The sequence below is a fragment of the Carex rostrata genome, chromosome 30, assembly GCF_964058835.1.
Source record: "Carex rostrata chromosome 30, lpCarRost1.2, whole genome shotgun sequence".
Lineage (NCBI taxonomy): Eukaryota > Viridiplantae > Streptophyta > Magnoliopsida > Poales > Cyperaceae > Carex > Carex rostrata.
Genome location: NC_135947.1, coordinates 124,915 through 197,003, shown reverse-complemented (window position 1 = coordinate 197,003; position 72,089 = coordinate 124,915). Strand labels below are relative to the sequence as shown.

The window sequence follows — 72,089 nt, the reverse complement described above, 5'->3', positions numbered from 1 at the left end:
AAAAATAATTTATACAATATTCATTGTTTTAACCATTTGATCATGCACTAAATAAATTCAAAACTTAAAATTTTTTGCATGTACGTGCATCACTCGCGAAGTACTTGAATTTTAACGGTTTGAATTTGTAATTTGAAGTCAATTTGATAACTTTTTGGAGGTGTGCTCACCAAGAGGGTTGGTGAGCACATCGCACTCTAATTTTGCTCATATAAATGAATGGTGATCAATTGATCTCCATTCACTTAAAGTGGATCCATTTGTGACTATAAAAAAGACTACTCCTTAAGAAAGTTAACAACATGAGAAATGAGAGAGAGCCCAGTTAATTAGAAAAAAAGTCCTAAGACTATTAGTTACTCAAAAATTGAGAGTTTGATTTCCCTCACGATTTCATAATTTCACTGAAAATTTTCAAATAAAAAGAAAAAAAGAGAAAGTTAATAACATTAGAGACTAGCGAGTACCAAAATAAACTTGTAATGATACTCTAAACTGGAACAACAACCGACCTATAACAAAATCATCATGAGTTACTACCAAGTATCAAAATCAACCATAGATAGACAACCTCATATTTTATCTAAAATAGGTTAATTTACTTGAGTTATTTTTATTTGGTTCGAGTTTGTTATTCAAGTCACAGATTACTTAAATTATTAATTTATTCTGCTGTAATTTTCTCTTATTTTTCTATTTTATTTTTTTATTTAACAACTTATGCGTGAAGTATGCTCCCTACTCCATTTTTTTTACTTGACAATATTTAATCAAATATGACCTTTTAACGTAATAAATACTATTATATTTTAAAATAACCGAATAATCATTAAAAAAAAAGAAGAAGCAAGAAATAACTTGTTTTAAATCAAATAAAATTCCATACGCATCCTATTAACTTCGCATTTCATATATTTGTTTTTCGTCGTTATTTTTTTTTCTAAAGAATTAATTCCGATTATGCTTTGATTAAAATAGAAAAATAAGGAAATACGAGAGGCATCTTTATATGCTAGTGCCACAGCCATGATAAACATCAAAGTAACTCTTTAAATATCAGATTCGGTATATTTTCAATAAACTAAATATATAATAATTATGTATGCCCTGACCGAGTAAGTGGCAATAAAATTATTTTTTTAGTTTCTAGTTTATATCTCATTAAATATGACCATATATGTGAGATAAACCACTATAAATACCGAGTATAATTTTTTTTTTCTTTCATTATAAATACCGAGTATAGTTTATATCTCATTAAAATTATTTTTTCATTAAGATGGTTTGTCTAAACTTAATTTATTGAAAAATATGACACCTTATTTTGTCGGTACCTGTTTGTGAAATTGGTATTGTTTGTGAAATAGAACTTGTCGTTTGTTATTATTAACTTTATCTGTTTAAAAAATCTATAAAACAATTGTTTATTCCATCAGGAGATTGTACCTGATAAGCATTATTGTTGGGTCAATACTTGTCTTGTGCCAACCGGGTTAATTTCATTTTTTGTTTTTTGTGGCCTTTTGTTGCTTAATTCAGATTTTATACTGGGGTTGTGGCTAAACCAAGGCTAGGATATATAGTTATAGCAAATCAATTATTGTACCATAGGGTGGTATTTTACTCTTGCGTTCATGTAAAGGTATATATATCTGCCTACTGCATGATATGGGCATGTGGTAATCCTCAGTTCAATGTCACAGGACTGTTATAATAGAAAAATCGGTATGGTTTTCGTAAGCCTGTACAGCATCTGTTCTCGTAATTAAGTACTTGATGGTATATACTGGTACAGTCCTTGTTTTGATTGGCAAGTATACTAAGACCATATCCATGGTTGCATTACGCATCAATTCAGTTATAATTTACGTACTAGCTAGTATGTATGCTAATACTTGTGCGATTTTGCTTGTTGAGAACTATATTTTTTCAGGAAACTGTTTCAATTATTATTAATTAGCTCTCCTTCTCTGATACAGATCTTGGTTCCATCAAAATCATTGAAACTAAAAAAAGGGTAAATTTACCATTAGCCGAAAGGGAGACCAGAGAACATTGGCATTAGCAAGAAAAGGAGGGTGCATGGAGATCTGAGATGTCACCGAAGATTCTTTTGTGTTTCATTTTAGATGATATTTGTGTAATATTTGCAACAAACACAAGCATAAGATTGAAGGTGTTTGTATGGGGGTTATATTAATCATGTCTTATAAGATCGTATAGTTTAATTTTATGCTTGTATATATGAAGATATAGCTATGATGATGAAGATGATTTCTGGCACAATTTAAGCTTCTCTATTGATAGCATTTATGTATTCTATATTTATATCTCCATGCTAAATGTCTAGCAAATAAAGCATGATTGTAAAAAAAAAAAAATAGATGACCAAAATTGTCATCAAATTCTATATACGAAGTACCAAAGTAGACATCAAATTAACAACTTTTCATTACAATCAACATTTTTACAAAATTACCAACTGAGTATGCCTCATCAGTTCTCTCTCTTTTTATTTGCACATGTACAATCCTAATACAATGCAAAATTTATATTTGCATAACCATCTCAACAGTTCTCTCTTTTTCTCTTGCTACTTGTGACCGTCCCATGCAGGTTGGAATAGAGGCTCTCTTATCAAAATGTGCTTGATGAGTTGTACTTCATCTTGGCTCCAAGTTAACAACACAATTGCATAATGACTAAATCTTTCAACCTATTTGAGGAAGACAATGAAAGATTTGATCTCAACACGATTAAAATCATAGATTCTAACTATGAATCTTAAGCTACTATGAAGTATCACCAAAATAGAGTAAGGCTTACTCTATATTATTAAGATTTTGTGCTGAAAAAAAATGAAACTGATATGATTAAGATCAAAATTAATACCACATATAACCATACGTTTATTAAAAATCGGCTACTGCAAATTTGAGGTACAATATTGACAAACAGAACAGGAATTCTAGAGAATTGTGAAACTCCAAGCTTGGTATAAGTTTGCTAAATTAAATGAAACTTAATCAATTAACTCTATACATTTTTTATATAAGTTTATAATCACCATGAAAGAAATTCAAGTTCACATTCTATTTTGATTTCTAATCAACAAAAATGAAATCAATGATAACTTGATTCCTCATTAAGCAATATGTCATCAAAATGATCAGGAACTACATCTGATTCATCCGAAGTAAAAAAGAAAAAGAAAAAAAAATGGTCTATTGAGAAATAACAGATCAGGAACTACTAGTCTACTATGTTGCCAGGTACCAGTAAAACAACAGATCAGAGAGAAAGTCCACCTGGCAAGAGAGACAGCGAGTCGGAGGCGGAGGTGCTAGGTGAGTCGGAGGCGCTGATCACGTCTGAGAGAGAGAGGGGCGACTGAGAGAAAGAGGGGCTAATCGCCTCTGAGAGAGAGAGGCAGCGATCGCGTCTGGGGTTTAAATGGGGTTTCTTTGGGTTTTGGCCTGAGGAAGAGAGGGTCCCCTCTGCCTCTCTCTTGCATCTAGGGTTTTAGAGTTTCGCGTGAGAGAGAAGGAGAAACAACGGGAGGGAGGTTTGGGGTTTAATTGGAGATCTCCGTTTCATCTTAATTAGATAGGATATACAAATGGAGCTCAAATGGAGATGTCAAGTTCCGCCCTTGTTAGATCAGATCAGCACTATTTTTAAAGCAGATCGAAAAGTCAGAAATATGAATTAAAACAGACAGTTTAATTAATGAAGTAGCGTAGCATTACTCTCTCTCTCTCTGTATAGTTTTGTTTTCTTCCATGGAAAATTTTGCCAATTGTAAGGTCGGTACAAAAACGGTCACATTATACAAAGGACAACCGTCTACCGTGCCAGTGACATTTTATCAAGTCCAACTTGGCGCCACTTAGTTTACTCGCTGTATATTTTAGACCAACTATCATCTATCCCCTGTCCCGTGTAACGAGTTACTAGAATGGTTCTCAATTTGTGGTGGGATCTGCTTAATACTCTAAACTTTTGAGGGCCCACGATGCAGTGATTCTTTACAGAGGATGTTTCAAAAAATATTGATACAAGGGATTGAGAACGACATGTGGAATTGACCGCAATCACGAGTCTTTTTCGGAATTAAATCTGCTGTGATCCGTATGAATTGCAGGGACCCTGCTATTCCCAAATCTAACCTTTTATTTGTTTTGAGATTTGTGTATATAAACAACTTATATTCAGAAAAGTTAGATTTGGAATAGCAGGGTCCCTGCAATTCCTACGGATCACAGCAGATTTATTTCCGTCTTTTTCACAAGTCCATACCCAAGTCAACCGTCCACCTTCCCAGTCAATGCAGGAACAAATATCTGTAATCTGTGGGGGCAAATGGGCAATCAATCAATATTCCCACTCAAGTACTCAACTAGTGCGTGTGAACAAAAACAGAGCATATTATTTTGTGCACCACTTGCTGCTCTGCACTTTCCCCCTTACATTCTTCTATCTTAATTAGCCCTTAATTTCCCACACGCGCACATACCAATCGAATCTATCTCCAATGGAGGCATTGCGTCGAACACCTCTCCTCCTTTCCCTTCTGCTCTCCCTTCTCTCTACTGCTACTGCTACTGCTATTGCTACCCCTTTCACACCAAACATCTCTTACTACATAGACTGCGGTGCCACAAAGGCCATTTATTTCTCCAATAACTCCCCTCCTCGCACTTTCCAAGCTGATGGTGATTCAAACCTCCTATCTGACAAACACAGTTTCACTCTTTCAAATCCAAACAATTCCTCCACAACCTCTCTCTATTCCACTGCTCGTGCATCTTACTTCATTTTCACCTACAAATTTAACAAAATGTACCCCAACACTTCTAATGTGCTCCGCCTCCACTTTCTCCCCTTTTCTGCTCAATCTCATGACTTAACAACTGCCAAGTTCAGTGTACATGCTCTGAACTACATATTGCTCGACAATTTCACCGTCTCTGATACAGCTTCACCCACCATCAAGGAGTTCTTTCTTTGGACAGATTCTAGCGACTTGGAAGTCCAATTCATTCCTCAGAGCAAGTCGATTGCTTTTGTTAGTGCTATAGAAGCTTTCATTGCCCCACAAGAGATACTTAGTGACCCGAACCCAACTCTCATTGGCAACTCTGCAAATCCAATAAATGGGCTCTTAGGAAACCAGGTACTAGAAACCATGTACCGGGTAAACATGCCAGGCCCCTTGATCACCCCGGATAATGATACACTGTGGAGAACTTGGGTTACTGATGACCATTACATTTATAATGCTGATGCCTCTAATAAAATATCAGTGTCTACGAGCCTAAACTATGATCCTCCAGAAGGGAGCTCAGAGGAGATAGCCCCAGACGATGTTTATAAATCGGCACGAATAATAAACGTCTCCGATGTTCAGTTCCTCTCCAATCCTGGTTTTAACATCAACGTCACATGGGGTTTCAGAGTAGATTCAGGGTATCAGTATCTTATCCGATTACATTTCTGTGATATTATATCAGAGACCAATAGCCTGGATAACGGGCTTGTTTTTACAGTCTATATCATGGATTATTTAGCTCTTGAAAATAACCTGAAAATATCTGACCATACAACCTATGCACAGGAGCCATTCTATATTGATTTTATTGCACATGTTACAAGTGCACAAAACATAAATGTGAGCATTGGTCTGGATAGGGCGGATAGTAGAAAAAAAAATGCTTTGCTTAATGGATTGGAGATTTTTAAAGTAAATAATCTCACGACCAATTCTCCAACCGATAAAAAGAATAATCTAGCTGTTATTCTTGGAGCCACTATTGGTGGTGTCATTGTCATAGCTCTGATATTGTCGTGTATTGTTGTTGTCTCAATTAAGAAACGACACCAAAAGCATACACCAGATGTGAAGGAGACGTCACACCTATTGTGGTCTCCCATGACCGGAGGTGTCAATTCAATATATAATTCCAGCAAATCGGGTGGCGCAACAACCATTGGTGCATCACCTAGAGTTGATCTCGGATTACTTATCTCCTTTGCTCAAATTAAAATGGCGACAAACAACTTTGACGAAAAAAACCAAATTGGAGTAGGCGGGTTTGGGAAGGTCTACAAGGGTGTACTAAGAAACGGAGTTGAAGTTGCGGTGAAACGGGCCTCATCCCGATCCCAACAAGGTTTTCCTGAATTCCAGGCCGAGATTGAAGTTCTATCTCAAATTCGTCACCGTCACCTTGTATCGCTCATAGGATACTGCGATGAGCGCTCAGAGATGATTCTCGTGTATGAATACATGGAGAAGGGTCCATTGAGAAATTATTTATATGGCAATGAATTGCCATCTCTATCATGGAAGAAAAGGCTAGAGATTTGCATTGAAGCAGCCAAAGGCTTGCACTACCTCCATACCGGCTACTCACAAACCATCATACATCGAGACGTAAAATCAACCAACATCCTTTTAGGAGAGGGTTATTTGGCGAAGGTGTCAGATTTTGGTCTATCAAAGCTTGGTGCCTCTATAGGTGAGACACATGTCAGCACTGCTGTCAAAGGTACATTTGGATACCTTGACCCAGAATACTTCAAGACCCGAAAGATAACTGACAAGTCCGATGTGTATTCCTTTGGTGTGATGCTGTTGGAGGTGCTGTGTGCAAGACCTGTAATAGATCCATCCCTGGAAAGTGAGGAAATAAACTTGGCTGAATGGGCGTTGATGTGGCTAAGACATGGCCAATTAGAAAAAATAATTGATCCAAGGCTTGTTGGAGAGGTAAACGAGAATTCGCTTAGGAAGTTTGGGGAGATAGCTGAGAAGTGTTTGCAAGAATACGGGATGGATCGACCCGCAATTGGAGATGTTTTATGGAATTTGGAGTATTGCTTACAGCTTCAAGAGATGGAGGTGAGACGCGAGCTGTATGAGGATAGCGGCACTTCTGAGGCACACTTCCCATCTGCCCCGTTTGTCAGAAGGATGCCTTCAAGTGTAGTCAGCCATGGAACTGCAACTTCAGGTGAGAGCTGCTCAGATATAACAAATAGTAAAGTCTTCTCTCAATTAATCTCTGGTGAAGGCAGATGATTTTTTTTTCTTCTCTCTCCTTAATTTTTAAGATTAAAGAGGCGAAGTAGCTCTCAAGGTTTCTTTTTTTGTTTTGTCTAAATCAAAATAAATTGTCTGTTTATATTAATTCAATCAAGTGTATTATATATGATAATGTTTCCATATTGTGGTTGTTTATATTATGTATTGTTATATGACTCGAAATGTCGCTTGAAATTAATTTCTCCAAAATTATATGGATCTGTTAATACATAGCAGGAAGCAACAAGCCTCCTATTAATAAAATATGCTCTGGCTTCTTATAATGATGTGCCAATAGAATTGTATAAAAGTCTAATGTGTGCCAAGAAAATACATATTCCTTAAAATCAATAATTTCATCATATATGATTTTAATTAATTAGGATGCTTACACTAACGATGTAACATCCAAATTTTAATAGAAAAACTTGCATATTTATGTTTATATGGATGTCATTAATTAGCAGTGAAAAAAAAGAAAAAAAAAAAAAAAGAACAATGCCAAGAAATTGAGTGAACTACAAGAGGAAGTGGCGTACCACTATACCAGGAAAGATTCACATGAATGGTCGAAGTTTTTGGCAATCAAAACCGTATCGGTGCCACTGGTATGAAAACTGGTACAAAATATTGTACCAGAAGGCTCAGGACAGGTGCATAATCAGACCAAACGGTCAAGCCAGCAGCTGAATCAGTGAATTACTTTAGTTTTATTTCATCTTAGTTTCCTCTTCTTGCGTCGAGTTTTCAGTTTATAGCATGCTTTCATTTTCATTATACAGCTCAAATGTTTTGAGCAGTGTTGTTAACTTTTTCCCAATTTATTTTACAAAATTCATGTACCTGTTTTAGGGCTGCAACTGAATCAAACCGAATCGAACTTATCCCAGTTTGAGTTTGGTTTGCATTAATTTCGAATCGAATTTTTTATGAACTCAATTTTGAATCTTTTACGAACTTTTTTATAACAAGGAAGAGTGATCGTAGTCGCCAAAAGCGAGAAGTGAAAGTCGTCTAGGGTTTTAGAACTGAGAGCAAGGGTTACGACTTACGAGTTATGACTTACAGCTGGGCGGCCTTATTTTTAACTTTTAAGTCATCAGCGAACATAAGTCATTAGCGGAAATCAATGGTTCACGCTACTTTGAATTTCAAAATAGAATAGTTTGCGAACCTATTTCAAACGAACTAGGTCCAGTTTGAATTTGGTTTGAATTAATTTCGAACCAAATTTTTTACGAATTTTTTCAAATCAAACTCGAATCGAATCACGAACTACGAATTTTTTGTGCAGCCCTGACCCTATTCATTGAAATTAAAATGTGGGCCTGACCCACATTTTTCCTCAAAAAAAAAAAAAAAAATGAAAAAGAGGAGCTGCATTTGGGCCGGCTTGGAGTTCTCTACAAAAGTTGTTTCTGAACCTAACAAAATGCATCACTTCCACAATCCAAAAAGGGGCCGAAGGGCATCAATGATCCAACACACGCTATAGGATGATGGGACCATTAAAACTTCATTTTTTTTTTCTTTGAATGTATGAAAGTAAAATTAAAATTGCAAAAATTATTAAGGGGCAAAAGTAAGTTATCGTAGTCTTTGTTTGTCATTCTTCTTATTCCCAATTCAAAAAAATTAAAGTGTTAAGAAGCTTTAATTTGAAAAAACTCAAAATTTTCATTTCATATTTTTGTTTATAATTTCTATTTAAAATATTTGTGAACTTGAGGACTACACTGAAAATATTATATCTAATTAAACTTAAAGGATCCTTACTATTTCCTGCCACTTTAGCTGAGTGAGACAACGCTCTCTCTCGTTTTCTCCTTTTGGTTTAAAAAAAACCTTGGTATTACCATTTAGTTGTACTACACTATCAATTAGTTGCTTTCATGATCGTGCCTTAACACGTAACAACTCTAAATTATTTTGTTGGCAATTTCACGAATCTCGTGCGATAGTGACTAAATACTATTTCAATTTGATTTTTTTTTTGATAAATATCTTTATATCTGAATTTTCTGAATTAAAGGTCAAACCGTTGGCAATGGTTTTGCTTGTTCAATTAAAGAAGCTGTTTGATATATGTTATATCGGACAATTCATGTAACCGATGGTGATCGGTATTTGGTTTGTTTTAATTAAAGGGTCAGCCGCAACTCATGATCTCTATGAGCCACTTCGTTATTTTTCTTTGAGCTGCTCTCTGTCTTAATTTGTTGTCAAGCCATCTAGAATTTTGCTCTTTTATTCTTAAAACTTGTAAGAGAGTGTATGAGAGAGCGCTATTGAGAATTCTAATCTTCTTGTACTTGTAAGATTCTTTGATTTAGTGGATTTGTGCCCTGTGTTTCCGTGGTATTTCTTCAAAAGAGTTTTCACATAAAATCTTGTGTCTTCCCTAATTTTTTGTGCTTGCTTGTTATCTTGGTTTCTCTTGTGATCCATTTATTTGCTTATCTCTATTTTGTCCCAATATTCTGTTAATTTTGGTCGCATTGTTTCATTAAATTTTAACTACTAGATATAATTTTGATGAGTTAGTCTAGCATTTGTTAGCATCTAAATGACAACAACAAATGATAAAAGATTATCATGAAGTATTGTTCTTAATCAAGGTGTTAGTGTCCAAAGCAGAATTTATAAGAAAATTATATAATTATCAACATTATATTAGTTATTTAACTAAATAAAATAAAATATTACATAATTATGTATTTAAAAAGGGAATGAACTAATAAATAACCAACAAATGCATTTAAAAAAAAAAAACTAACGAATATCAATTAATTAAGAGGGAGGAAATTAAAGTGCTTCAGACTGCATAAGAAGAGATGTGTTTGGGTTACCATGGATTAGGAGAAAACCAAATTGCTGGAAACCTAACTCGATCATTTATGCCCTTCAAAATTGGTTCTATTTTTTTATCATTCATGTGATAAACTCCATTATCATTAAATTTCATTAAAGGGCCAGTGTGTGATGCATCAACAACTAGATTGCTTTCATCGGCAAAGTAAATGCAATTCCCTTGGCATTCAGGGTATAAATTTGAGTCCAAGCATAATTAAGGTTGTGTTGAAACCAACGAAGAACACTTGATCATGAAGATTTTCTAATTTTTTCCAAATTTTGCCTTTGGGTCCTTCTTCTAACTTGTGTACCGTGAAGCGAACTGTTTCCTCCCTTGGACCATGAAAAAATCTAGTAATCAACAATAGGTGTCCAGATGATATAGCGAGGTAGTGTCTACTGGCATTCTGCATATCTTGCACTGATTTAATAATAAGTGTAACCTTTGTAATAGGATTTGTTTCAATTTCAAAAAGGTCGGCAATGTGAGAGACAATATATAGAAGTCCTTCGAATTCAATGACATCATTTATGCAAATTACTGATGTAACAATTTCTTTCCATTTGTTGTCTCCAATATTACAAATCTGCAATATATTACCGTGTGTTAGAACTGCAACAGTTGTGCAGCTAGACTGCTTAGCAACTTCCTCGGAGTTTACAATGATAATCTTTTCAATATTCCATGAAAACCTAACCAACGGCTTAGGATAACATGCTCCATATAAGGTTAATAAAGGTGGCAGGGGTATCGTCACTTTTGTGATGGGATTCAAGAGGTAAATCAGGTTCTTGTCATTTATATCAACAGTTGCCAACCAACCTCTCCAACTTCCACATATCCATTTGTTACTAATTTCTGGTAAATGGAGTTCATTAACCTTCCTGTTGGTAATACTATAGAAATAGTGTAATTGGTTTTTCTTTCCACGTGGTTGCAGGAGCATGGGAAGAGGATATTTCTTAGGCAAGGGATGGAACAATTGAAGATCACTTCTTGGGTTGGAATTTAGAGCATGGGCAATAGAGCGCCATCTTCTACAAACAGCAATGGAATGTAGGTAATCTTTTGGAAAATCTATACTACTAATAATTTCAGCTAGCATCTCATTTGGAAGCTCATCAAACCGGAATCTTTCTATGACTTCCTGTACAAGAAAACCAAGAAAGAGATCATTAAATATGTATATTTATTTGTACATTCATTTGAATCTGACAATGTAAGAGGATCTGGTACTTAATTACCAGTACTGTAGAATGGATCTCAGAATTCATATTGTGTTGATCAGAGAAAGTTGGTTCCCTTCTCCGACAAAATAAATAAGTGAACAGCTTTTGTGCCCCATTAATCCAACTGTTGATTAAATAATCCGACAAAATAAGGCCTGGCATGTTTTTTCAAAGAAAATCAGGCAAATTTTTGTAGTCTTGATGAATATGCTCCCTGTACATATTTTTTTAAAACATCATAAATAATATTATTAATAGCCCCAGCACATTCTATCAATAGACTATACGATATTATTAGATCATCTTAAAAGCCTATATACAGCATGCTAAATTTCCAGTTGGATTGATGAGGCTATCTTAAAAGCCTATATACAGCATATATATTATTATATCATCTTAAAGCCCATAATTCCATGAATACGACTTCTTCCAGCTTCGTATTTTGCTGAGACTCTTTTAGCCTTACTGGTAAAAGAGTAGTTCTTGAAATAATAATAAAAAAAGGGGGTAGTTCTTTGCTAAGGACAAATTTTCCTGCTCTTATGCGTTGCGAATTCATATCACCTAAGGTACCTCAAATTTTAAATTTTGTTCAGGGTTGTCCGATCTGCTTTGTCACGAAAACGTCATGCGTTCCATCTCGACAGTTCAGATCCAATCTTAAAATTTGAGGTACCGTTGGTGATATTAATTCGCAAAGCATAGATATCTCGGATGGGTTTGACACGGGAAATTTTACATAATATCCTTCTTTTTCAAAATATAGAACATAATGCCCTCCTTTTAAAATTCTTAACAAAATACTCTTGTGGACCCCTCTCTTCTCCTTTCTTCCCCTTCATCACATTCCTCCCTATTTACTCCCCTTTATTATTTATTTAAGTAAAAAATACATCTATTATCTCATTCATGTTTTGAATTATTTTTTATTTTTTTTGTGTATAATGCTAGAATTAGAAATTGTAGTGTAAAATTTTATTGCTTAAATCAGAAAGCATAATATTAGTTTATACATAGAATCATTCCAACATATGAGTCCTTTTAAAATTTATTATAATTGTTTTATAAAATCTTTTTTAAGTAACATATATATTTTTTTTAACATACGCATTCTATTTTATTTATTCGGTTTAAAAAATTTATATTTTTTCACAATTATAACAGTTTTATCACATCACAAACTAAAAATAATTTAGTGAGGTAATTATGCTTCAATAAAAAATACTAATTATGTATATGATATGATCTTAAAAAATAAGAAAAAAATAATCATAAAGCATAATATTATCTTATACATAGAATCATTCCAACATATGAGTCCTTTTAAAATTTATTATAATTGTTTTATAAAATCTTTTTTAAGTAACATATAATTTTTTTTTAATATACACATTCTATTTTATTTATTCGGTTTAAAAAATTTATAATTTTTTCACACTTATAACAATTTTATCACATCACAAACTAAAAACAATTTAGTGAGGTAATTATGCTTCAATAAAAATATACTAATTATGTATATGATATTATCTTAAAAAATAAGAAAAAAATAACCATTATAATAATTAATTGATATTTTTTTTTCTCGTTGCTCATTTTACAAAATTATTAATAAGAGGATGATAGAACAATATGAAAAGACCAAAGAATCTTACCAGTTACGTGAGTGCTAGTGAAACAGATCAAGCAAAGATGTAGAAGTAAACTCATCTACGTATGATTATAACATTTGCTCATAATTTTGAAATTAGTTATTCTCAAACATTATTAGTTGAAGGAGTTGTTCACAATTCACCGTTTCATATAATTTTTTTTCGTTCCAGTTGAACTTGTAGTCTCACCAATTAGATATTTATAATTGTAGTCAAAATTAAATAGTCTATAATAATAAAAATAAAAACAACAAAGAATGGAAAGTACGGAACATTCTGTTACATTAATTTTCAATTGACCACATTATCATTTCAATAAAGAATCCAATTCACATAATCGTTTCAATTGACCAATTCTAATTTAAATTGTTCTTAACTGCGATGTGATAAATTTTTTACAATTGTTAAAATTGGGATTATGAAATTTTAAACCAAATAAATTAGATAGAATAGGTATGTTAAAAAAAATGTTAATTAAAAAGATTAAATAATGAATAAAGGGGAGTAAATAGTGAGGAGTGGGAGGGAGGGAAAGAGGGGAGAAAAGTGGGATCCACAAGAACATTAATTTTGTTAAGAATTTTAAAAGGAGGATATTTTGTTCTAAATTTTGAAAAAGAAAAAAGAGTAATATATAAAATTTCCCATTTGACACTCTTATCTAATGTAGTTGGGACAATTACAGATGGGACCCACTTTGGCATGACATGCTAATTCATCAGTAAGCCTTGAATTATCATTAATTTTAGAGTTCATTTTGGCATGACATGCTAATTTCTCATGACCTATCCTTATTCTCTAATATGTACAGCTTATGGATATTAATGGGAATCCAATTTATGTCCTTTTGAACCCTGCAATCATCCACTCTCAGAAGGATCTGCCTATTTCTGTTTATGAGATAGGTATGTTTATGTTCAGGGAAATTATCCCTTCACTCCCTTTTTTTCCCCTTTTTACAATAATCTTCTTTCTAACATCTTAATTTATTTCTCGACCTTAAAAGAGTTACATGTGATTGATGGGAATTCTCAACTCATATTCCTCAAATAAATCTATAACATTTGGTTTGTATCTTCATCCATAAAACTATATCTGGTAGGCAACTTAATTAGTATGTTATCAACTAATTTGTTTTACTTGTTTGTATTTTTACTTCAATTTTCTTATGCTAAGGCTGTAGAGGCAGGATGGATTTTTGTGGATCATGTGGCACATCTCAAACCATCTGATGGTAGCTCTTTCTGCAATCCAATGTAAGATTTGTTTATATAGTATAATTGCTTATCATGATAAAAATAAGTAACTAGCTAGCATTCCCCCTTCTCTTACACCTTGTTTGGATGGAGAGTAGAGGGAGGGAGGGAATGGAAAGGAACAAAAACTTTCCGTTGAATCGTGTTTGGTTGATAAAATTATGTCGGAGGTGAAAGGTTTAACCTTGTATCATTATAATTAATAGAATCGGTTTCCCTCCCAAATTGGAGTGTAACGGATGGAAATAAATTATGTTACAAATACTTTTAGAAAAAATTACACAAATACCCAACCCTATATCTTATATATATAATTCTCATACAATATTTTTTTCTCAAACCTACAACAGTTACTGAATTTCTCATTGACCTCCTAAATTTTAATCAACCAAACAAGAAATAAGACTGAAAGAAAAGTTAAATTTATTTTCTCTCATTAATCATCCAAACATAAAGAAGTTAAATATATTAATCTTCCTTTCTATTCCATTCCATTCCCTTCTATTATTTACCTCCCATTCCTTCATCTACTCTCCATCCAAACAAGGTGTTATTGGCCAAAACACATTACTAATATATGCCTCTTTGAGCAGTGGCGGCTCATCTTGCAGGATACATGCTATTAATATGCTTAATAGCAGGGTGTAGGGATGTAAACGATCGAACCGAATCGAACTTACCCCAGTTTGAATTTGATTTGAATTAATTTCGAACTAAGTTTGGTTTGAATTAATTTTGAATCGAATTTTTTACGAACTCAATTTCAAATCTTTTACGAACTTTTTTACGACAATGAAGAGTGATCATAGTCGCCGAAAGCCAGAGGTGAAAGTCGTCTAGGGTTTTAGAACTGAGAGCGAGGGTTACGATTTACGAGTTATGACTTATAGTTGGGCGGCCTTATGTTTTAACTTTTAAATCATCAGTGAACATAAGTCATCAGCGAAAATCAACGGTTCACGTTATTTTGAATTTCGAACTAGAATAGTTCGCGAACCTATTTCGAACGAACCTGGTCCAGTTTGAATTTGGTTTGAATTAATTTCGAACTATTCTGAATTGAATTTTTTACGAACTTTTTCGAATCAAACTCGAATCGAATCACAAACTACGAATTTTTTGTGCAGCCCTAGCAGAGTGAGAATACTCACCAGTAAGAGTCGATGAGTTATTGGAGTTTGGTAAGTTATTAATCCTTTTTAAAGATAAAATTTAGAGCACAGATTTTGTATTGCTTGAGCAGCTAGGTCAGTATATTTTGATTTTATGGTTGTCATCCATAATTTGTTATTAGTTTGTGTCAATTAAACAATGAATTGCATGGAGCATTTTTTCGTACTTCATGTGCCTTTACTTTATTGATTCATGCATGTAAGTATAAGGCTTTCAAAATGGAGCATTTATTTTTTCAAGTACAGGAAGGATGAAGTGATTACACTCTTCTCACTGCCCATGCGCCCTTTCCGGTATAGGAAAATTTGTAATCTCTCTGTCTCTCTCTCTCACTACATTATGCAGTTGGTTTTTCCTGATACCATGCAGCTCCAGTCTAAAAATAAGAAAATGATTTATGTAGGGGTTGATTTAGCTTGGTCTGACATGTATTAGTCATAGTCACCAAGTCTTGACGGGCAAAAATCTAAATCAACCAACACTCAAGGATGGTCCTTCAATTTCATTGTTAAAATTTTGGATAGTAATATTTTATTTTGTTTTATATTTTCAGTTTAAATAAGTCGTCTTTTTCTTTTTCCAATTTAATTAATTCTATTAGTAAATTTCAATTTCAAGTAGTTAGAACCTTTTCTTTGTTTAACTATGTTTTATTTGCTATTCATCTACATTGCATTTTCTATACTTTATTGTACGATATGCACTGTGTTTTTTTTTTTTCTACAATTTATCTCAATTATTATTGCCAAAGCAAAGCGAGGTATTCTTCTAATTGTCACTAACTGATATGGTCATTTTGAAGTGGTATGAGTTGATGACCGACCGGCTGTGACTGCTAAGGCTGTTTGCTTTTGGCAGTTGCTACATAGTTTTTTTTGTGCTTTTTTTTTCAAGCCATTTGACTTTTCAGACAATCTATATATCATGATCCTTCGATTTATTAATTATGTTTCTTTTTCTACCTGTGGCAAGTTTGATACTGGTTTCTTCCTCGCTTTTGTAAATTCTCTTTGAAATTCTTCTTTTTAATTTTAATAATCTCATGGATATATAGGGGTATGATCCTACTGTATGGTTCCACAAACAAACAAAAAAGAAGACAAAAAGAAAGAAACATGATATAGCTCCTTTGACAAAGAACAAAACCAATTATTCATATATGAAATTTGAAACTGAAATTTAAATTAATATTTAATACCTCCAAAATATTCAATGAGTTATACAAATCAGATTTCATCCAAGCAGAGCTCCTAACATAGTACTTGCAGTTGCAGATAGATTAGTTACATCCTAGACAAATGCCGACCTATATATTACATAAATTGACCGATTACGAACCCAATAATAAAGAACTGAATAAGTGGTAATAAAATTATTTTTTTAGTTTTCTACTTTGTAATCTGATCAAATTAATATGACCATGTGAGATAAAACATAATAAATACAGACTATAATTATTTTCGTCTTTTTGTAAATACGCAGCTTCTAATTAGTCTGACATGATCATGAATAAATAATTAATTTTACAAGTCTTTACTGCTTTCTTTTAATATATATATTTTTTATCTCATTTAACACTTGTATATTTATCATTCTCAATACGTGACTATTTTTAATATCTTTTAATACGGATTTTCTTGATCATTATAAAAACGATAAAATGATAAATTTGGGAGATCCAAAAATAGAGAAAGAAAGAAGTCTTCCTTTATAGTAATAACCATTCATGTGAATTTTGAATCATCATTAGACGTGCATTTAGAATTTAAACTTATACGTGTTAAAAGAAACTAGCTAAATGTTCACAACAAAACTATTATTTTGTTAAAATAGCTCGTTCCATATTTTGAAAAAGATTTAAAAGTCAAATTATTTCGACAATTAGATTCCATCTTTAAATAAAAAAAAAGGATTTTGAAATTCAATGAATTCTTCTTTTTGCGCTCATACTGAATTAGTTTGACATTAGTAAGGTATTAAAGAGGAATAAAATTCAAAGTATCAATCATGTTCCACATGTCCAATAAGGCATGAAAGTTAATTTTTAAAGTTAATTTGTTTCGTACAAAGTGGGTAATAACTTTTGGACTTTTGTCCATTAATTTTTTCGCCTCTTAATTTTATAGAAAGAAATTCGAGTGAGTCTATGGTACTATGCATATTACGATTTGGTCCGTAATACGGCTCAATATTTGACTTTTCAAAATCTTAACGGTCGATCCAAACCGTTCATCTTATTCTCCATATTAATATGTGTTTGGAGACCAAATTTTATATTTTTTGAAATTTTTTTACTATTTTTTTAAATTTATTGAAAATCACTGTTTTTGGATGGTCCAGAATTTTCAGATCAAGTGATTTTCTAAATATCTAAAAAAATAGTAAAAAAATTTCAAAAAATATAAAATTTGGTCTCCAAATAGATATTAATATGGAGAACAAGATGAACGGTTCGGATCGACCGTTAGGATTTTGAAAAGTCGAATATTGAGCCGTATTACGGACCAACCCGTGATATGCATAGTACCATAGACTCACTCAAGAAATTCTAACTTGTACAATTCTACAATGCTTGACCGTATCAATTTAAATATAAAATTTCAAATTAAAAACCAAAGTGAAAAGCAAAAAAAAGCACCATAAAGTACACAAATAAGCGAGCAGTTATAGTCCGATCTGTGTATGTCATTTTTAATATTTTTATAAATTTAGCGTATACAGATCTTAAAACAAATCGGACATATTGAAAACATATCAAATTCAAATTTTAATTCGATGAGCATCGAACCTAAATTCCTCCCCAAAAATAAGTAAGTGCAGCCGGGTTTTTCTCAAAGGTTAGATTTGATATTAATAATTTGATATGCATGCCTATACGATATTGCCTAACTCACTGATACAAATTTTGTTTATACCATTTTTCTAGTCCTATAATCTTATTATTTTGTGCATGAAACCCATTGCACAGTTTTATTTTATTATTAAAAAAAGGCCTTAGTAAATTGTATGAAGCCTATTAATTGCACAGTTATCTTTTTATAGTTTTAAAAATATATATCTAGCCTTAATTAGCTGTATACTTTCTAGGGTCCAATACCCTCCCTCTAACCAGGACCTTAAATCTGGTTATATGAAATGTCGGATTTTATTAAAATTTGAAAATCTAAATTTGGCGTCTAAATTTGATTCATCAGAATTAGAATTTCTTTATTTATATCATCTAAATAATTGGCGTCTAAATTTGTCGCGTGGATCTGTGGTATTTTCTTCCTCTTCTGTCATCTAAGAAAAGAGAGGAGAGGAGAGCTAGATTTATTAAGAAAGTCTTCGAAGAACTATATATTCTCACGACAACGAGACAAGAAGGATTCCGTGTCATTAGAATCAAGTCTCGCATTCACAGACGGTTGGTTATTTTTAAAAAGATCGATATATTCCATGAAAACTTCCGTGAAATCAGGTATTATGTTTTGCACTCTAGATTTAATTTTGAATTAGTTTTGACATATATAGAACGTTACTTAGAGTTAAGATAGAGAACTATTTTAATTTCTTTTTCCGTGATATAAGTATTTGTTTGATCCTTAATTAAATGAGATGTAATTATTTAAAATGAAGTGGAATTGTTTGACCTCGATGTTTCTGACAAATATATCAATATAAATTTCAAATTGTCAACAGATGCTAGACCATGTCATGACCTTGGTCCTGATACAACTAGTGGTTTAATTCAAGAAGAAATGGTCTCAAATTTAGTTCAATTTCTCCGAACTGGTCCATGGGAATGCATCATCTACGGCATCCTAAAGGAAATACTAGAGACACTGTATATATAGTGGTAACATAGAAAATCTAGATGCATGCTTCAAGAGTTCAGAGAAAATCGGCACCAGCACCATACAAATCTTTGGAGGCGACACGTCACACTGGACCACATTCTGCGCCACTATGGCAAACAACATCCATGAACTAACAGATATGCACCGACCAATTCATGAATGCGAAGCTGAGTTTGAAAACCTGAGTTTGCAATCTGATTCAGATCGAGATCGGTCGCAGAGAAAGCTTAATGCACATGCTATTTATAGCAATGTTTGCATCACTATAGAAAGTATAATGGACAAGCTAGATCAGCCTACACTTTCTCTTTCAACATAATTAAGCTTAACAATGATTTTTGTGAGAAACCATTATTAAGCTAGCTCATTTTAATTTTATGAATAATATATATTTTACGTCTGCTTATGTATGCCCTGATCGATCGAATAATAAGTGAGAATTAAATTAGTCTTTTTAGTTATCTACTTATTATCTTATCAAATATGACCTGTTAGATATTTGTTATAGCAGTCCTGTCTTTTAGCAAAAAAAAAACAACATCTATAACTATTTGTGCCGACCATGTGATTTTTTTAAAGATTATAAACATGTTACAGTTAGTACAAATTCTCAAAAAGAGAAAAAAATTGGAGACCGAATCTCCCATTCGGTCTCAAACAATGTGAGATTTTTTATGGCCGCCACATCAAAAAGCTGAAAATAACAGAGAGAAGAAAAAAGTAAAATGTGGAGACCGAATTGAGGATTCGGTCCTTGTGATTTTTAAAAAAAAAAATAATCATACTGCTTTGCTAAAATTAATTTAATTAATTATGGTTTATAAAAAAAATTCCAAGTTGTTGAGGGGGTGCCTAACCCTCGCTTGCACCCCTTGGTTCCGCCCCTGATTGGATCTGAATCTAACGTTTATTCGTAATTCTATATATTCCGTTGTGTTGTAATGTAAATACGAATATTTAGTTCATGGATACATATATTTATTTATCTAAATACGAATATTTAGTTCATGGATACATATATTTATTTATCTAAATACGAATATTTAGTTTATGTACGAATATTTAGTTTATATATGGATACAGATATTATCAATGCCCCTGCAATATGAAATTAAGAATACAAACATATGTGAATAAATATTTAGTTTAAATGGATACGGAGTAGATAGTTCACGAATACAAATTTGAATACAGATATAAAACAAATAATGGTCAGATAATTGAGGTATATAACATTTTAAGATACAAATATTAATAAAAACTTAAATATAAATATTAATAAAAAAATTTAAATATAAATACTAATGATAACTATAAGTTGTTGGAGAGATGGGAGATAATATATTGATATATATATCTCCATTATTATATTAAACACGTAGTTGTCCTGATCCGTCAATGACTGAGATTTAAAGATGAATTTTTGAATTGAATATCAGCCCTCCAATCACATAATCTGTCTTCTTTTGATTAAATACATCTATTTTATGTGTAGAAGTCTAAATTTAGATAAAAACATACTCACCACATAGACTGCTACATGATTTGTCACAATTAAAATTGAATGAATTCTTAGCTTTCCTTATTATTATGCAATTAAATTATTTTCTTATTTCTCTGTTTTCTTCGTTTCATTTCTCCTCTTCCTCTATAGTTTCGACAATAAAAATAGAAACAATCATATATTTTCAAATTTTATTTAGAGCTACTCTATTTTTGTGAATAGATTAATAGAAGATCTTGTGCTGTGGAAACAATAATATATTTCCAATCTATAAAGAAAATGACGAATATCTTAGAACTTCTGTGTAGAGAAATTTTCTTTGTTAAAATAATTTTCATCAAGAATATATATATAGAGAAAATCCTTATCTGAATCATTTAATTATATCTTTCTCATTTTTGTTTCTTTATATATCATTTCTCATCTAAATCATTTAATGACATGTCTCGTTTGTAGAGAAATTTAGATATTAAATCGTAATGATATTTTAAGAATTTTTTTCATATTATATTTGATCTTTTTTTTTTCATTTGCTGTTGTTTCTTTTATTGTTATTAATTATTTGGATTTTCATTTTTTTTCATTTGTGTCTTTTATTTTCATTTAAATATATTGTTTCTTAATTTGTGTGAATGTCAAACAAAAGGTCTCTTCATATTCTATTCAAACAAAAAGGCCTTTTCATATTCTATTCAAACAAAAAAAAAAGGTCTTTTCATATTCTATTCAATCTTATAATATATTCCCGTTGCAACGCACGGATACGATACTAGTGTGTGTGTGTGTGTGTGTGTGTATAAAATAAAGAAATGGTAATAAAAGATAAAGTGGTGTAATGGTTTGAAGCTTAGTCACTTAGGTTTTGACACCGGAGGACAGGGGTTTGAATTCTAGCAAAGCTTATTCCATCATATTTGGTTGTGGCCTAAAGGGTGGAATAAGGAGTTTAGTCCTCGTTGTTCCACCAAGTAAGCATTAATTGAGTCGGACTAAGATGACATAAGCCGATCTTTAGGCCGGCCTAAATTAAACCACCTCACATGGTGGTTTACTTTTATTGCACGTCGTGGCCTAATTTGAATAATTATAATAATATATGATTTGTATATTATTAGTATATTATTATTAATATATAATTATATAATTAATATCTTCTATTAAATAGTTATTATAATAATATTATATAATTAATATCTTTTTATTAATAATTATTATTAATTTATAATTATATAATTAGTATGTTATTATTAATAATTATTAATATATAATTATATAATTAATATCTTATATTGTTATTGTAATACATAATTATAATAATAATAATAATAATAATAATAATAATAATAATAATAATAATAATAATAATAATAATAATAATAATATTATTATTATATATTAATAATAATTAAACAACTTAGGCTTTCAAAATTTTAATCCACCAACTCTAACTAAACAAAAAATACTTTAAGCCATGATATAATTTTAGATCTCAATAAAATATAAAAATAATAAATTTAGACGTCTTAACTTCTCCAACCAAACACTACCTTAGCGCTGAGAGGCAGCGGGAGATGAGTTTAATTGTCATTCTATCGCGGAAGGCGAATCCTCTACATTAACTCAAAAGAAATTTTTTCAGTTAATGAATCTGAACTGTCTGATTTTAAACGGAGTCAATCCGACACTTGCTTATAACATAGAGGATTTTTCAATATTAGTACAGATTTAGTCCGCACAAATCTTAAGACAGATTAGACTGTTGAAATTCATTAACTCAAAAAATTTCTTTTCGAGTTAATGCAGAGGATACGGATTCTTTATCGCGTGGTCTCCTCCTTTTCTACTTAAAATTTCTAAATATGAAATAATCCTAGGCTCCTAGCCTTGACCCCGGACATGCCCCTCTCTCTCTCAGAGGCTCAAATCGCAGCCGCCAGTTCTTCTCAAAACCCTAAGGAAAAGGACAAAGGAATTTCAAGCACTGCAGTTAGATGGCCAAGTAATTTCAAGCTCTTCCCGTTTCTATATATTTTCCCTTTCGTGAGAATTTTTGTTTTGTTTTATTTAGTAATTTCTGGTGGTAATTGGAGAATTTTTTTAACAAACACCACTTGAGCAATTTCTCAACAAATCTAATTGGCTATGGATTTTTCTGTCCTGATTTATTTATAATTGCTGTTCTTCTGGCGTTTCCCAGAACAAAAACTGGAGACTTTTATACAAATTCCTATAATGTGACAGGTATTTGTAATAGGAGCTCATGCCCTCTTGCAGGCAGTTGATATGCAACGAGTGGATTGGTCATCACCATGGTAAGAATTTCTAAGCGTTTTCTTCTTCATTGTTAATTTTAATCATAAACTATATATGTTTGTAATTCAAATTAAGTTCCGGTAGGATGATAAGTCGATTTGCTGATGTCAAGTTGATGTTAAATTACCTCGTTAATCTATCCCCAAATTATTATCAAACTAAATGGGCTTCAAGTTTTGGTTGCTTTCTATCAAGTTTCACTGTATATGATTATGAAGGTGGGAATTCTTCACACACCATAACATAAGCTTTTAAGAAGCTATCATCTACCCTTATCCACAATAAGGAAATTCGAAAGTGAGTTTGGTTATGCCGACTTTTTCTAAATTTAGTGGAGTGCTGGCATTCAGCAAATATAATATGACACGTTAGTATTTTTCACCATTTTTTTTTATTAGAACTTTCTTCAACTGATTTGATTTTGACTTCGTGAAATTTAACTATTTTCAGGAATATTTTTATTGATATATGAAAACAATGGAAAGAGCTCGATCCCATGCTGAATAAATTGTGGGAAAGGTGTAACTGCCAAATAACTACTTGAAGGCTTTTGAAATTATTGACGAGCACCTGGTATGTAATTCTTATTGATGAAAGAATGTGGTGACATCAGTATCTGATTAAATTACTGCACAAACTCGTTAAGGCTTCAACCGAAATAAGCAATGGGCGAATATATATAACTACATAAAATGTTTTGGTTGTCATTCAGGTTCATTTATTCATACTGCATTCAGGTTCAAATTGTCTTGAGTATAGGTCATTTTGGTTTCTACCACCTTGGATCTTGGTTCATTAAGGTTCTAGGGTCAGAAGTAAATTAGATTTCTTTGTTATTACGTCTGATTTATGTCTTTTCATGCTAAATTTGTAGGTCACCCAGAGGCCTCCTATGGCTGTCAGCAATGCTCTCTTGGAGAAGCGAGGGTATTTGCTACAAGAATAATGAGGTACATGTTGTTTCTATAAGCACATGGGGGTAGTCTACATTTTTCAGAATTTGTTTACTAATTTTATTATTTAGATAGGTAGAAAATCACTTAATTTGAAATTTTTGGACCATCCAAAAGCTGTGCTGTTCTACCCATTTGAAAAAATAGTAAATAAAGATTCTAAAAAATGGAAAATTTGGTCTTCAAATATAGTTTCATAGATAAATAATGTTAACAGTTTGGATCAACTGTTTCAACTTTGAAAATAGAAATATGAGTCCATAGCACGGGTCAATCTGTAATATGCATATTACCATAGCCTCGGTCATTTATTTTTTTTTATAAAAAAACACAAACATTTTAGCAAGAATATAAGATGTGATATATTCAGCCTTTTACAATATGCTCGACATGCATACAATAATCCTTTGCTCTGCTATTATTTCATTCTGCAAAAATAATAAACTAAAAAAAGAAAATTACAATTTGAGAGGACAAAAAGAAGTCCCCATTGACACTTAACATCTCCCTAGTCAATGCTAATAAATTTGGTAGTTAGTCTTATACGCCTATTTCATATCACTTCTAGCTTATCCATTAGACTCTTCACAGTGAAGCAAATATGCCTATAAATAGCATTTGCATTAACCTCTCTCTGCGCCCGATCTGAATCAGATTGCATAACCGATATCCTGAGTTGGTCACACTCGCCAGAGGCCTCTTTCTTCATAGCATCTACTTGGTTTGCTTCGTCCATTATGACATCTATGGCATTTTGTTGCTGCTTGATTTGTTGCACCAGACCCCCATTTCTCTCAATTGTAATTGCAGTTGTCTTGCACAGTTCTATTACCAGACGGTCCCTGTTAACTCTCATTTCAATGACACGGTGCTGAATGTCCATGTCCCTATGCACCAATTGCTTCCACTTTTCGAACTCAGCTTCCCATTTTACGATTTTTTCATTCCGAGTAGAATCACAGGGTATTGGCCGGCACATGACAGTTAATTCATGGATGCTTTTTGCCAGATTTGTGCAGAAGTTGGTCCAGTATGATGGGTCGCCTTGCATTTCTTGTATGGTAGAGGTGCCGATATTCTCCCAAGAGCTGAAGGTTTCATCTAGATTTTCTATGTTGCAATTGTCCAGGCTCTCCAGTATTATCTGTAGGATGCCGTAGATAATGTGTTTCCATGGGCCAGCTCGGAGATTTTGAATTAAACCGGCAGTCAAAAGAGGAACAAGGTCTTGACATGGTGTAGCATCTGATTGTTCTGTTGAGAATTTGAGATGGAATATATGTGCGTCAGAAAAACTTGGGTTTTAAGAGAAACAAGCTTCAATTTTAAAGAATCTGATTGTTCCGTGGAGAATTGAGATTTATAATTGTGTGTACAGTTTTTGAAATTTAAAGCATCCTATTGTTCTGTTGAGAATTTTGAGATATATACATATGTATGCGTCACAAACAATGAGAGAAACAGTTCTTTTTTTTTTTCAATTTTAAAAAAGAAATAAAAGACAAATTCTTGGGGTGATCCAAGAAAAAAATTAAGCAAATTGCACTTACAAATCTAATGACGATGAACTATCTCATGAAAGATAAATTGTACTTGTAAATCTTATAAATTATTGTCAGAAACAAATTCTTGACAATGTGATTCCTTTGCAAGAAGAATTATCTCAGAACTGTTAAAAATATATTAGAAAAGACATACCTGATGACGATGAACTCTCTCTAATCTCTCCTTCCACTTCACTCTCTCTAATCTCTCCTTCCTCCACTTCCATCTTCCCCAAAAGTACCATTTCTTCCAGCAGCTCTGTGTTTTTCTGTGTTTTAGCGTTACTGGTAAAAGGGTAGTTCTTGAAACAAAAAATAAAATAAAAAGAAGGTTCTTTGCGGAGGACAAATTTGCCTGTTATATAACCAACAAAATTCATATCACCTAAGGTACCTCAAATTTTAAGTATTGATCGGACCGTCCGATCTGCTGTGGTATGAATATTGAAGCGGCATGCATATCATCTCCACGGCTGGGATCCAAACTCAAAATTTGAGTTTACTGAGGGGAACCAGACTGCTCTCTGGCTTGCTTGAGCGGATGTGCCATCATTCAATCCAAACCGTCCGATTTACTACAAATCGGATCATATCATACGCAACTCAACTCGTAGCTTTCTGAGAGAACATTAAATGCAATGGTTTTTTTGTCGTTTTGTTATATTTGGGTAGTCCTTTTAAGCGCTCATTAAAAGAAAATAGAAATTTAAGGAAATACGAAGTATCTTTATATATGTGCTAGTGCCACAGCCATGATAAATATCAAATTATGTATATTTTCAATAAAATTAATAAGTAATTAATTTTGTACGCTCTGACCGAATAAGCGGTGATAGGGTTATGTACATAGTTGAACGGTTCTCATCAACTATTTTGATCTTAAAAGTGAAGATCTATCATCCATAGTATAGACCAACTGTTGTATGCTAGCATTTAAAAAGTAAAATATACGAACCCAGCCAGCTCTTATGTTTGCTGGGGCATAATAAACCTAGGTCTAAGCCTGATTTAGCAGAATTAAGTCTCAGTTCAAACAGACTTTCAAAGCTAAGTGATATTAAATTTAACTATCCTCAACATAATAATGGGGGAATTTAATGTAAACCCCTCAGAAACTTTGAAATTACTTATATTCCCCTCAAGCTCAAAATATCTATTTGCTCTTGTAAATTTCAGAAACTAACAAATTTATCCATTTTATTGTCTTTCTATTAAACTCATTATAAGTTTATAATTGTTTAATAAACTTATAATGGTATTGTGACAAGACTACACACTGCGTATCTGACAAGACATCTGTTGAATTAAGTCTATAACTAAAGTTTCTTTACATTATTTTTCAGCTAGGAGAGGATCCATTATCAGAATTTGAAAGAAACACTAGTCCCTAGGCGCTTTTTGATACTGATATCAGAATATACTCTTTTTCTGGTATCATTTTAACATATTCCATTGTTGTGAGAAAGCAGAACTATAAGAGTCGGGCTGGTATGTGTTAAGATCAGTGTTTTAAAATGCGATTTTGTTCATGCATCCAGAAGGCTACTGCATACCGCATATGTGGTATGTGGACGCATATACGGATTTTCATACGGATTTTAAAATAAAAATTCACGTATATATATATATTCATATTTATATATTTGAATTTATTTTCACATAATAACATAGCCAACAATAATTTTTTTACTTTTTTAATATAAATTTTAATTAAAATACTATCAAATTATCAAAACTGCATGGCCCCATATTCAGACCGCATGACCGCATATTTGGACCGCATGGCCGCATTTTTAATCCGCATAACCGCATATTTGGATCGCATATGCGGCCGCATGAAAAAACCGCATGGGCATTCTGAGCACAGCTGCCGACCGCATACGCATATGCGGCCCATGCGGCCGCATTTTAAAACACTGGTTAAGATACCAGTAGAATACTGGCATTGTACCACTAGTTTTGCATAACATTTTTTTTTCCCAAGGGTACTTCTACTATTCTAGTGCATTTATGATATAAATACTTACATATGATATTCATTTCATGCTAACACATGTAAAATAAAATAAATAGTAAAAAGGGTACTGTTATATATCTCTATAAGAATCAATATACATTTCGGCACCTGCTTTTGGTGCCAATTAATTACCAATATACATTAATTAAATATTATCCGAAACATTTTATGATTTTGGTTTTATTATAAAATTTTAAAGAATTTCTACAGGGTCCATTTCAAACTCAAACCGGAGAGGAGCCATTGAATACGGTCAACCACCAAGGCTATCCAAAATCTATTTTCTTCATTGAAAAAAATTGGAAATACAAAGTCTTGTATTTATATATCAAAATTTAAATTAAAAGGGACCCGTTGAATTTTTTGAACATGACACGAGGTTCACACTGCAAAAGTATTGTATCTTTTCCTTGCCAGCTAAGATTAATACTACTAGAATCTGCACTTTTTCTGAAGGTAAGTTTAGCTTTTTCTAAGGGTAAGAGAGGCCCTCAGAAATAAAATGGTGTTTTCTGACGCACTTCTGACACACTTAAAATTTCCATCGGTAGGCCGACGGAAATTGTTGCCGATGGAAAAACCCTGTTGTCCACCCTTGGAAATGTCTCATGTCTGCCCTCAGAAATACTTTTGGATGAGCCATGACCCGCCAAACAAATCAAATACTATTTTTTATTGATGGCCCTTGGAAATTGTTGACCCCATGCCCTTGGAAATGTTTTGGAAATTGTAACACATATTATTTCCATGAGCTACCATTGGAAATGTTTTGGTTATTATATTTATATTAGGCCCACATAAATACTTGGCTACTATACTCTTGGAAAAGTTTCATTGATACAGTTAATATTTTTTTATAGTTATACTAATTATTTTCATGAGACTACCGTTGAAAATGTTTAGCTCATGGAGACAGAAGCATTTATATTTATTGAGATCTCCCTTTAAATGTTAAACAAAACTAAATCACAGCAGCAAGCAGTATTTAATTTATATATTTAAAATGAAACATTTAATTGAAATCTTAAGTATAATTTATTGTGTTTATTCATTTCTTTAATGATTTTTGCTAATTGTTTTTAATTATAACTGTTAGTGTATTATTAAGAATTTTGGCAACAACATTTTTGCAATTGGCTAGCCCTCCACATTTTTGCTAGCCACGAACATTCAATTAACTTAGAATATAATCCCAAAATGATATACCTCATTAATCAACAAAATAATTTATATAACACATCCTAATTAATAAGAAAAGTACTTGAATTAGATAGTAGTTTAGTAATATCATCACTATAGCTTTGGAAAGGTAAAGGGTCTTCAAGCAAACAGTGCTTACAAGAAGGAAATTAACAAAAAAAGGATATGTATCTCATTGAGATATTTAAAATGAATCATTTAATTGAAAACAAAAATTTTGCTCTTTGGACTTAGCCAATCTATTTAATTTAGGAAGCGTCTAATTGTCCACAGTTTTTTGTCCACCATTTGTCCACAGCTTTGACTTGTCCGAATACTGTAAAATTACTTCTACATGCTATACAATTATAAAACATATCACATAAAATATATCAGTTAATCATATAACATCCAGCAACTATTTGAAGTGGTCCCAAAATAGTTAAAAAAATATTGCAACTTGCACAACAGGACAAAAAGGTTGTACTTTCATACTGTACTTTCGAAAAATATAGTTATAGGAAGTTATTGGCAGTTAGAGTTAGTTATTAGCGGTTATTAGCACTGGGTTGAATCTTGTATACTGTAAAATTGAATATTGTATACTGTAAAATTGAATATTGTATACTGTAAAATTGAATCTTGTATACTGTAAAATTGAATCTTGTATATAGTAAAATTTTCAATTGAATCTTGTATACTGTAAAATTGAATCTTCTACACAGTAAAATATACAATTGAATCTTGTATACTGTAAAATTGAATCAACAGAACTGTAAAATTGAATCTTGTATACAGTAGAATTTTCAATTGAATATTGTTTGGATGAGTAAGAAGCCTTTCTATCATCTTTTTCTTCCAGATTTTCACAAGATGAATACTGTAAAATTACAATATGAATACTGTAAAATTACAAGATAAATACTGTAAAATTAACAAATCAATACTCCATATCGCATTTATATCACCTCTTTTCTCCATATTTCCACAAGATAAACACTATAAAATGACAAGATGAATACTGTAAAATTAACGGGGCAATACTATAAAATTAACAGATCAATACTCCATATCGCCTCTCTATCATCTCTTTCCTCTAGATTTCCACAAGATGAATACTGTAAAATGACAAGATGAATACTGTCAAATTAACGGGGCAATACTATAAAATCAACAGATCAATACTCCATATTGCATCTCTATCGTCTCTTTCTTCTAGATTTTCATAAGATGAATACTGTAAAATGACAAGATGAATACTGTAAAATTAACGAGGCAATACTGTAAAATTAACAGATCAATACTCCATATCGCCTCTCTATTATCTCTTTCCTCCAGATTTCCACAAGATGAATACTGTAAAATGACAAGATGAATACTGTAAAATTAACGGGGCAATACAGTAAAATTAACAGATCAATACTCCATATCGCCTCTCTATCATCTCTTTCCTCCAGATTTCATTTGAAATGCTAGATCTGTTACTGCATACAACGAAAACAACAAATTCAATAGAAATAACTTACTAGATTTGAATTTTGCCGTGCTCTTCAACAAAAACTTCTATTCGATCGCGCTCCACGATTGAAGGTTCTATTGCGATCATGTATAAAAAACGAGATCGAAACAATATTCTAAAAAAGAAAATCGTCATTGCTGGCCCAATTCGTATTGATCAGACGTGAAATGAAATCAGAGAAATGAAGCCAGATCCATAAAATCTAGTTTTGATCGAAACAATAACTTACTAGTTTTGATGAGAACTGGTGTCTAGGCCTCCGCCGCCTTTGTGCTCTTATTCAAGGGATGAAAAATTTTTTTATGTAAATGCCTCTCGTCAAATTTGTAGTCATGTGGTGAATCTGGTGATTTTTTCAGATTAAGAAAAAACAAGGTCAATTTTCACGAGAGGTCAATTAAGAAAAAACAAGGTCAAATTAGACGCTTCCTTTATGTAAATTTCAGATTCAACAGAAATAACCTTGTTTTCACGAGAGGTATTGACGAGGAGGTGACGAGACTAGGGGTGCGCAGGATAAGACGAGAAACTTACAATCCAAGTCACGGCAAAGGCACTAGTCGGAGCAAATCTGATCGGATTTCGAAATTTAGGAAATGAAATTCAAAAAAGGAAGGTTACGGAAGGTCGATCTATTTAAATAGCAAGACGAAGTCGGAAGGTGGAGACCGACAGTTAAAATGGAAGTTGGATAAGGGGGTTGTGGACAAATGGTGGACAAATGTCAGTGGACAAGAACCTTTTCTCTTTAATTTACATGGAGGTATTATAAAGCAACAATAATTCACATGCTGCTCCTATGCATACAAAATTTCCCCAATTATAAAAGAGCTGAGCACTTAATGATTTTTTTAGTATTTGACCAGAAGAGAAATTCTAAACAATTAAAGAGATGATATATTTGCCAAACATGCTTTTGTTCTAAACCAAATAAAACACATGACATTATAGTTCCTATCATTTATAATGAATTCTCAAAAGTTTTTTCTCATGAAATGCAAAAACTGGTACAATAGTGCTGCTGGTGCAGTACTTTCCTGTACAAAACCCCAAATTCAACTCATTTAGAAAATCCATAAAAATGTGAAATAAATTATGGTGAAAGATCTTAGTATCCTGAGAATTTTGGTACCAAGAACACTCAATTTGGAGTTGTAGTTTGTCCTGTAAAAATTATACAAAACTGGTTGTCAGAAAATAAAAAAACTGGTACAGAACCAAAACTGATATTGAGAAAAACTTAAGTTTGGCATAGCTCTAGGCAATACAATGAGTTGAAATTAATTGTGGGTGCAGATCATGACTTCCTGAAATTTTAGACACAAAAAACATCCAATTTGGATCTATGGTTTGTTCTACACAAAATTTACAAAACAACATGTCAGAATGATCCAAATTGCACCTCACAAACTGAAAAGTGATGAAATAAATTGTTAAAATTATTGAAAAAATTAAGGAAAACATGCACACAGGTTGTATGAAGGTCTTTGGGTAAGTTGTGCATATATTTTTGTGATAAAATTATCAAATTGAGCATCAAGGACACTACAAACTGACCCGTAGTACATGTTGCTTTTGCACTGTGTATTCATACTCAATCCAGTAGCATGGATGCAAAGGTATTAGTTATTTCTTATTGCTAACTTTTTTAAATTAGACAATTTTTCATTTTTACCCACAAATATTCCTTTTTCTTTTTAAGGAAATAAAAAAAAAACACAACTTACCTTAGTGTCAAATTTCAATTCGCAATGGCCAGATTTAGGTTGAGCATGTACAATTGCATCCAATTACTTACTTTTCCCCTTCAAGTCCACCAGCATCAAGACCAGTTCCTCAAGTCCACCAGCTTTAACTATGTTTCAGAGGTACATGAGATTATATTCTCATTTTATGACAATTTAAGAGGATACAGTAACCTAATTATAATAGTAACTAATTAACACCAATCACAATCAATTTAGTAGACTAAGCAAAGAAAAACTAGAAAAGAAAAGAGAAGAACTTTTCTTAATATAACCTATTGGAGAAGGAGACACGTAAAGCTATGCAAACCGCAATGGTCAGATCTTAAAAATTTTGACACAACAATTTTTGATTTATACAGTGCACGAGTTATATATAACATATAACGTTTGTTTTTATTTTATTATCTGTGCATTGCAACTGTAATAAAGAAACTCAAGGTAAATAAGGTATTAATTAGTAAATAGCGATTTATTTTACACATTTATAAGTCTATAATGGAACTATACCTCCAAACTGGGTGACTTCAGCTAAGAGAGAGATGTAGAGGCGCTCCAACAAGGGAGACACTCTGATAAAGCACAACACCTCTTCAAGTGACATGTTGTTCTCTATTGTTGAGGGTTAAGCCGATCAATATGAGAATCCCTGCCATGACAATCCAATAACAAGATAAAACTTGTTAAAAGAAACACTCTAAGTAGATATGGTCCTTACAAACATTGAACTTGATTTGGACATTTCATCAAACACTTTGAGAGCATTCCATTTGTTCAATTCAGTGCTCTAATCCCCTTCACCATTTTAAAACCCAACGAGTCTTATAAGGCAAGCCCCCAATTTTAGGTATTGTATATCACCCTCTCAACCGAAGGAACTATATAAATTTTTAAAGTAACAACAAAAGATACTATGTTAACAGAGAAATTGCCAAAGTAACAATAAAGACAGAACTTCTTTGAGGCAAATTGTCGAACAGGTGGTGGGTTCCCCCCCTATTAGTTCACTTTTGAAGATCTTATCTTCATGGAGAGATAGAGAGAGAGAGAGAGACAAAAACCCATAACTGGAATACTTTAGAGGATGAAGGAGGTTTGAGGAGATGAGGCTAGGACGGAGGCAACAAGGTGTGGCCATGGTGCAAGCAGCTTGTAAATAGTCTGTTTACATCTTGTTACAGCCATGTTTTTTTATCAATATTTTATGTTTTTGGTTCTTAAGAGGAAGATACAACTTCAGAGAGAGAACGCGGAAACCAATTATTTGGAGGCAACCCAAAAAATTGTGGAGGGAATCAAAATGGTTTTAGAGGGAAATGAAAAGGGGAAGTCCGTGAAAAGGAAAGAAAAAACAAGCTAAGGAGAAAAGAAGAATCCCTTCTCTGGATGCGTTGGGAATTTTTTTTTTAGCAAGTATAGATATTAACAGAGCAGTTTCATCTTCAAGAAGTGTGTTAAATATATTGGACGTTCTTTAAATTATATAGGATGTGTGTTGCATAAATTCAAAACTGATCTGCTAATAAAATCGTCCAAATGAAGACAGCAGGACCGTTCATTGCTTATTGGACGGCTTGAACTTGATATTTACTAATTAGGTGATGCATGTATAACAAATAATATGAAATCAAATTAAAAAAAAAAATATTTTGTTTACATCTTCTATGACCAAATCATACTTATAATTGTCAATTTTAAGTAATTTCATCGTTATTTGTTCCTTCAAATTTAGTAAATATTTGTGAGCCGTTCATTTTTCCTTGATCATTTCAACGGTCGATCTGAAATAAAATAATTTCAAATTTGTTTTGATATGATCAAGGAAAAATATTGAACGTAACCAACATAAAAATTCTGCAGTTTTATTGTGTTTGAGCTTCGATCCAATGTGAAGTGTTCATAACCCTTCGATGTTTCGATATTCCGTCAACTTGATGGATGAGTAAATAAAAATAAAATTTCATCAAAATTTACTGCAGGAGTAAATATGCAGTGCTCTTTAATTTTAACGGTTCTGATCGACCAACGGACGACGTGTATACTTGAACCTTCATTAACTCACAAAGCAAGAGTATACGTTCTATAGAACATATACTCTTGCTTTGTGAGTTAATGAAGGCGCACGTAAACGCGTCGTCCGTTGGTCGATCGGAATCGTTGAAATTGAAGAGCACTGCATATTTATTCCTGCAGCAAATTTTGATGAAATTTTATTTTTATTTACCTATCCATCAAGTCGACGGAATATCGAAACATCGAAGGGTTATGAACACTTCACATTGGATCGAAACTCAAACATAATAAAACTTCAGAATTTTTATGTTGGTTACGTTCAATATTCTCCATTGATCATTTTAAAATAAATTTGAAATCATTTCATCACAGATCGACCGTTGATTGCTCATGTGAAAATGAACGGTTCACAGTTTTTTGTTAAATATGAAGTGACAAATAATGGTAAAAGTCTATAAAATGGACAATTATAAGTATGATTTTGCTATAGAAGATATAAATAATTTAATTTAATTTTTTAGAATTTTTTTCAAATTATTTGTTGTACATACATTATCTAATTAGTAAATATCAAATTCAGAGCCGCTGGATAGGTCATGAGCAGTCTTGATGCCTTCATTTTAGATGTTGTGAGTAGGGAGTCTCTATTCTCCGAGGTAACATAACATTTCTGTTTAGATCCGACCCTATGTGATGTGCAAGATCCTTTAATATTCGTGCGTAATAATGATCAGACGGTTCCGATCTAAACACAAAATTCATGTTACCTCAGAGTTATCAATTCTCCCAGTGCAATACAAACAAACCTCTTCTATTTTCTCTCTGGATCGATTTTCTCCATTGCTAGTCTCCTCCATGTACACTCCGTAAAAAACCAAAGTTGAGCGGCAAAACCCTAAATTTTTCGCTTCCCTCCAACTCCCTCTCAAAATTTCACTTATACCCTCTCCTACTTATGAAAATTTCAGTTCCTTCCCCAGCAATGAACCCAAAAACTCTCACTCCCAAATCGTCTCGCTTCCTTTCTTCTCCTCTCAGATCCGATCCTCCCAAGCCCGCTCACCCAAATCGTCTCGCTTTTTCGGCGAAAGAAAAAGAAGAGATTTCGCTACTTCTGACTTCCGAGTCGGAGAGAAGAATAAAAAAAAAGAATCTTTCCTTCGTCAGAGACTAGAGAGAAACTCATTCGACTCAGAGAGAGAATCGCATCGCCCACTCGCGCATAGAAACGCACCAGATAAGCAAAGGTGAAATTTTTAACATGCTCTTTATTTCCTGGCCCCTTAGACGATAAAGACGAAATTGAGAAATGTAGAAAGGGGCAGGTGCGATGCCTTTAGAAATTGATAATAGAAATGTGAAATTGAGAAATTACAGTATCCGGCTGGTCTCTTTAGAAATCATGTCATGTAGAATTTCATTGACTTCTCAATTTCACACTTTTCTTGCACAGGCCATGTCATGTAGAAAATCCATTATTTTTGAATTGTGAATTGCTCGCTTAGTTCCTATTTTTTTTTTGTAAAATAGGAACTGGTACAATGCCTACATGAAAAGTACTGGTAAGTTGAACTGGTGCCGGTACAGTCCGTTTAGTCTTGTTAGTTGAAGATCTTCACCTGCTAGGAATTAGGTTGAATTAGGTTCAGTCAATTCTCATTTGAAGAAATGATATACGGATTGTAATTCGCAAAGGACACAAATATCCCCATCTTTTTGGTAAGTTTATTTTATTATTTTTTGTAATTCATGATTTCCATTTTGACATTTTACAAGAATATTGTTACTGTAGTTGATGGAATGGTGGCATGGTTTGAATGCCTATTTCAGATTGGTCACGTCACGAAGTCTGGTGACATTGCCGGTCCCCGCCTTTTGGAGCATATAGTTGATGTTGTTCTGTACATGGAGGTGTCTTGCCTCTCTCTCTCTCTCTATCTGCTGTACATTATGCACAAACCAAAAACTGTTTTAGTGACAATTAGAAAGAGAAAAGTAGCAGATAGGCATACATAAACAAATTTTTTTTGATATCTACCTTCTCATTGAATATTTCATTAATTAAATAGGAATATATAATCTGTGTAGGGAGAGAGGTACTCGTCTTTAGATTACTACGATCTGTGAAGAATCAGTTCGGTTCGACTGATGAGGTAAATTTATCCATTCTGTATTCGTTTACCTCTTTATCATATCACATATTAGAATGCTTTGTTTTAGTTTTATGATTACAATGGCAGACTTGGCTGGTGTAATCTTAACAAGTTGGTATAAAGTCTTTTTCTTGCATCTATTTGTGTTTAGTGTATCTTTTTTGCTGGTTTATTGACATGTTGTTTACTTGTCTTATTTTTATTTATTTATTTTTTGCTGGTTTATTAGTCTATTTTTTTTTATTAAAATGTCCTTTTGTTTGAGAATATTTTTTTGTTATCTTATAAAATGTCCCCGTTACAACATATATAATATCATCCATGTAATTAATTTAGCAGGATGATTTACTGGGAGAGGATCTATGGTTTCGGTGCATGCCTTGGTGCTGGAATGTTCTTTATGCTCTTGCTATGGTAATTCCTTCTTTGATGTTTTACTATAGATAAATATATTTGCTAATTGTAATTGTAATTCCTTCTTATACTTTTATGGCTTTACATGATTATAAACTTCTATTTATTTTAGAATTTGAATTCAGAGTCAATGGTTATGTGTTGATGGACTGGTACAAAATTCTGACTTAATGAGTTACCATTATTTTGTTTTCCTTAAAGATGTGGGCTAGAAAGTAAAAAAAACCTGCTATGAAGTAGGTTTAAATGTTGAGTTTTTTATTTCATGAACAAACTCTAGATTTGACAGAGAATTGAAATCTCATCCTTTCCTTGAATTTTGATAATGTTCTCTTAGACTTTTGTAAACAAACCCTAGTCCAAATACTAGATTTTAGTATAGGACAAATGGACTCTAGGTATGGCATATGATGCTATTTAGTGTATATTAGGCTAAACTAAGAAATGTGCTCAATATACAGTGAGATATAACTAAGTAAGAAATTCATATATATATATATATACATTGCTCAATTAACATTAGTGTAAAGTTACAGTTCATTAGATGCATTTTTTAATAACTTAAGACTTACCACATTTTATATCATTCTTCTATTTTAAAAATAACACATGATTGTTTCCTTTTCATTCACAGGATGGCAAGGTTTTACCCACAAATGAAGCTGCAATGGGCTAATGGTGCTGGCATTATGCCTACAATGGGAACAAACTTGGTTAACTACTGGTGGGCATATTTAGGTATAGCTAGAAATGCAAGTGCAATACAGTTCTGATTTTGTAATTTGTTTTGTACATATTTTGGTATAATGTTTCAAGACTGTTATGTTAATGCTTATTAAATGCTTTCCATAGATCTATATATAAATGTGTTTTTGTTTATCTGTTTCAATGGGTATTAGTGTGTTTTTGTTTATCTGTTTCAATGGGTGTTAGTGGGGAATGTAATACAGTACCTGGTTGGTACAGGGAGGATTGTACCTGATTGGTACAGGGAGAATTGTACATGAGAGCTTACATGTATAATGTCATTTAAGTTATTTTCGTGGGTATATCCACGGAAAAATAAATACAATTTGCTTTTGGAAATAATACGGTGGGTCCCACACATTTTGCTCTTAGAAATACTATTGTGGGTCCCATATATGATGCCCTTGGAAATAACCTGTTGGGACCCACACACTTTGCCCTCAGAAATACTATGTTGGGTCCCACATGAGATAACCTTGGAAATAACCTGTTGGGACCCACACGTCTTGCCCTCAGAAATAATACAGTGGGACCCACGCACTTTGCCCTCAGAAATAATAAAGTCATGGGCTTGATGCCAAAGTATTTCTGACGGTAGTATTTCTGTCGGGGGGCTCACGGAAAAAGTCAGAAAGTAGTATTTCCAAAGGTAACCGATGGAAAAAGCCAGGAAAATGGTATTTCCATCAAGGGTATTTTTGACGGTAGTATTTCTGAGGGTGGCGCACGGAAATGACGCTTTTTGGGCTTTTTCCATGAGTACGCCGATGGAAAAAGCCATATTTTGACCCTAAAAAAAAGTGCAGATTCTAGTAGTGTAAGTATAGAAATGGTCTCAGTAAATCAGAATCCCCGCAAATTGTTCTTTTTCATTCAATTAAAAGCAATGGATAAAATGAATTTGATTTCTGAATACTGTTTGAAAATAAAAATAAAGTGATTTGGATCACTGAATAATTAAAGTTGTTATAGGCATTGTTAATTGTTATGGATGGTTCATTGAATAGTTTGGGCTGTGGTTTCTCGCGTGGTTGTAAACCGTTATATCACGGGCAGCCCGTTATGCATCTTCTTCAAAACCACATATATGCTGCAACGATCTAACAAAACACAAACTTTTTTTTTTCTAGAAAATCCTTTTGATAAATTAAAATGGAAACATTAATAGAATAAACACTAAAACAAAAGTCCAATTGTTCTTGAGAAAGCAAGGCAGAAACAATTATGTATCTGATTTCATTCAATTCCAGAACATGAGATTAAATTAATGAGCAAGAAATGTTATCAAATTATTAAGAGAAAAGGTAACTTTTCTGTATCTCCTAAATTGCTAATAATTTTGCAGTTCGTGCTTATGTTCTCATAATCATGCATCTGATTCTTTTCTCTTACTCTCATCCACATAATTTTACAGTGGCTCATATTTATCTGCTGCTATTATTGTCGCGGCATGGCCGTGTAATTGTTAAAACAAAGGTTTTTAATGAAAACTTAATTACAACCAATTTGAAACTTGCAAGATATATAATGAATATAACTACGTACGTGGATGGTACAATTTCAACAAAGCATGCAAAAGTCTCATGCCCGAGTTCTTATTTATATCTATAGCTGAAATGCTTGTAAAATTTACAGTATTATCTTGGCAGGTCCATGGATGACAACATGTGATCTTCAAGGCTATACTGTTTTGTGCATTCTACAATTTCTGAACTTGATAGGTTCCTTACAACAAGCAACTGCTGAATTTCTTCATTCCCACTTTGACTCTGTCGGTTTCGCATCCTCCTTAGAGCCTCTAGTTCTAAAGCAACTTCTTTCATTGCCGGCCGTTCTTCTCCTTTTGTGTTCAAACATTGCCTTGTAAGACGTGCTATGGCGTAGAGTTCTTCTTCTCCAGCCTCACTCACAATTGCTGGATCAATTACTTGAAACAAGCGGCCCTCATCAAATGCAACTGTGAAGTACATTGCTAAATTGTGAAATTCCTCTGGCCGAGCAAAAGAGATGGGTTTTTCTCCTGTTATCAGCTCAACAAGGACAACACCAAAACTATACACATCACTTTTTTCTGTTAGTTGGCTTGTTAGAAAATATTCTGGATCCAGATAACCAATAGTTCCTTGAACGAGAGTAGTGACATGGGTTTTATCAAAGGGAACAGACCTTGATGCTCCAAAGTCTGATACTTTTGCTGTGAAATTTTTATCGAGGAGTATGTTGGAGGACTTGATGTCTCTATGGATTATTGGAAATGATGCTGCTGAATGCAAATAAGCAAGAGCTCCAGCAGCTTCAGCTGATATTCTCAAGCGGCAATTCCATGCTAAATGGTATCCTGAATTTTGGCTATGAATAAGATGTAAGAGTGTTCCGTTGGGTATGAACTCGTATACCAGTAAGGGAACTTGAGTCTCTAAACAACACCCTAGGAGCTTCACAACATTTCTATGGTTAATCTGTGAAAGAATTATGATCTCGTTAATGAATTGCTCAATTTGATTCTCATCTTCTATTTTAGATTTCTTAATTGCAACCACTTTTAGGTTCGATAAAGTTCCCTTGTATACGGTACCATATCCTCCTTGACCAAGAATATTGTTTTCGTTGTAGTTTTCAGTAGCCTTCTCAAGTTCTTCCTTGGTGAAAATTTTTGTTTCGGAGTCGATACCTTGTGAAGCTATCCTTTGTTGCAACAAAAACCCTCCATTCTGTTTGAAGAATTGAGATCTGATCTTAACTATCTTTCTTTTCTGCAAACCCCAATAAGAGAAAAAACTTGACATGACCAGAATAAACAGAAGCCCCAGGCCTGCACCTGCATTGCAACAAAAAAACAGTTAATTATCATTTGTTGACTTGCATTTACTTCAACTTCTTCTTTTAGATGAGGCACTGTGTAGAATGTTCCTCTTGTAACACTTTTCTAGAAATTGACAATGACCAGAGCAAGCTTAATTTGTATGGATATTTTGTTCAGTTTGAGAATTGAAAATGTTATTAAAAGCCTACCGTTACCAGACGTAGCTTTGCTCCGTGGTTTTAATTTTGTAAGAAAATAGTGCAAAATCTTCAAAAAATATGAACTTGATCTCCAAGCATATTTTAATATGAAGGTTATGTTAAGTGGTTCATATCAATTGTTTGTACTTTGAAAAATGAATGCTTTAGAATAAACATATATACTTTATCAGTTCGCCTTCAAATGTGGAATTCAAACTGTTAAAACTATTTTTGAGTTTATATATAAAATTTATAAATTAATATAAAAGAAATTGGTAGAAAATTGATGTAAACAAATTACTTGTACAGTAGATTCGTTTCAACTGTTTAGAGTCATTATTTTTGAAGTCAATTTCATAGGATTTGAAGTTAAGCTCGCTATATAAGAGATTTATATCTATAATAATAATAGTAGTAGTAGTTCATATTTTGTTGTTCACACCAAGTGATTTAAATATATATTTTTTTAGAAAAATCTAAAATTCATTATTATTGCTGAGTTACGAACTCTACTCAAAAGTATTGAGTTATTTGAGAACGGTGTCATGACCAATTTATTAATATAAGTGACATTTTTAATAGACATGTATGAACTGTACGTGTCAAATAATTCTTATAAATTTTCTATGGATATATTTAAACTTTTGCCTAATAATTGTGCTTATCGTTTCTAATGAATATAAAAAAAAAATAGATATAATTTTTTTTTACTCTTTGCTGTTCATCACCAAAAAAAGATAATAACATAATATCACATATATATGAAATATGGAAAGTAAATATTATGAAATAAGGAAACGAGCTGGAGGCTTTTAATGTTGGTGCCAAATAAAATTCTGGCGACACAATTTTTAACTTTGGCACGGAGAGCAATTATAGTAGGGGAATATAGAGATGGGCTATGATGAGTTGCGAAGTAAAGTGACTATTTTACTTTATGCTCATATTTTGCGATTTTAAAGTTCAAAACGTCGATCCGAACCGTTCATTTTGTTCTTCATATTGAAATGTGCTTGCAGACCAAATTTTACATTTTTTTGAATTTTTTTACTATTTATTAAGCAATTTTGAAAGTCGCTGATCTGATGGTCCAGAAAATTTTACTGTTCGCAGCAAAACAGCAATTTTCAAAAATGCTTAATAAATAGTAAAAAAAATTCAAAAAAATGTAAAATTTTGTCTCTAAGCACATTTCAATATGGATTAAACATCTAACGGTTCGAATCGGTCGTTTGGACTTTCAAAATGAAAATACGGCATGAAGTAGAAACGTGTTTTACTTCGCAACTCACCGTACCTCATCTCGGGGAATATATATATATATATATATATATATATATATATATATATATATATATATATATATATATATATATATATATATATATATATATATGAAATGTGAAATATGAAATTTAAGACTTTGTTCATGTTTTGTCATTCACTAAGTAATTTAAATATTTTTTCAAAAATCTGATATTCATGATTTGTTGTTGTATTATCAACTATACTCAAAGTCTCGAATTGTTTCATAAATTAATTAACAAATTATGAATCGTGTCAATTAACCATTAAAAAAATTTCATTGATCTTTTAACTTCTGCCAATAATTACGCTTGTTCTTTCTAATAAATATTAGATACTAACTTTAACGGCCCATTATCAAATACCAAAAAATTTGAAGTGTGGACCCGTATGACATATTAACAAAAGACTACAGTGTACAGAATTTGGCGCGAGATCAATTTTCGGCTTGGAATCAAATGAGTCCACTAGAAAATACAAATAGTAACGGAAATTTATTACCATAAGTTACTTATCATTCTCTATTTAAGATTCAGGAGAATCATTGTACTAATATATCACAGAGGCAAATGGATCTCTAATTTTTGCCGCAATTTTACAAACGCAAGTTATTTATCTTTTTATATTAAGAATTAAAGATTGTTGTAATTCGCATGGGGTAAAATTGTTTTTGAGACAAAACTAAAAATCTCAAAGGCAAACAACACAATCTGTTTTATGTTAGAAGATTTCTATCATATTTGGTTAATTTTTTTTATGGCTTATATTAATGTTTATTACAAAGATTCAATAGAGATTCACATAGTTTAATTGCAGATTTTAAAAAAAATGATTGGGGGTACCTTTTGCGGTTGCTCAACAAAATTATAACGGTGCCAACATGTTCATTGATGAACCAAATCGGCCATCACATGCTCGTCGGGCTAGAGTAGGAGAAGATGAAGAAATTGGTATTCTCTCTCTTATTATTTTATTGTTGCAGTGGTAGGACAACAAATCAAGTATGTTCAAGGCGTATTATAGAATAATTAATTGCATGAGGAGTTTTAAGTGTTTTCAATTGATACTGGTTCTGTTAGTGGTATTGGTATTGTTATTGGTACTGATTCTTTGTTGTTGTGGATGCCAAGACTTTTGTTTTTTTTGTTGTTTTTGTAGGGCATGTTTGCTTGATTGTATGGTGTTGTTCATGTTTTCTAATTCTGCTACTGTTTTAGAATGGCTACTTCATGCCCTTTTGTGTGCTAGGATATCTTTACAACTCTAGAGGCTTCTCTGCAAAAACTGATACTTTTGTCAGTTTAGATAGCTACTTAGTGGTTGTTCTTGTGTTGTTTATTTAGTTAATTGATATATGTAATTCAATTAAAGTTATGATATCTGATTTGTTGCTATCTGTTGAATGATATTATATGTTTTAGCAAGTTTTGAATATTTTTAATTTATATATTTTTAAGAGGAGGGTTAAATGTTTTGACTTGTAGTTATTCCATTATGTCTCTATTTCAATTTTGATAATTTAATTTCTTTTTAAATGGAGGGTTCAAAAGTTTCGTATTGTAGTTTTTCATTATGTCTCTATTTTTAATTTTCATAATTTTAAATTTAAATTTTAAATTTAAAAACAGTCAGATATGTTCTATATTATTTTCTCTAATAAAATTATACTTATATTTACCACTTTGGTGCCCTTTTGTCATGAATTTTTATTAGCAATGAATTTTGGCGGTTGCAATACCAAATATTTTTGTAGCAAAAAGTTTTTTGCGGGCAACGATTTAATTTAGTTGCAATAAAATTTATTTGTTGCAATATTTAATGTTTATTGCAACTAAATAATTGCGTTGCAAAATCTTTAATCTAATACAACCAATTCTCTTCCAGTTGCAATAATTTGTTGCAAGATGTGTATTTTGTAGTGGCTAGATTTATGCCATAGAAGCAATCATGTGGGTGGGTTGAACTTAATGAATCCCTTTGAGTTATTTTCAGTAACAACGTACTAGTACTAATTCTAATATGTGTTAGCTGAAACTTTTGACAATTTATCTGGGTTTCTGTACAATTACCTGACTGTATAAAATACTTACTTTTATGAAAATAATTCCATATATACATGGTTTAATCATAAACAAGCATCTGAACTTGTTAGTATTTCAGGGAACACTAATAAATTATTCATCATCCTCTTGGTATCACTGGTAAATTGTGATGGTAAGACTAATAAAAGTTGGAAAAAAGAAAAAATAAGTTAATGATTTTGAGCAGGGGAGTTCCGGGAGACTGAGAGATTACCCCGGAGGTACCGAAGTTAAAAGGTTTCTGTTCTAGTTGTTGTATTTCCTTTTCCCCTGATCCATGAGATTACTATATATAGTACTGGAAACATTTTGCAATTGAAGACATTCTAATTATTGCTCATAAAGGAATATTAGGATTTAAAAATAAAAAAAAGATTACCTAAAGCAACATCAAGCGGGAACCCCCGCCTCTTGCATCCACTTCCCCCCTTTTTACCATCACCAGTCATGCCTTTTGGGCAAGAACATGTATAATTTCCTGATAAATTGATACAATTGCCTATACATGGACCATCTGATTCAAGGCATTCATCGATATCTGAAAGGAAAAGCAAAAACCATTTGTCAGGAATAATTAATTATATGCAGTTTCAAGCAATTGTAATTTTCAAAAGGCTTCAAAATTATTTATTATACCGGTGCAACCATCTTTTGCATAGGGATTTCCTTCGTATCCTTGACTGCAGTTGCACAAATACCCAACCATTGAAGGTGAGTCATAGCAGTCACTATTATTCTGACATGCGAAGGAACCAATGTTGTTCCTGGAAGCATTACATGACTTGTTTCTGATTGCCCAATCCAATTGTATGAGGTTATTGTTGTAGAAGTCTGAATCATGAAAATGACTGTCTTGAAAGAGAAACCTGCCCTTATCTGATTGGAAATCATCTCTTGGAGAGAAAAATGCGGCACTGCAGTTGATAAAAGCCGCACTTGAATTTGATATGTTGACTTGTGTAAACTGAAGATGAAAGCTTTTTAGATTGCCTGGAAGAGTAGCTTGGCAACAACCTAGGCCAGAACAAGACCCGTTTAAGAAAGTACCCTGAGGGTCACAAAACGTGACACAGCCACTTGTCGCTGTCAGATTTTCACCTTGTCTACTTATCAAGACTAAATTGTTGCAGCCAACAACTGTCAGCATATTGTACTGGTAAGATAATGAAAAAGGAGTTCCATGTAAGTTGAATTAACCGTCCGGATCCTTCAGACTCCGTCAATTTTTTGTTATCACCAACAAAACACCTTTGGAGAATCGGTCCCACAAAGATCTTTATGTAGCCTAGTAATGATATTTCTTGAATGGTATAGATGTTATTGTTGGATATGGAGTACAAGGTGGGAGGAAGATAAGGCTTCTCCTTGGAGCAGCCTATTTCGAAGCCTGGTAAGGCATTGCCGGCAGTGCCAAACGGTAACGGAACAGTGCCACATGTTAGGTTTTCGCTCCCCTCAATATTAAATCCAGAGGGCGTACCATCACCATGCAGTGTAGCGAAGGTGATGTATGAGGATGAAGAAAGTGGCATGGATGTTAGCATGAACAATAGTAGTAGGATGAGGTGGATCTTTAAGAGCATGGCTGATTTCAGGAGGAAAGTATAATGTTATTGCCTAAAAATCCGATGCAACATATACCTCAAGGACAGCTAGCATACATGGAAACAAGAAAGACCTTAGCTACTGGAACATTTATATATGTACATTACTTTACCTTTGTCTGACTAGTTGACTAGTTGACAAGCAAGACCACATACTGGTGATAAAGAGCTAACAAAGACTGCTATATATGCGTGCCTTTTTTTCTTTTCTTTTTTCTAATTGAGGAGATAATTGAAGATGAATGGCAGGAGTAGATAAGACTGAAATGAGTGACAGTTAAGAACGCAATTTGTTTGTCCGAAAATTTGAGCTGAAAAGTACTTCGGCTGAAATGCTCCTAGTTAGACTAACTCACTACTTAATTAATTTTCCACACGGAATTGACTAACTTTATTGAGGGAAAACTTGAATATAATTGCTCAATTTAATTATCCTCATCACCAACAAATATCTTCCCTCCATCATTTGTTGTTAGCAATAAAATTTGAATGGAGCAAGTATATACTTAAACTTAACACAGTGATTAGTAATTGGCTTTATTCTTAAATATATTGAATTAGATTTAAAAGATAATTTAAAACATTTAAAATGGATCTACTTTAACTTATGAGTGATAAACTTATATATGTTTTAATTTATTTAGTACAATGTTAAGAGGTAAAATAAAATATAGTTTTTAAGTTCTTTTAATGCAATTACAATTCATCATTTCTTTTATGCTCAACTTAACAATAAATATAATTAAAATTAGCAAATTTAGCATATATACATATCCACTACTATATTTTTTTACCGCTTGATTTTGTATTAAATGAATTCAAAACTTGTAAAATTTTGCATGTACATGCATATATCACTCATGAAGTAGTTAGATGTATATTTCAAAGGTTTAAATTTGTCGTTTGAAATCAATCCGATTGACTTGAATTTGTGCTCACCAAACTGGTGTGCACATCACAAGCTTTGCTCTATAATTAGTATATAATTATATAGTCTTTTGTTTTTGGAGCCTGAAATGAATTTTAGTGTCTTATTATCACTTTTAGGATTTTTTTTTTTGCCCTTCACATAAAAATAATTGCATATTAATTTTGTGGAAAAGCATTGTTTTTCCATTGCTTTAAATCAATATTTAGATGCTACGTACGGTAAATAAAGGGGTTAAAGATGTTATAAAATTAAAATAAAGTTGCAGCAAAGTAAATTAAGTAAATAACAAGAGAGATATAGAGAGCAATAACAGAATTTTATACTTAATTATTGTATGTTTTATATGCGTTTACAAAGTCTCTATTTATAAACTAAAAATTATATATGAAGAGTCATTACGTAAAATAGTTAATAAGAACATGAATGCTCATAGTAGTGGAGTAGTGGAACAATGAACATAAGAATTAATAAGAATTAATATTGAGAGTTATATACTGAACATTCACATAAATTATAATTAATTTGATTTACAACAAAAATAGTTATTTAAAACATTTACAAACATTTATATGTCCGGAATCAATTATGTACTATGAATTAAAATGTGGCGTTGTCAGTATTGAAGAAAATTGATTGAGATAAAGAATATCGATCTATTCTAAAATTACAGAGAATTGAAAGGGACATGCGCTTTCTCAGTATTTAAGAAAATTAAATAGAAGAATTATATCTTTGATATAAACGCCATGGTGATATACAATGAACAGAGAAGATAAACCGTATATATATAGAACCACTTGTATTCTTCATCTTTCCAAGAAATATTTATTAAAATAACTAATGATATAATCATATACTCCAGTCCAGCCCTTTCACAAGTAGTATGTTTTTTGACATGACGGAGCAAAAAAAATTGAGAAAAACATGTGAAAAACATAGATACAAAATCAAAGCAGCAATGAACTTCTTTTCTTGAATAACAGAATTCACACAACCCCTTGTTTGAATTACCAGTTTTAATTACCTCATAAATTTCACTATTGTCTAAAGCACCTTGATAGCTTAATTAGAATATGTAATATATATATATATATGAGTAAAGCTAGGGTGTGATGTGCTCACCAAGAGAGTTTGGTGAGCACAACTCCAAAAGTTCATCGGATCGACTTCAAATGCCGAATCCAAACCGTTGAAATCCATGTGCTTCATGAGTAATGCATGTGCATACAAAATTTTGAATGTTTCGAGTTCATTTGCTACACGGTCAAGCGGTCAAAGAAATGAACATTTTATTAAGTTAATTTATAAGTTATTTTATATAGTCAATTTTTATTATTTCTTTGACCGCTTGACCGTGTAGCACATAAACTCAAAACTTTCAAAATTTTCCATGCACATGTATCACTCATGAAGCACATGGATTTCAACGGTTTGGATTTTGCGTTTGAAGTCAATCCGATGAACTTTTGGAGTTGTGCTCACCAAACTCTCTTGGTGAGCACATCACACCCTAGCTTTACTCTATATATATATATATTACATATAGAGAGAGAGAGAGAGAGAGATGGGCTATGGTGCATTGCAATGCATGGAGGGATTTGTGCATTGGACCATAAATCTAAAATTCAAAATCCAAATGGCCGATCCAAACCGTTCATCTTGTTCTCCATATTAATATGTGCTTGGAGACCAAATTTTACATTTTTCTGAATTTGTTTACTATTTATTAAGTATTTTACAAAATTGTTGATCCAACGGTGGCTGCTGATTTTACTGTTTTGTTAAGCCACCGTTGGATCAACAATTTTGTAAAATACTTAATAAATATTAAAAAAACAGTTTTATATGTCAAAAAACAGCAATGAACTTCTTTTCTTGATCAACAGTTTTATATGTCAAAAAACAGCAATGAACTTCTTTTCTTAATTGATCAACAGTTTTATATGTCAAAAAACACACACACACCATGCCTTTTGGGATTTCTTCCCCATGCAGTTTTATATCGCAGTATGCAGAAAACAAAAGGATTACAAATAACATAACCGAGGTGGTAGTCAAGAAGGTAAATGCCATTGTATCATGCATGGAGAGGTAGACGAATAAATTCCGAGCATAGACATATATATTAATTTTAGAGCTTGTCCCAGCATAGAAGGATTCACTTGTTTACTGGTGGTCAGTACCAATGGCGGTGGAGAATGTATCTCTTTGTGTTCATCATATTGTTTTTCTTTCATTTGTAAGCTAATTAAGGTGATGTTTTATTTTCAATGCCATTGAATCTTTTTTGTGTTAGCGGAGGAGAAGATCAGAATGTTATTTAAACAAACATTGTAAAGTCAAACATTGAAAAATTAATGAATAGTAGTTTTTGACAATACATGTCATTTTAGTTGATATTTTTTATGTCACATATATATTTGTCATTTTTTTAACATGGTTTTATTTTAATACAGTTTAATATGTAGAAACCGTTTTGTTTTCCTGTCAAGCTTTGTTAACCAAATTATTCATATAATAGAGTGTATTTCCCATATATATACAATCTCAGTAATAATATAATTGAAGGACATATAGAGTGCGTTTCTCATAGAGTGTGTTTCCCTTGATATTCCAAGTTCTTTAACTTAATCTGAATTTTTAAATTTTGATTTGAGAGTTTGCATGTAATTTGTGACAGGTTAATTAGATAATAATTTTTAAATTTATATTGTACCGGATTATAGGCAAAGTTCTCTTAATCCTTTTTAACATCAATTGATTTGAAAATGACATTTACTTTTCCATGTTTTATTCCCAGATAATATGTACTTAAAAAGTTTCCAGGTAACATTTTTTTTCTATTTCGAATTCAACATTCTCTGAGATATCTCATATTTTACGTGACTTTCTGGAAAATCTCAACCGTTCAAATACGCTCCGCATGAATCTCAAAGCTGAAATAATACTGGTCCCCTGCGCTAACCCCGAATAGAAACCGGACATGTCGATCACGCAGAATATGAGATATGTCAGGAGATCCGCACTCGAATCTCGTTGACCATCGGAATCCATTTTGATCTCTCTTTCGATTGGAGTGGGGTGGACCGTGGACGGGTGGTCGTCAGGTACACTTAGGGGTGATTAATGAGCGAGCATGAGCGAGTTAGGGTATGCTCATGCTCGCTCATTAAGTAAATGAGCGAGTTGTTAATGAGCGAGTTTAAATGAGCGGATAAATGAGCGAGTTGTAAATGAGCGAGCTTTTAACGAGCGAGTTATGAGCGGCTCACGAGTTATGACTTATGACTCATAACAAAATTATATAGTGTGTCCACGCATAACAAAATTTGTTAAAAGTCATCGTAATAAAATCCAACAAATTGTTATAATTCATTTAAATGAGTGAGTTGTTATGACTATTACTTGTTTTGGGCTTTTGGCGGAGGTTTTGGTTCTGCCGATTTACAAAAAAAATGAATATGAAATTATGAATATTAGTATATTACACAGGATTAAATGTTACATTGTACTCATTATATTACACATAATTAAATATGAAACTATGCTCACTATCTATCAATTTTAATGAGGCAAGGTTGATGTTATACAGAATTACATAGGATTAAATGTGGCGGATTAAATGTGGCAGGGATTAGGTGTGGCAAATTCTTAATGAGCGAGTTATGAGCGAGTTGGGTCATGCTCATGCTCGCTCATTAAATAAATGAGCGAGTTGTTAATGAGCGAGTTTAAATGAGCGGATAAATGAGCGAGTTTAGATGAGCTTTTAATGAGCGAGTTATGAGCGGCTCACGAGTTATGAGCGATTTACTCACCCCTAGGTACACTTGATCTGTAGTTCTGGGAATCAAATCTGCTGAAATCCCAAAAGGATTTCAGGACCCTAAAATACTAAATTCAGCTGTCTAAATTTTGTATACACAAATCTCAAAGGAAAAAGTTTTCATGCACAAATCTTAAAATATATATGAGTAGAACTAGGGTGCTCTTAAGCTCACCAAAACTTTGATGAGCTTAAGAGCACCCTAGTTTTACTCACTATATTCAAACATATACACCGTTGAAATGAGAAATTCATGTTGGATTTCAGCAGATTTGTTTCCGTAGTTCTGCATAAATCTTAAGAGTCAATGATAAAAAAATAAAAAAAATAAATCTTAAAAGTCATTCGCCGCGAATTTTGATGCGGCTCCAATCGATGTGGAGTTTCCAGTCAAAAAAAGTGTCCATATTCTCTAAAGTAATCTATTTTTTAATTTTGATCTAGACCGTCAGATTCGAATTGGGCCATCACCATGTCGGACTGAATTGGCTCAGATTCAAATCGAACGGTCCTGATCTAAACTAAAAAATTGGGTTACTTTAAGAGATCCGAACTAGTCAAAAACATGTAATAGTGTCCCTGATCACCATTAATGGTCTATAGTCCCCACTTCTAAGTTCTAACCATCCCATTTTTCCCCTACCACCCCGATCTACTCACACTCGTCTCCCGCTCTAGTCAAAATGGATAGCTTCTCGCTCCGATGCCTGATCGCCGTGGTGCTATCCCTGGTCATCGCGGCCAGAGCGCACAAGCGCCGGTCCCTCGATCGCTCCGGCGCAATCGCCGGATTTTTCGTTATGTCAATCCATCTTGCGGCCAGCTACAGGTCTGCTCTTCATCACTTACTGTACCTCTGATTGATTCGTTAACTGTTCAATTTTGGATTGTTTTAACTAAGTAATTGACTATTTATTTATTTATTTGGATGGAAGGTATGGTGCCATGCTTCTGGCCTTCTTCTTCTCTTCATCGAAGTTGACTAAAGTCGGTCAAGAGAAGAAGCGGAGTCTCGAGGAGGATTTTAAGGAAGGCGGGCAGCGCAATTGGTATCTATTTATTTATTCTGTTAATCAGTATAAAGTTTAACGCATTCTTATTTGGAGTTCTATTCGTCCCATTCAAAATCAAGAAAAAGCAGGACAATAAAAGCCAGGTGATGACTTAATGAATGAATAAGATATTAACACAAGCTGGATACTTGGTGCAAATTCACTGAACTTTTTTTTTTTTTAATATTATGAGTCAACTTGTGCTATTGAGAAGATATAATGGTTAATTGTGTTTAAATGTAATCAAAAGGTTATAATATCATATCCTGACAAAATTAAAATCTTTGGTTTGTATTTCTAAAGCGTGAAGCCTATCCTTGTTAATTCACAGGATACAGGTGTTATCCAACAGCGGTTTAGCTGCTGTACTGGCAATTCTTGCTGCAGCATTAACAAGTGGTGAAGATAAATGCTTAGATGCAACTAAGTCAAATGTTGTTACTGGGCTTGTTGGTGGCATTATCGGCCACTATGCCTGTTGCAGTGGAGACACATGGTCGTCAGAGCTTGGTATACTTAGCAATGCACAGCCTCGCCTTATCACAAATTTCAAGGTACAAATGTTTACTAATATATTAAGGGTGGTTGGTATAGTGTACGTGCTGTTACCAAGTATAACTTATCACACTTATCACTGTGGCTTTTTACCTGTCCCTAGGATCCCTTTTGATAAGAACTGGCTTGATCAAGAATATTATTTTAAGAGTGAGACTATGGTACTATGCATAGTGCGATTTGGATTGTACTATGGATCAATATCTCTGGTTTCAAAGTCCAAATAGTCAATCTGTACCGTTGAACATGATCTTTGTATGAAATTGTACTTGTAGATCAACTTTTACATTTGCTTACCATTTTTTTACAATTTATAAGATAGGTACAAAATTACTTGATCTAAAAATTTATAGACCATTCAAAAGAAGTGTTTTTCTACCTATTTAAAAAAATACTAAAAAAATACTAAAAAATATAAAATATAGTTTGCAAGTACACTTTTATATGGAGATCATGTTGAATGGTTCAGATCGACAATTTGAACTTTAAAAACGTAGATATTGATCCATAGTACGGACCAATCCGCACTATGCATAGTACCATAGCCTCATTCTTGTTTTAATTGTAAATACAATATAATTTTCTAAGTACTTCTGCTTGGAAATTGTACCAGCCAGTCAAGAAGGGCACAAATGGTGGGGTCACTTTACAAGGACTTGCCGCAGCTGCAGCAGCTGGATTTGTAATTGGTATAACTTATGTAATGGTAGGGTTATTCACAACCAAATGTGATTCTGATGTGGCATGGAAACAGCTGTTGGTGATCCCACTTGCGTCAGCAGCTGGGCTTTGTGGAAGTCTCATAGATTCGCTTCTTGGGGCAACTCTTCAGTTTAGTGGGTACTGCAGCTTGCGAAAGAAAGTATGATTTTTTTTTTTATTGAACTGCATATTTGTTATTTATAATGATTTTTGTTTCAAGCACTAATTAACTTGGTTGTCTCACTAAAAAAGAAAAATTGTTCATCTATTAGTTTTTTCATTCTTTCTTTCTTAGCAATATATACCAGACGGAGTATCAATGGTATCTAATGAAAAATTGAAAACAAGAATGAAGTATGAGACCTAACAATCTTTTGTCAAAGAACCATGAATATTTAATGATCAACACTGAAAGTCATAATGCATCAGGAAAGCATATTCATGAAATTAGAGAAGAAAAATATGCACGATGTGAACATGTAACAGGGAACATTGTTTTCTTTGTTTAACTTTCTCAAATTCTCAGTACTTTGAAATCTGACATGATATGTCCCTTCGATATGTAGGTTGTTAGTAGAAGGTCACCAACTGTGACAAAGATATCTGGTATAGACATCCTTGACAACAATGCTGTGAATGTTGTATCAGTCCTACTGACGACAGTGCTCACCTCAGTTGTGTGCTTGCTCATCTTTTAAACCTGACGTGTGGTGTTAGAACAGAAAGACTGGCCTCTTACCTCAAAATTAATACACGAAAACATGAATTATACATCCTGTGACAAAAGATGAAACTATAAATCACCAATTTTGTTCACAGGATGTGTAGCGTTAGAACAGAATGGTTAGCCTCTAACCTCAAAGCTTTTCCTTTAAAAATATGTATTGTTTGGTGTATTAATTTACCAAGGGATTTGGGATGGGCAGGAGAGTGGGGCTCATACAATGGCTGTGAAACATGACACGTAATGACTGTATTGTTTTGAAATATAATAATTTTGCTAGTAATACAGGGTGCACTCAGGAAAAAAAAAATTGTTAGTCTAAAAGTTGCAGATGTGAAGTATTTAGTTTGGAAGATGACCCTTGTCAGTACTGTAAACTCATGTGGTTTGCCAGACAAAATTGATGTTTTAACTAATTGTACATGGAAAAAATAGCGTATGTATTGACTTGGTTACCCTCGTTTCTTGATGATTGATAATGTGTCTTCGAAATTTGTGCATGCTATTCAAGTATCATACTGTAATTATCTTTTGTAACTATTATTCCTTATCCGTCCGAAATTTACCAAGGTTTGGCGACAGTTTATTGCATCATCAATTGCCATAATAAACAATTATATTTTAAAATGACTCTGAGTTTCTGTTTTGTTTGCTTTCTTATCAATATTCATGTATATTAGCTGAATTGTTACTTGCATTTACCAGGTTCCTTTCATTTAATAAGCAACTCTATTCTGATCTATATTCCATTCGTTTTGCAACCAATTGACTGTGTAATACTCTACAATTGGGTTGTTAATAAATTATTTCTGTGGCTGGCTAAGAAGTGAAAAAATAAGCAAAAGTGGCTAGGCTGAAGTCTCAGACTGTCAGGCATTCATAGTAGATATCAAGAAATAATTATTTCATCAGCAAGCCTGACACAGGAAAAACAAATGCCTGATAAAAACAACACGAGTCCATATCAAAAGATGATGATCAGCTTTTACTATGCCATCTAAGCAAAAACAATTTATTAACCATCGTAAGAACACAAGAAATGCATTACCAGGGAAGTTTTTCCCCCTCAAAATGAAGAACAAAGAATGAACAATTACCTTTATCTACATAAACAAATGACATCTAATTGTAAAAGATAAAATGGGAGCCCATAACAAGCCACCATCTAGATCTAAGACTTGAGACCTAAAATTGCATAACCAAGTTACACGATGAGCGGGGCAAACACAGGCATTTTATTCCCGCTCATGACAAATACTTGCAACTTCTCACTCTTTCTGAGCATCGACCTCTTTGCCATTGCTTTGACCCACATTTTGGCCATTACCTGTTCCATTTTGCGGAAGTTGAATGTTTTCACCTCCATTTTGGTTATTGCCATTTTCAGTTTGCAAAGGTTGCGGATCTGGTTGATTTTCAGTAGTCTTACCTGAAAAGAACAGAAATCATCTGTTTTAGGTGCAAAATAGAATTCAATGAAGCAAATGTATGATGGATTTTTAGCTTGCTTAATGTCTGATTGTGCAATAAGAGGTTAGACTCGCCCAAAACAAAATATTTTCACCCAAAATAGCTGTACAAGCATAGTATATCAGCAACTGAGAGATAACCTATAAATTTTTCAGATACTCTTAATATTTTAAACTGAGCTCTGACTATTATAGGTCTAGAATAGCAGTGCACACAGAAATTTCTTATATGGAGGCCAATGACAATGTGGCACAAACATGTATTTCACAAAATAGGATATCTAATATCAGTTCGTACCACTGTAAGCTGACATAATATTTTATCAGAATCAGGCATGAAGTTAATGGAAATGAGAATAGAGATACCAGGTGAAGCTTCCTTTGGTGGTGAATCATCAATCATTACAACTCCAGGTGGGCCCACATTCAACCTCAGTTCAGTACCAGGTACTGGTGCTAGCAACTTTGTTGAGTTGACTTGGGTATTTGTTGAAGTAGAACCCATAGAAGGTGGCCAAGGTTGTGATGCGTAAGACATAATCTGCCCCACCTGTTTACAAAATTTTTAGCAGAAATTATTATAACACAAAATAAAAAAAGAGAGGGTTCAAATTCCTCCAATTTTAGAAGTACAATAATTAAAATTAAAACTTAAATGTCAAGTCAAAATAAAACTGTTACATATGATCTATGTGACATTTCAATTTTATTTTGATTAATATCAAGAGCTTGCAAAAATACACATCATAAAACAAATTTAGACGTTGATTTTTCAACTTATTGATTCATATAAAACCAAAATTGAAAAGTGATAATTTTTCTGTGCATGTAAAGAAAATAATATAAATCACATCTAACGGTTTATTTTGACATATAAATTATAGAATTTTTGTTATTAGAAAAATAAAAAATGGAGCATGCCGGAGGCAAAAAAATTGAGGCATTTCAACCCTCCTAAAAGAGCTATAAAAGAATAAAAGGAAAAAAAAATCTACGCAACAGAAAACAACTTATTGACATGAGTTTTCAATTAAGGTTTCATAATACCCTGATTATACACCAATCTACAGCTCATTTCATATTACTGAACTTGCAGTGTTCCTATACCTTGTTAGGATGAACATTTTCAAAGACTTGAGCTTGATTTCCATATAATATGGTCATCTGCCTTCCCTGATTTGCGCTTTGGCCACTGCACCAATAATATATAAAAGTAAACAAAAATAGAAGATCATAGTAAATAATATGGAAGCAGCATTCAGTACACTTAAAATACACGGGGTGAAGCCAAGTAGAAAATCTGAAACTATACTTCTTCCAGGAAACCCCAAAGAAAGAGCCACCTGATACTATTAATATTGTTTCACATTGCTTTGCTTCTATAAAACCCGCACACTACTATGTAAATGAAGTAAACACCACCTTTTATCAACTTGAGCTTTCAACACAATGATTGATTAACCCAGAACTGTTTTTATTTTATTACTTTTTTTATTGGATAAAAGTGGCCATCGATTGCACCTTTCTCTTATAACAGTTCTGCTTTTATTAATGATTTTATTTTCAATAAGAGAAGCCAGGAAATTAAATCCTGGTACCTCCAATATTATTAAACTGAGAATGCAGATTAGTCCGGGGAACTCAGGGACCGTTCATTATTCTGGTGGTAGCTTAGAAAGAAACAAATGCAAAATAATTGCATGTATTTTTTGGGGTGAAACTCACAACATTTACTCACTATTACTGCTATCACATGTATTTGAAAGTTGGATGTTATTGCAAACATCTCAAATAGTCGGTGTTTGTTGCAAATTCTAAAGGTACCATAAAAATATCACAAAGCTAGCAGTAAAACCACCCCCATTTATATTTTTTATTTATTTCTATCAAATAAATTACCTATTGGAGGATGTACTCCCGCTAGCCTGAGATTTTTTAGCCTGCTTGAGGACAACCTTGACCGCTCCTGGATAGGTAGCATCATCAGGCACAACCTCAGGCTCACATGATAGGAGCAGAGATCGTATTTGTTCACAATTTCTCGTTAACTTCTCAACTACAGCTGGGACCCGTCGTGGTGGGGGCGGAGGCAGGCGTGAAAACATCCTGGGAGTAGTCTGAAACATTTTTCTAACATTAGTGAGTTTATATGAGCAAATTAGGTACCGGTATGGAGAAGTCTGGTACTATTTTGTTGAAATCACAAAACACAAAGACCCCATTAGTTTGCATTGAACAGTTTTGATTTGGGAAAAAAAATCTGGCAGGACATACCAGGATAAAGGGGATTATGGTAAATCCTTGATTAGTATAGAAATACAGGAAGCAATAATTTTGATGTGAGGATGTTCTATTGGAACGTAAGCTTGAAAAGCGCATCTTAATATACAGAATTTAAACATAACACTTTTAATTCAATAGTAAGTAATTAGTACCAATACCTGTGGATGATTTGAGTTTGGTGGAGGGTTATTTGAGTTTGATGGACGGTTATTTGGTGGAGGGCTAGGGCTTAGACTCAAGAAGCTCATCATATCCCTCTGCATTCCCTGGTTAGGGTTAGGGTTAGGGTTAGGGTTAGGGATGGGATTCGGATTTTGGCTCAGGTTAGGGTTATGAGCAGGGTTTAAGTTGGGGTAATGATAAGGATTTACATTGGTGTTCTGATTAGGGTTTGTGTTCTGGTTATGAGCAGGGTTTAAGTTGGGGTGATGATAAGGGTTTAGGTTGGGGTTCCGATTAGGATTTGAGTTCTGGTTATAAGCAGGGTTTAAGTTAAGGTGATGATGAGGATTTAGGTTGGGGTTCTGATTAGGGTTTAAGTTCTGGTTATGAGCAGGGTTCAAGTTGAAGTAATTATCAGTGCTTGGGTTGGGGTTCTGATTAGGGCTTAATCTTGGGTTATGAGCAGGGTTTAAGCTTGAGTCGTGATTAGGGTTTAAGCTTGGGTTGTGAGCAGGGTTTAAGCTTGGGTTATGAGCAGGGTTTAAGCTAGAGTTATGAGCAGGTCTTAGTTTGGGATTCTTATTAGGGTTTAAGTAGGGGTAATTATCAGAACTTAGATTGGGGTTCTGATTCGGGTTATGAGCAGGGCTTACATTGGGATTCTGATTAGGGTTCGGGTTATGAGCAAGGTTTAAGTTGCGGTTGTGATCAGGGTTAGGGTTATGAGCAGGGTTTAGGTTGGGGTTCTGATTAAGGTTTAAATTGGGGTTGTCGTTAGGGATTTGGGCAAGGTCTAGGCGGGTGTTAGGGTTAGGGTTAGGGTTAGGGTTCTGACTGTAACTAGGGCCAGCCAAATCAGTGAAATTCCGTTTTATCCCCGAAAGCCTTGGTCCTGAATTAGGATCTGGAAAAAAAAAATTATAGAAAATTAGTCAGAATCTAACAAGAAGAAAAAACAAATAAATCAACACTAGAAAAGATGGTTGAGTATTTCACCATCTTATACTGGAATTTTACAGATCATAATCTTCACTCGCTACTGGCAAGTGCTCAACTAAACATGAAACTTTTCCTAATTAAACTATTTATTTAACAGCATCCTTTCTTTCCCGTGCTTCACTTTCTCTTCATTTCTCTATCTATGAATCAAGGAAATCTACCTGGTGTCTTGTTTGAGGTACAAAGAAGATTGCATTTTAAATCTATCTCAATTTTCTTCGGGAGCATTGTTCGCCAAACTTGTATATAACCAAAAGAAAATACCAAACAGAAAGAAAGATCTTTTCAAGTTCTAAATTTCAACATGGAAGAAAGAGGAACAAAATTTGCTCTAAAGAAAGAAAGAGAAGTAACAGCGCAAACAAGAATTTTTTAATAACTAAGTATAGAATATTGCTTGGAATAGGTAACCTTAAATACGCTCTGAAAGTCAAAGAGAATAAAATGAAACCTTTTGCCTCTTTCGACATCACATACTGATCCTAAATATGTAAAATAAATAGAAAAAAAATACCCAAGAAAAGAAATCTTCATGTAATTACTAAAATTGGGCTATGGTAACAGGTCACTGCAAGTCTTGTGGACTCACAAAAACAAATTAAAATATATTTTACTTGGAAAAATTAGTAAGCTGAAGTAATTATCACAGGGAAGAACCAAAATGCACAAAGAAATGCAAAGAAAAAGGAATTGTGACTCCATGTCTTAAAATAAAGACTGGCAATCCACTATGCCAGATAACAACTCTTAACAAAGAAAGATAAAATAACTTAAAGAAAAATGCCACATTGGTAGATAAAATTTACGCCAAGTGCTACTTACTAATCCTAATTTTCGCTCAAATTGTTCTTAAAATTCGGAGAGAAATGATTCACGCAGTTTCTAATCAAGAAACACTTAGCTAAAACCCCCAAAAAACAATAAATAAATAAATAACATGCCTTTAACAATTAGTAGGGAAACAAACAAAATAAAAATAAATCTAAACCTGTCTCAGTCGAACACGGAGGAGGAGGAGGACGCACGACTGGCTGTTTAGTATTTGAAGACGGCTTCCATTGTACAAGAGCAGGAGGCAAGACTGACGGTGGTTTATTGGTTGAAGATGGGTTCAATTTTACAGGAGCAAGATGAGGAGGAGGATGCAAGACTGGAAATGGTTTATTGGTTGAAGGCGGGTTCATTTTTACAGGAGCAGGAGGCAAGACTGACGGTGGATTAGGCGCCATGTTTTCAAGAGCAGGAGGTAAGAATGGTGCATCGTAGTGTATCCGATTTGGGGGGTAATCAGACGAGGACAGCTCCGTCATCATCATCTCTTTTGAAAACCACCTTCGCAGAGGCTGCGAAGACGAGGACGACGTCTCCATCATCTCAGAAGCAGAAGGCAAGAATGGCGGTGGTTCATCAGACGAGGACGACGTCTCCATCATCTCAGAAGAAGAAGGCAATAATGGCGGTGGTTTACCCATCGAAAACGCCTCCATGTTTTCAGGAGCAGTCAAAAGGCAAGAATTTGTGAAGAACTGGCGATCTTCGATCAACGCAACGCCACTAGAGCCTTCGTATCGTTTCTCGTTTTCTCTTGAAATCCATTCTCTGCTTGGTGTTTTCTAGTGTTGATCGCGCACCTCGCTTCCTCCGGTTGCCATGTCATGCAGGGAAAGCTGACAGCAGTTTAGATCCGGACCGTCAGATCGGTTTTGGCACGAATATAAAGAAGCCCATGCATTTCAATTCGGACTCGAAGGATGGATTTCCTGATACATTTGCACGAATCCCACCGTGTGGTTAATAACTGACAACCGAGCCCACATGAAAGTTTGATTAATGAATTTAAATTGCCAAATTCTTGTCAAAACGGCAGGATAGAATTTCGAATTTGCTAAAATATAGATACTAAAAATGTATAGGAATGGTTGCTCATTAACGATTATAGGTAGTTCTACTTTATTTCATTTTAAGAGTTCCATATTAAGGATAACGCTTCTACTAATTAGTTTTCTAATTTAATCTGATAATTAATTGAGTTTGTTTATAAAGGATCCTTATATTAACTTTTAATATAGACAATTGTTTCTTTGAGCGAGCTGTTGATATTGATGTTCACATTTAACAATTCCCTTGATCCCTTCTGGTCGATCCAAAAGTTGTTTTAAGCCTATTTGAAATATAGAGAGGGGTCTATTTTTAAGATTCATGTAAAATTAAGTTCAGTTCAGATTTGAGATGACTGACCACCGATCCGAATCTAGGTTATTGTAACTCATCTGATCTGTATTCGTGCAAACTTAAGTTAAAACGATCCGAATCTAATTATCTAATCTCACTTTATCTGAATTTGCTAATAATAGACTATACAAACTGAGCTCAAAGACCACCGATGCGTCGAATGAGAATTTGCGCTGTCCGTTTTAACTTGCACGAATCTTAAATAACCGGGTACGAATCTTAGAAACTTCTGTGCATGCATGTACAATTGATACGATACTACAAGGATAAGTTCCCCAATGTTCTAAAAAGGTGGAACACTAGTGTAACTGAACGGGTCTAATGGATTGGTTGTGGTGCCTATAAGTTATTTGATGCATGGGTAAGTTTTAAATAATATCTGAATTGATTTATTCTGGAATAGTTATAAAAATTTTGGATGCAAAATATTTTATATAAATTATTTATATTTTAAAAGTGAATGTTTCTTTTAACAATTTTGACATATTTATTTTTGGGACAAAATCGAAGAAAAAACTATAGTTTCATCATAAGGACAGCAGAATTAGAATTAGGGTGTTCTTAAGTTCACCAAGGTTTTTTGTGAACTCAACTATAAAACTTATCGAATTGATTTCAAAAGACAAATTTGAACCATAAAAACTCATTTGCCTTACGAATGATGCATCTACAAAATTTTAAAATTTTCAATTAATTTTATATAAAGTTAGGTCCTTAAGCTCTTAATCTAACTCCTTAATTAAGGGTTCCTCAAATCTCCTTAAAGGTCCTTAAAGCTCTTGAAGCTCTTAATTCACATAAATTCATTTGAACAACCCCTCCTTAGCTGGGATTTAGATGTGCTCCTTAGCCATGATTTATAATCCTTCCTCTCCCTTCTTTAAGAAATCAATCTTCTTCAGGACTAAATAGCTAGCTATGATTGTGCTATAGCTTTTTCATACCATAAAAAAGATAAGTTATGAGATAAAAAAATGCACTAATTCAGTTACGTCCACTATAGTTGTAATAGCGGACCGCTATTATCACTACGTACTGTTGCGGATCGCTATGCTACATGATTTTTTTTTTGGCAATTTACATGGACTTTTGTGATTCTATTCTTATTTGTGATGCTACATGGTCTACTATATTAGATATGCTAAATCAAACTATGTGCTTCTATTTCTATTTGTGATTTAGTGTCTCATTTTTCAAATATTAATTATTCATTATACTTGCTCTTCGTCTTACCCTTCGTTTTAATTAAAAGCTAATTTTGATTATTATAATATGTAAAATGATCAAATAGGTACGGACTTTGTTTCACTTGTAATTAATTGATCTTCATCTATTATAATTTGTAATACTATGACATTGTAGATTTTTTTCTCTTTTTATTTACATGATTGAAAAAGGTATAGATTAAGATTAGTTGTTATTTGATCGTTACCCACAATTTCTAATGTTGATAATATTGATAATTAGTCAAAATATAAAAATATAATTCTTGAAAAAAAAAATTATTATGTACGATAACTTGCGTTCTAGCTTCGCAATTCGCAATAACTTTTTTTTATTAACTTCTCTGTGATAATGCAATAATCGTTATTTAAAACTTTGCTCATACTTAAAAGGGAGCATATTTGATATATGAGGAGGGTTCAAATGCCTCTATTTTTTGTGCCTCCACCATGCCTCCATTTTTAATAACTTTAATAACTCAAAATTTAAAACTTAGAAGTTAAAATAAAACCGTTGGATATGATCTACATAATTTTATCTATGCACGTGTAAAAAATTATGACATTTCAAATTTGTTTTGATTGTCATCAAGAACTTGTAAAAAACGTACTAATGTGGATAATTTCTAGACGTTGATTTTTCAACTTATTGATTCATATAAAAACAAAATTGAAATGCAATAATTTTTTATGAGCACATAGAGAAAATAATATAGATCTCATCTAACGGTTTTATTTTGACTTTTAAGTTTTAAATTTTGAGTTACTAAAGATTTTAAAAATGAAGGCATGGTGGAGGCACAAAAAATGGAGGCATTTGAACCCTCCTCTTGATATATACCACCGCACATAGCTTTAGGTGTATAGATTCAGTTTTTCAAATTAGCCCAACATTAAAATTTCTTAATTTATAAAAACAGCAATACACCTAGAAACCAAAACCAAAAGATGACAATTATTTCCGGTTACTGTATATTCTTATGTGTTGTAATTTGTGTTGCAAGTGACCCTATATCCCGATTTTTTTATTAATATAAAAAAATATATAAATTTAAAAAACTAACCAAACCTCTTGTTTAATTCGAAAACTACCCAAACCGGAAAAAAAATTTCCGGTTTCAATACCAATTTTCGAAAATTGGATATTAAATCCGGAATAATTTTTTCCGGATTTAGGATTTTTTTTTTTAAGGAAATTTTTTTTTTTAGGAAATTTTTTTATTCGGATTTTTTTTTCATTTTTCAGTTTTTATAATTTATTTATTTTTTGTATTGAAGTATTACAAATATTTAATATTTTTTTTTAAAATAGATGGAATACTATATAATTTGATTTATTCGAAAGACAGCTACAAATAATGTGGATCAACATTTTTCATGCCGATTTTTTTATGGCCATAAGAAAAATTAATATAATATAATATATGTATATAATATTATATATACATACATATACATATATTATACTATATTATATATACATATACATATATATATATATATATATATATATATATAGAGGTTGGCTAAGATCAAAGTGGTAGTTCCTGAGCTTTGGTGCTACCAATTCGTTTTTTAATTTTTAAAGTTCAAAACATTGATCCGAACCGTTCAAGTTGTTCTCCATATTAAATTGTGTTTGGAGACCAAATTTTACATTTTTCTGAATTTGTTTACTATTTATTAAACCACTTTGAAAATCGCTGATCCAACGGTGGCTTAACAAAACAGTAAAATCAGAAGCCACCGTTGGATCAGCTGTTTTCAAAGTGGCTTAATAAATAGTAAAAAAATTCAGAAAAATATAAAATTTGGTCTCCAAGCACAATTTAATATGGAGAACAACTTGAACGGTTCGGATCGACATTTTGAACTTTAAAAATTAAAAAACGAATTGGTAGCACCAAAGCTCAGAAACTACCACTTTGATCTTAGCCAACCTCTATATATATATATATATATATATATATATATATATATATATATATTATATTATATTATATTAATTTTTCTTGTGGCCATAAAAAATTCGGCATGAAAAATGTTGATCCACATTATTTGTAGCAGTCTTTCAAATAAATCAAATTATATAGTATTCCATCTATTTTTAAAAATATATATTAAATATTTGTAATACTTCAATACAAAAAATAAATAAATTATAAAAACTCAAAAATAAAAAAAAAAGAATCCGAAAAAAAAATTAACTAAAAAAAAAGTTCCTAAAAAAAAATCCTAAATCCGGAAAAAAAATATTCCGGATTTAATATCCAATTTCCGGAAATTGGTATTGAAACCGGAAAAAAAATTTCCGGTTTGGGTAGTTTTCGAATTAAACATGAGGTTTGGTTAATTTTTTAAAATTTATATATTTTTTTGGATATAAATAAAAAAATCGGCCCTATATCTCATGTATATTCATTTAAATTAATAGGGACAAAGTTCTCACAACAAGACACCACGGAAAATCCATAAAGAACAAGGTGCAAATGAATTGTAATATATGTAATATTCTCTTATAGCAAGAAACATACACTTTGAATAACAAATGTAATCACTAATTATTTCTCAATATTATTATGAAATATCACGTTGTTTTTCCTAAAATAATTGAGAATTTATCTAAGAGATTCGCTGAATTATTTTTTTAGAAAATTGGTTAATTTAATGCTCTAAATCCTAATTTCTTGAATTCAACAAATATAGGATACTGAATTTTACGAATAAAATCCATGGTAATATTCTTCATGAAATACCATGAATTTTGAGATAAAGAACTCCAAATATCTCCAAAGGACCAATATTATATGAAGTTTACAATTTTTAGATATAAAAATGGGTACAAAGTTGGGGTATAGTTAGCAGAAATAGCTCCAGAAGCCAGTGTTATCAAAACCGGACCGGACCGCCGGTTAAACCGAAAAAAACCAGACCCGACCACTAGTCCGTTCGCTTGAAAGATCATTTATACTATTAAACCGGTCAAAACCGGTTAGATCGGCTGGTTTTACTAAAAAAACGTCGACCCATTTCGAGCAAAACCCAGAAGAAATTCATTTGGAGTTTGGGATCAGATTTTCGTTGGAAAAAGTAGTTCTTAAACAAGAGAAAATAAGAAAAGGAAGGAAAATGAGGAAAAGAAGGTGAATATGACAGTGGGATTCATGTCTTTCAACATTGAAGGCCCAATTAAAAATGTGGGCCCATTAATTTATCTTTTAAAAGTTTAATATGAAATGCAATAAGAGTAGCTGAGGAAGTCATTAGTTTTGAACTTCTGATATATTAAAAAATAAATTATTAATTCTTCTTTTTGTATATTAAGCGCAATTTTTCTTTTATTGCACAAAAAAAATTATGTTGTTTTTTATTTTCCAAACATGTTTATTTTTAAGTGAATTATATGAATATAGTATTGATTTAATTTTTTTGAAATCAATAATGAAAATTAATATTGGTTTTAAATATTGTACTGACACAATATAAAAAATGACATACAGGTGTGTGCTATTTTAAATAAAAATAACTAAATTTTTTTTTTTGATGATTTATATTTTATATAGTAAATTATAAAAAACCTGATGTATATCAATCTAATTTAGCAAAAAATAATATAAACATTATACTTTAGATTAATTATATAACTAAATTTATAAATTTAAGATTTATGTACAATGTATTACTGTAATTGACATTATAATAAGATGATATATAACAATTCAACATCATACTCAACTGTTTTAAAAAATTAGCGGTTGAACTGATTGACCCACCAGTCCAACCAGTAAACCAGTGACCTGAAACTTTGCCGGGTCAATGCCCGGTTCGGTTCTAATAACATTGCTTGTGAAGCCAAGTACAATCCACAATACTATGCGCAGCTCATGTGAACCTAGACTGCTCATTCGACACAATGGACAACGGCCATTTAGTTGTTATTTCGTGAGACTGACAGTCAGGCCCACGAGTCAGACTCCTTCTCCCTCACTTGTAAGTTTAAACCAAGCCGAAAATCAAAGGGAAAAGGAAAAGAAAAAGGGGCAGGCATGTAAGAAGTGTTCTACAGGCCAAATAATATGGGCTGAATTAATATATTAAGTCTTATTGGGCTAGGCCCAAAATTCTTGATCTAATCTGATCTGATCTGATATCAGAACAGATCACGTTTTCTGTAGAGATGCAACCAGATGGTGCGAATGAATGGATGCATAAGTATTATAAATATACATGCAGCAGTTCGGTTTTAGTGGCCCCAGAAAATTCCATTTCACACATATCAGAAAACGTAAGAGAAAGAAATAGAGAAGGCGGGGCTTTCAGATCGATACTAGCATATCGACTGATTGTTGATTTTGGCTTTGTTCGTGTGGATACTGATAGAGGCGTGACTGCTAGGCTGTTGCGTGGATCTGACACGAAGGAAAGGAAACACGAAGGAAAGGAGACACGAAGGAAAGGAAAAGAAGGCTACTGCTAGACTTGAAGTTTCCGCTGCGCGTCTAGTGGTAAACTCTGTTTTAATCCTAGGATTAGTTTTATACTTGGATTCTGGTTTTCGGGTAGTGAACAAATCTTGAACTATTTCGAATTGTTGCACTATAACCTACCCGAAATCCCAACAGTGGTATCAGAGCCACTTGTGTAGAATTAATTCTGGATTTCTGATTGTTAATTAGATTAACGTATCAATTTAATCGATTGGATTGATTAAAATTATACGAATTAATTTGGCGATTTATGTGTGGGTTAAGGAATAATTAAATAATCATAACAATTAGATTGTTCTGACAGAATTGAATCAGTTGGATTGATTCGAATTTTAGGTTAATTAAAATTAATCTGAAAGTTCTGTTTTATGAAAACCAAATCAGTTAGACTGATTCTGATATATGATTATTTTATGAATCTGAAGAGAAATTGTTTAAGTAATATATACTGTATTACATAAACGGGGTAAGGAAACGGGGTAAGAGAAATTGTTTAAGTAATATATACTGTTTAATTAAAATTTTAACGGTTCGCCCCCCTCTAACCCCCGGCCCGCTTACCGACAAGCGGAACCGCCGATATTATATACGGGGTAAGGAAACCCCCTCGTATTGTTTTATACATGAGCCCATATTTAGAATTAGATTCTATATCTAACTTTGTTTTGCAGTTATGGAATATGTGAATAGTATGATCCCGTTGCCTTGTGTGAATGATGTGTGTGAATGCGGCCTGAGGTGCCCCATGAATTAATTTATTATATAATTAAAAGTGACTTGCATGTCGCTTATTATGTATCATTTATACGGTCTGCGAACCGTTAAAATTAGGACATGTATGTATTTTCTTTATTGCCATTAGAGTAGTTATTTTGGTTAGAATAAAGAAGATTACATGAAGGATGGATGGTGGCTATTGTCAAGTGGAGTCTTACAATGGAGATTATCATGCCATGGATCATACTATTCCACTTATGAATTGGCCTCATGTTATTATTTAATTGTTTATTATATAGCATGTTTTCAAAATAAACAACAAAGTCCCTTAAAGAAAAATTAAGTTTCATGCCTTTCCAAAATCTCTAACCTATCAAGGTTTCGATCGCTAATTGATGGGCTTGCCAAAGCAAGGTATCATTAGTTATCTTAATGAGGTAGGATATAAGTGTTGGATACTTATATATAGAAAATTGGTTTCACTTAACTTGGCTATCAAAACGTTTTTGGGCCTTGAGGCATAGGTTTGAGGAGCCGGGACATGAAATGTCACCTCGAACAAACCAAGAGTTATATTAGATGTAATTAGCATGGGAGTGCTTACCTAAATAACTAAATTCAAGCAGTGATGCCAAAGCTCACTTGAATTTGGTGAAATATGGATCTTGGTCCGCTATGTGGTTTTATATGGGACATTGATTTTAAAACACATAGTGGGAGTAAAACTTTAGTTAAAAGGTTTTCTAAAAACATAAACTTAAGTCTAAATTTCTGCATATTTATTTTGTTGTAGATTATGGCAAATACATCCACTTTTACGTTGCGATCTGCTATTGAAAAGGATAGTGCAAAACTCACTGGTCCAAATTTTTTAGACTGGTATAGAAATTTACGCATAATTCTCAAGCAAGAGAAAAAGGAATACGTTCTAGAGAAATCCGTTCCTGAAAAACCAAAGGCTGATACAGATGGTAAAATTTCTACCGCAGAACAAACAGTTTTTGATAAGCATGTGAATGATGACCTTGATGTTACTTGTCTCATGCTCACGATAATGAACTCTGAGCTTCAGAAGCAGCTTGAGAAATTGAGTGCCTATGACATAATTGTGCAGCTTCGTGAACTTTTTCAAGTTCAAGCTCGTACTGAGAGATATGTGACATCAAAGGCATTATATCAATGCAAACTGGCAGAAGGAAGCCCGGTTAGTCCTCATGTACTCAAGATGATGGGATACATTGAGAATCTGAACCGTTTGGGCTATCCCCTCAGTAAAGAGTTGGCTACTGACATTATTCTCCAGTCCTTGCCCTCAAGTTACCATCAATTCATTCTGAATTTTAACATGAATGGGCTGGAGAAGTCAATGACAGAATTGCATGGAATGCTAAAGACAGCCGAACAAAACCTGAGGAAACCTAATGATGTCCTGTTGGTTAAGAAGGAAACAAACTTCAAAAAGAAAGGCAAAAAGGGCAAAGGAAAGGCCAAAGGAAAAGGCAAAGACAAAGTTCAGGGTGGGACCTTGAACAAAAGAAAGTCTGTCGCCAGTGCCGCTGAGTCGCAGTGCTTCTATTGCAATGAAATTGGTCATTGGAAGAGAGACTGCAAGAAGTTCAAGGAAGATAACAAGAAGGGAAGTGGAGCTTCCACTTCAGGAATTTTTGTTATAGAAATTAACATTTCTACTTATCAAACTGATTCATGGGTATTAGATACTGGATCAGGAGCTCATATTTGTTCAAATATGCAGGTTCTCGTAAAGAGTAGAATGTTAAATAAAGGAGAGGTACAGCTACGTGTCGGCAATGGAGCACGAGTTGCTGCTTTGGCCATAGGCACTGCATCATTGGCTCTACCTTCCGGGATGATCTTAGAATTAAATAATTGCTATTATGTACCTTCCATAAGTAGAAACATTATCTCTATTTCATGTTTGGATATGTTTGGATTTGAATTTAAATTTAAGAACAGTGGCTGTTGCTTTTATTTAAATGATATGTATTATGGAAAAGCTTCGTTACATAATGGGCTTTATATTCTAGATCTTGATGTTCATATCTATAACATACAAACCAAAAGACTCAAATCAAATTATTTGAATTCCACTCTATTATGGCATTGTCGTTTAGGACATATAAGTGAGAAACGCATAAAGAAGCTTCATAAAGAAGGACTTCTAGACTCATTTGATTTGGAATCACTTGAAACATGCGAAGCTTGTTTGTTGGGAAAAATGACTAAAACACCTTTCACTGGGATAAATGAAAGGGCGAATGACCTTTTGGTACTTATACATTCAGATGTATGTGGACCATTTAGTTCAGTCGCAAGAGGTGGTTTTCAGTACTTCATCAAATTTACTGATGATTTTAGTAGATATGGTTATGTCTATTTAATGAGACATAAATCAGAAGCATTTGAGAAATTCAAGGAATTTCAGAATGAAGTACAGAATCAACTTGGCAAGACAATTAAAGCTCTTCGATCAGATCGAGGAGGCGAATATTTGAGTCAAGAATTTGGTGATCATTTGAAGCAATTTGGAATTGTTTCACAACTTACTCCTCCAGGAACACCTCAATGGAACGGTGTGTCTGAAAGGAGGAATAGAACATTGTTGGACATGGTTCGTTCTATGATGAGTCAAGTTGATCTTCCATTATCATTTTGGGGATATGCTCTAGAAACGGCAGCTTTCACACTTAATAGGGTTCCAACAAAGGCAGTTGAGAAGACACCATTTGAAATATGGACTGGGAAACATCCTAGTATGTCTTTTCTTAAAATATGGGGTTGTGAGGCTTATGTAAAACGATTGATGTCTGATAAGCTCACACCTAAATCTGATAAGTGTTTCTTTGTTGGATATTCGAAACAAACCAAGGGATTTTTCTTCTATAATAGGGCAGAGAACAAAGTATTTGTTGCTCGAAATGGTGTCTTCTTGGAGAAAGAATTTCTCTCCAAAGGAGTTAGTGGGAGTAATGTGCATCTCGAAGAAATTCGAGATACTCAAGAAGATACTCCTACTACTCATGAGGAACCACAAGACATTGTGGAACCTATACAAGAGACATTACCATTACGAAGGTCGGATAGGGAACGTCGCGTACCTCAGAGGTATTTGTTGCTCATATCAGAACAACGCGACATATTGTTGTTGGACAACGATGAGCCTACGACGTTTCGTGAAGCAATGGTAAGCCCGGACTTTGATAAATGGCTTGAGGCTATGAAATCTGAAATGCAATCCATGGAAGATAATCAAGTTTGGAGCTTGGTTAATTTACCTAATGGTGTAAGAACCATTGAGTGTAAATGGATTTTTAAGAAGAAAATTGACATGAATGGGAATGTTCACATTCACAAAGCACGTTTGGTGGCAAAAGGTTTCAAGCAAATTCATGGGATAGACTATGATGAAACTTTTTCACCAGTTGCAATGCTTAAGTCAATTAGAATACTTCTAGCAATTGCCGCATATTTTGATTATGAGATTTGGCAAATGGATGTCAAAACCGCTTTCCTTAATGGAAACTTGAACGAGGATGTGTTTCTGACACAACCCGAAGGTTTTGCTGATCCAAATAATGCTAGGAAAGTATGCAAACTTCGAAAATCTATTTATGGATTGAAACAAGCATCTCGGAGTTGGAATATTCGTTTTGATGAAGTGGTCAAGGAATTTGGATTCATCAAGAACGAAGAAGAACCTTGTGTTTATAAAAAGACTAGTGGGAGCGCACTTGTTTTTCTTGTCTTGTATGTGGATGACATTCTGTTGATTGGAAATGATATTCCATTGCTTCAATCAGTAAAGTCTTCGTTGAAAAGTAGTTTTTCAATGAAGGATTTAGGTGAAGCAAATTACATATTGGGAATAAGGATCTATAGGAATAGATCAAAAAGGCTAATTGGATTGAGCCAAAGTACATACATTGACAAGGTGTTGAAAAGATTCAAAGAGAGGATCTTTACCTATGTCAAGTGGCATAAGTCTTTGCAAGAATCAGTGTCCTTCGACACAAGATGAGCGAGACCGCATGAGTAAGATTCCATATGCTTCCGTAATTGGATCTATCATGTATGCTATGCTTTGTACACGTCCCGATGTTTCATATGCTTTGAGTGTCACAAGCAGATACCAGTCAGATCCAGGTGAGGGTCATTGGATAGCAGTGAAGAATATCCTTAAGTACTTGAGAAAGACTAAGGATGCATTTCTTGTTTATGGAGGTGAGGAAGAGCTTGTTGTATCTAGTTATACAGATGCAAGCTTCCAAACCGACAAAGATGATTTTAGATCGCAATCTGGATTTGTATTTTGTCTCAATGGAGGAGCTGTAAGTTGGAAGAGTTCCAAGCAGGAGACAGTAGCCGATTCTACAACAGAAGCTGAATATATTGCTGCTTCAGAAGCAGCAAAAGAGGCTGTTTGGATAAGAAAGTTCATTATTGAACTTGATGTGATTAAAAGTATTGAAAATCCAGTGGATCTCTATTGTGATAATAATGGAGCAATCGCACAGGCTAAAGAGCCAAGATCACATCAAAAATCCAAACACATACTTCGACGTTTTCACCTTATTCGAGAGATAGTGAATAGAGGTGATGTTAAAATATGCAAGATAGCAACGGATGCAAATGTGGCAGATCCTTTGACTAAACCTCTTTCGCATGTCAAGCATGATATGCATACTAGAGCTATAGGTATTAGATACATGAGTGATTGGCTCTAGTGATTATTATTGTGCTACAGAGGTTTATAATTTAGATGTTTGTTTGTATGTTTATGTTTTATGAATAAAACAATGTAATGTTCCTTGAATAATTTATTGCTTATTATTTATCATCAATTCGATGAATTGGATCGTAAAACTTTATAATGGAATGCAATATTATTCTAAATAGTCCCTAGTCTTTATTGTTAGTTGGAACACTAATAATTTATGGACTGGTATGTGGATTGATTGTGGATGATCAGGTTTTACGGATCATTGATATGGGATATCCAATGCAATCACATGGATACATGTTTGATAAACATGATATTGGACAGACCCGCTATAAAATACTGTATGGATTATTATGTGTCATCAGTTTATTTTATACAATATTTTGTTGAATCCTTTGACTTGAGATCATCATTGATTTCTTCAATGAGGATTGTATACTTTAATGCTATCAAACGTTAGCCCTAACCAGGTAACTATAAAGGTAGTAATTGGGTGTATTATGAATCATGTGAAGAAATGTGAGTGATCAAGATGGAATTTATCCCTCTCATGTATTGAGAGTATGATATCTCTGGGCCCCTCTAGAAAGATAGATTGAAAAATGCATGGCCGTGCTATATGGTTGATAGTCAATTATATGAAAGTCAATCTAACTTTGGTATGAGAAATCAAAGATTGTACTGTACAAAGTTGACACATATCCTGCTTTGAGTATAATCAAGATATCAAGTGATAAAGGGATTAACATAAATAATTGTGAGGTACTTGTCGGATATTGACATTCATATAATTTGGGTAGTCATA

General features: G+C 33.1%; 4 protein-coding genes, 3 long non-coding RNA genes and 2 pseudogenes across 9 annotated transcripts; 5 read left to right on the top strand and 4 right to left on the bottom strand.

Annotated features, from left to right (window-relative positions):
- The first annotated feature begins 4,461 nt into the window (after positions 1-4,461).
- Positions 4,462-7,263, top strand: LOC144546809 (receptor-like protein kinase HERK 1 pseudogene; annotated as a pseudogene). Its single transcript, XR_013508882.1, has one exon. The product of XR_013508882.1 is annotated as a receptor-like protein kinase HERK 1 pseudogene (transcript).
- Positions 7,264-10,125: 2,862 nt separating this feature from the next.
- Positions 10,126-11,332, bottom strand: LOC144546581 (uncharacterized). Its single transcript, XM_078295112.1, has 2 exons — positions 11,186-11,332; positions 10,126-11,088 (listed from the first exon to the last, which is right to left on the bottom strand). Exons 1-2 carry the CDS (start codon positions 11,330-11,332, stop codon positions 10,126-10,128), a joined length of 1,110 nt encoding a protein of 369 aa, XP_078151238.1.
- An 11,156-nt stretch (positions 11,333-22,488) lies between these two features.
- Positions 22,489-25,300, top strand: LOC144546820 (uncharacterized). 2 transcript variants are annotated; one of them, XR_013508884.1, is made up of 4 exons: positions 22,489-22,593; positions 22,792-22,906; positions 23,358-23,480; positions 23,782-25,300. It is a non-coding gene; the product is annotated as an uncharacterized LOC144546820 (long non-coding RNA). The 2 variants fall into 2 exon arrangements; XR_013508885.1 differs by having other exon boundaries at positions 22,574-22,634.
- Positions 25,301-30,619: 5,319 nt separating this feature from the next.
- Positions 30,620-33,175, bottom strand: LOC144546822 (uncharacterized). Its single transcript, XR_013508887.1, has 3 exons — positions 32,375-33,175; positions 31,847-31,974; positions 30,620-31,283 (listed from the first exon to the last, which is right to left on the bottom strand). It is a non-coding gene; the product is annotated as an uncharacterized LOC144546822 (long non-coding RNA).
- A 1,556-nt stretch (positions 33,176-34,731) lies between these two features.
- Positions 34,732-37,439, top strand: LOC144546821 (uncharacterized). The gene is made up of 7 exons (XR_013508886.1): positions 34,732-35,124; positions 35,408-35,596; positions 35,708-35,788; positions 35,966-36,030; positions 36,370-36,444; positions 37,079-37,342; positions 37,378-37,439. It is a non-coding gene; the product is annotated as an uncharacterized LOC144546821 (long non-coding RNA).
- Positions 37,440-38,455: 1,016 nt separating this feature from the next.
- On the bottom strand, positions 38,456-45,234 carry LOC144546811 (wall-associated receptor kinase 17-like). Its single transcript, XM_078295374.1, has 3 exons — positions 44,217-45,234; positions 43,960-44,118; positions 38,456-40,009 (listed from the first exon to the last, which is right to left on the bottom strand). The coding sequence occupies exons 1-3, from the start codon at positions 44,725-44,727 to the stop codon at positions 38,829-38,831; spliced, it is 1,851 nt and encodes a 616-aa protein (XP_078151500.1). The 5' UTR covers positions 44,728-45,234; the 3' UTR covers positions 38,456-38,828.
- Positions 45,235-50,505: 5,271 nt separating this feature from the next.
- Positions 50,506-53,253, top strand: LOC144546816 (protein PGR-like). Its single transcript, XM_078295381.1, has 5 exons — positions 50,506-50,770; positions 50,877-50,990; positions 51,325-51,547; positions 52,162-52,410; positions 52,817-53,253. The coding sequence occupies exons 1-5, from the start codon at positions 50,625-50,627 to the stop codon at positions 52,946-52,948; spliced, it is 864 nt and encodes a 287-aa protein (XP_078151507.1). The 5' UTR covers positions 50,506-50,624; the 3' UTR covers positions 52,949-53,253.
- Positions 53,254-53,310: 57 nt separating this feature from the next.
- Positions 53,311-59,526, bottom strand: LOC144546810 (uncharacterized). Its single transcript, XM_078295373.1, has 6 exons — positions 58,876-59,526; positions 56,885-57,792; positions 56,343-56,560; positions 55,551-55,635; positions 54,810-54,993; positions 53,311-54,403 (listed from the first exon to the last, which is right to left on the bottom strand). The coding sequence occupies exons 1-6, from the start codon at positions 59,372-59,374 to the stop codon at positions 54,243-54,245; spliced, it is 2,055 nt and encodes a 684-aa protein (XP_078151499.1). The 5' UTR covers positions 59,375-59,526; the 3' UTR covers positions 53,311-54,242.
- Positions 59,527-70,592: 11,066 nt separating this feature from the next.
- LOC144546580 (secreted RxLR effector protein 161 pseudogene) lies at positions 70,593-71,288 on the top strand (annotated as a pseudogene).
- The last annotated feature ends 801 nt before the right edge of the window (positions 71,289-72,089 follow it).

Coding starts and splice junctions, on each gene's coding strand:
- LOC144546581 (XM_078295112.1), bottom strand. CDS start 11,332: ATGCCAGGCCTTATTTTGTCGGATTATTTAATCAACAGTTGGATTAAT. Junction 11,089..11,185: donor AGATCCATTCTACAGTACTG/GTAATTAAGTAC, acceptor TTTCTTGTACAG/GAAGTCATAGAAAGATTCCG.
- LOC144546811 (XM_078295374.1), bottom strand. CDS start 44,727: ATGCTGACAGTTGTTGGCTGCAACAATTTAGTCTTGATAAGTAGACAA. Junction 44,119..44,216: donor TGCAAAAGATGGTTGCACCG/GTATAATAAATA, acceptor TTTTCCTTTCAG/ATATCGATGAATGCCTTGAA. Junction 40,010..43,959: donor CCCGCTTGATGTTGCTTTAG/GTAATCTTTTTT, acceptor GTTGCAATGCAG/GTGCAGGCCTGGGGCTTCTG.
- LOC144546816 (XM_078295381.1), top strand. CDS start 50,625: ATGGATAGCTTCTCGCTCCGATGCCTGATCGCCGTGGTGCTATCCCTG. Junction 51,548..52,161: donor GCCTTATCACAAATTTCAAG/GTACAAATGTTT, acceptor AAATTGTACCAG/CCAGTCAAGAAGGGCACAAA. Junction 52,411..52,816: donor ACTGCAGCTTGCGAAAGAAA/GTATGATTTTTT, acceptor TTCGATATGTAG/GTTGTTAGTAGAAGGTCACC.
- LOC144546810 (XM_078295373.1), bottom strand. CDS start 59,374: ATGGAGGCGTTTTCGATGGGTAAACCACCGCCATTATTGCCTTCTTCT. Junction 56,561..56,884: donor CAAACTCAAATCATCCACAG/GTATTGGTACTA, acceptor AAAATGTTTCAG/ACTACTCCCAGGATGTTTTC. Junction 54,404..54,809: donor ACCAAAGGAAGCTTCACCTG/GTATCTCTATTC, acceptor TGTTCTTTTCAG/GTAAGACTACTGAAAATCAA.